This window comes from Eptesicus fuscus, chromosome 4 (genome assembly GCF_027574615.1).
Source record: "Eptesicus fuscus isolate TK198812 chromosome 4, DD_ASM_mEF_20220401, whole genome shotgun sequence".
Classification (NCBI taxonomy): domain Eukaryota; kingdom Metazoa; phylum Chordata; class Mammalia; order Chiroptera; family Vespertilionidae; genus Eptesicus; species Eptesicus fuscus.
In genome coordinates, this window is record NC_072476.1 from 75,374,100 (window position 1) to 75,446,188 (window position 72,089).

General features: G+C 43.7%; 1 protein-coding gene across 1 annotated transcript; it reads left to right on the plus strand.

Moving 5' to 3' along the window:
• Positions 1-28,938: 28,938 nt before the first annotated feature.
• On the plus strand, positions 28,939-46,046 carry ZNF366 (zinc finger protein 366). Its single transcript, XM_008161918.3, has 4 exons — positions 28,939-30,290; positions 33,673-33,864; positions 42,066-42,240; positions 45,484-46,046. Exons 1-4 carry the CDS (start codon positions 28,953-28,955, stop codon positions 46,044-46,046), a joined length of 2,268 nt encoding a protein of 755 aa, XP_008160140.2. The 5' UTR covers positions 28,939-28,952.
• Positions 46,047-72,089: the final 26,043 nt, after the last annotated feature.

Below are 72,089 nucleotides of genomic sequence, written 5' to 3' on the forward strand. Positions count from 1 at the left end.
CCCCTCTCCCCATCCCAATGGGTCGGCCAGTGCACAGTAGAGCCAGGCTCTCCGAGGCCCATTTCCAGGGTTACAGAAGCTGCTGGGATTCTCCCTCAAAAGATCCAGATGAAGAGGCCTGGAGTAAAAAGTAAGGACTTTGGACTGAGAATTATTGATTTGCCTTGGTATTTTTCTATCTGCCCATCCCTAATCTTGTCTTAGGTCTTCCTCCTTCCTTTTTACAACCATGAAAATATTTTCTTACCAGAGTTGTTAGGAAGCCCAATATTAGTATTCTTACTATTAATTGAATGCCTTTTTTTATACCAGAGGCTTCTAATTTTTATTTTATGAAATCTTATAATAACCCTGTGAGATGGGTTATTATTTTTTATCGCTATTTTTCATGTGAGGAAATTGGGGCTTAGAGATTAAAGCAACTTGTCACAGTTGAAACAACTTCAAAGGTTGTACAGCTCTGTCTCATCTGTATTCCATTCCTTTTTCCTTCCCGTCTTCTCCACATTTTCAACAATTTGGAGACCCACAGCTGTAATGAATGCCTTCTGAATGGATTAATTGGGATTTACCCCTTTGAGTAAAGCTCAAAGACATGGCTTTTCAGAGTAATTTTAGGTAGGAACTTTTTCCCTCCTGAGTAAACTAAAACACCCGAAAAAGGTATCAGGCTGGTGGCCTAACTGAGTGAGTTGCTAAGTGATGAACTCTAAGCATTTACTCAAAGCAGCGGCAGTGGCCCGGCTGGCTTCTCCTTTCATAAAGCCACAGCCTGGATCAGGTGGAGGAAGGGACAGGCCTCTTAAGGAGCCAGTGAGGAAACAGCTAAAAGCTTGAGGTCTGACCACCTTCATCATTCGCACTGAAACGAAGGCTGGTACTAAGTAGAACAAAGACTCCACCTCCCTCCAGGACAGATAACCTGCTAAAGGAGAGTTAGAACTGGGTCCCCAAGAGGTCCCCGCGCCCTGATCCCCGCTCCACAATAGCAGCACAGTGCTGGGGGGTGGAGTGTTCTCTGTGGTTGGAAATTTTCAGAGTCCATTGGTTTTACTTTCTGGCTGATTTCTTTCATAAGGCCATTAGCTCCTTTCTCTTTTGTAAATTCCAGAGAACCAGGTTCTCTTCCCATCCTGGGAATTCCCAACTCGGCTCCACGCAGGGGCTCTCTCAGCTTTTCACCAGGGTATTAGGAACTACTTTAAGAACTCTTGAATTAAAGTTTCTTTTCATTTTTCTTTCATGGAAAAAACTCTCTGAAGAGCGGCATAGCTCATGGCTGATAAGAAAGGGCTGGGAAGGATTACAACGCAGAGACATTGGTGAGGGAGGAAAGAACTAACATTTATTTAGCACTTGCTGTGTGCTATGCATATCACCTATTAGGTATCCCATTTTAATCTTTCTCCAGATCCATGAAATAGCGTATTTGTCAGGATAGACTGTGTTATGCTTTAATAACAAACAGCCTTCAAAAAAGAAAGAAAGAAATCAAGGATGTATTTTCCATTTCATCACATGTCCAATACATGACTCAGCGGTAGCTTTGACTTGGGTCATCCTAACTTTTGGCTCCCGGCTGATAGAATAGCTATTGTTGAAAATGCTTGAGGGAAATGCTGCTATGGCAGAGGGAAAGAAAATTATGTGGAATCATGGATTGCTTTTCAAAGATTCCACAAGGAAATGACACATGTCACTTGTGCTCACATTTTATTGGCCAAAGAAAGTCTCATGGCCATGTCTACATATAAAGGGAATAGAAAAATGCAATCCAACCATGTGCCCACAACAGCTAGAAGTATTTAATGAATAAGGTGTTATTATGGCTGAGAAAATGGATGCTTAGGAAAGTTAGTAGGTGGTGGAGCTGGGATTCAAAGTCAGGTCTTCTGACTTTGTCTCCTGAGCTCTCTGCTTTCCTACATGATGTTACATACATGATGCTGTACCTTCTCTCCAAATGCCATGCTAGGCTAAAGTGTCCTTGGGGCTTAAGGAGATACATATGCACGTGTACCTGGGTGTGGACAGGTAAAGCCAAATCAGACTTATTGTGGCTCAGCCTTTGTTTTATTTTACCCATTCCATTTTCTTTAAAGACCAACACATTCAGTGTGAAATCATTATGTAATAGAAGTTTTATCTTTGAACACATGCCAGATTTTTCTTTTTAATCATAATCTCAAGTGCAATAGGTTTCCTTGCTTATTGCTTTTATTTGCTGAGCAATGAGATAAAGACCGCTGTGCTCTTAGTTTGGTCAGATTGCTGCCTTTATCTCATTGGTGGATGTTCAAGGACCAGGGGAAGGGATGGCCCAGATTCCTTCCATTGCTAAGAGTCTCCAGGAAAAAAAAAATTCTTGCTCACAGGAACAATAAAAAATGAGACTGATTCCATAAGCCCTAGAAAAATCAACCCCAATATCTCATCTCCCTGGAGCCCAGAGGAAAGACTGTTATGTCAGTTCTTCTCAGACTTTTAAAATCTACTAGTAAGTACCCCTATTGGGAGAGAAAAATATGGAAAAGAAATCCTGAGTGGTCTGCACAGGTGGAATTTCAGACTTTAACCTGTCCTGATTTCTTGCATTCTGCTTCAGAACATATCTATATTTGTTTGTATTTTAAATGTTTTCTATTACTCACCACCACATAAAATTGATAGGCCAGGAAGATACATCAACTTATTCCCTGGTTTTCACCATCCTTAGGAACTTGATCGCATCCATTAATAATATGCTTAGCACCTGAAAGTAGGTCCTAGAGGGACAGGGATAAAGGTTCCTGTCAAGTTGGGGGTATAGTGGGTTCCCCTCAGCAGGTAGAGTATCCCAGAAACTTGGAGAGGATAAAGGCAAGGAAGAGGGAAAGGAGAAGGGGGAGGGTAAAAAGAAGAAGAGGAATGGGAAATGGTATCCGGAGACAGCCGGGAGCCAGTACAGCCAAGGGTGTAAATCACAATATGGCTTAAAAAGGCTTGGAGGAAGAACTCAGAACTAATTTACTGATGAAAACAGTTGTTAAAGAAGTACTTTTTTAAAAAAAAAAATCAGTTATATTTTCCTATCCATTAAAATACACAAAATACTTTGTCCGAAGCACAGCTAGCTATAGCCTTAGGCAAATTGTTTAACCTTGCTTGTTTCCCAGCCATCAGACATGAACTCAAGTCCTGCTCCGCCTGCCTAATGGAGTGTAAAATCTGCAAAACTCTTTGAAGGTAGAGAGTGCAATTTAAGTATTATGTATCATTAAATAAAATGCCTGTTAGGATGGGAACTTTCCATTAGCCTTATATGTACCTGAACTAGCAGTCAACACCTGGTAGAGCTGGTTGTCAAAATGTTTTTGACAGAAGAGACCCAGGTGTTGATCACTTAAAATAGAAAATAAAAGAACAAAGAAACAAGCCTAGGCAGTAAAAAAAAAAATGGCATGCACCATTAAGGGACTGGCTTGGTTCCGAGAGAGATTCCTGAGCTAAAGAAGACCTCTTTTACTGGAATGGAAAAATATAGGGCCAGGAAATTGCTCAGAGGTCTTCTGTCTTTTCCTGTGCCCATTCAGAAGCACTGTGTGTCAGCTACTGTTTTGGATCCGAATCTCAGTTTTTGAAAGAGCCTGAGTTGTGTCCTTGGAAAGGGAGAGGGTTGGGTGGTATATTGTGTGTGGTGGGGATGGAAGAGGGAGTAGAGGAAGGATGTTGGAAGGAGCGTTTAGATGCTCCCTGGATCCAAACTGCTTCCTGGGGCCTCACAGTTGCAGAAATGAGCTGAAAGGTTAAGCAGTTGGTCAGGGCTTAGGGAGCCTCCAAGACTCCTGAATCCAAGGTGGAGCCAAGTCTGTCCCCCTATGGACACAGGCCAACTTCGCATGTTCACGCTTGATGGCTGGGTTCAAGCACACCTATTTTTCAGGTGCATAAGCTGAGCCTCAATATTTCTACATTTATCGAGCAACCACTTCCTGGCAGATGCTGTGTTAGGCACTGGGAATATATTAGGGAACAAAAGACAATGTAGGAAGGAGAGAGAATAGGGAGTGCTGGGTGGGGGGAAGCAGGGTTAGGGTGGCCCCACTGAAAAGGTGATATTAGGCAAAAACTTGAAGGAAGCAAAGAAGAGAGCCATATAGGTATCTTGGGGAAGAGCTATGCAAGCAGAAAGAATAGTGGGTGTAAAGGACCTGAGGAGCCCAATGCCTGGTGTGTGTATGAAACCACGAAAGGCCAGAGGGATTGGAGTAGAGTAAGCAAGGGAGATTGTGGTCGGGTATGAGGTTAGAGAGGTAACTATCTCACGGAAAGCCTGTAGGCTAGTGGGTGGACTTTGGTTTTACTCTAAAATAGAAAATTGTTGGAGGGTTTTAGGCAGGGGAGTGACAAGGTGCGACTTACATTTTAATGAAGTCAGTTTGACTATTCTGTTGAGTAGGGTAAGTGGAGCCAAGGGTGGAAGTAAGGAGAAGAATTAGGAGGCTATTAGGAAGTGATTTTCTACCTATTTCAGAGGAAAAGCCAAAGTTCCTGGAAGAAGGTTGTTGTGGCTTAGACCAACGTAGGGGCAATGAGGTGGTAAGAAATGGTTGGATTCTAGATAGACAATGGAAACAGAACCCATTGCTAATGGTTATACTGGTGCAATCACTCAGGTGCTCTGTTGAGTAGGTAAGTGAGTTGTGAAGAAATGGTGATGAGGGGTGTTCCCTCTCCATTCAAGAGTAGTAAAGGAAGAAGAGCCAGGATTCTTTTTTTTTTTTTTTATTTCCTTGGAGATCTTTTTGTTTTATTTTATTTTATTTTATTGTTTAAGGTATTACAAATAGTAGTACATATGTCTCCTCCCCCCCCTCCCCCATTGACCTCCTCCCGGCCTCCCCTACCCCCTGGCACTTGCCTTCAGCGACCCCCCACTCCAGTGTCTTGTGCCTATTGGTTGTGCTTATATGCATGCATAAAAGTCCTTCTGTTGATCTCTTACTCCCCCACCCACAACCCTCCCCTGCCTTCCCACTGTAGTTTGACAGTCTGTTCGATGCTTCTTTGCCTCTATTTTTTTTTTATTAAGGTATTATATTTGTACATATCTTACCATTTCCACCCCCCACCCCACTCCCATATATGCCCTCACCCCCCAGAGTTTTGCATCCGTTGGTTATGCTTATATTCATGCATACAAGTCCTTTGATTGATCTCTTATCTCCCCCACCTCTCCCTAACTTTCCCCCTGTAATTTGACAGTCTGTTTGATGCTTTACTGTCTCTGTATCTATCTTTTTGTTCAAGTTTATAATGTTCTTTATTACCCATAAATGAGTGAGATCATGTGGTATTTTTCTTTCATTGACTGAGCCAGGATTCTTGTTGGTACTTTATCCCTTGTCCCTTCTGTTAATTGAGGGCCTATTATGTGCCAGGCACTGTGCTGGGAGACAATAATGAGTGTGAACTAACAGGCTTGCTGCCCTCATGGAGCAGTCTACAAAGGGAGCCAGACATTAAGTAATTAATCACACAAGTAAATGTAAAATGAGCACTCTGATACACACTGAGTGTCCAAATTGGTGTATCTGCCCTGGTCAGGAGGTGCTGAGGAAAGGACACTTGAGCTCAGGGATCTGAATAAATAGGTGTCAACTAGGCCAAAAAGGCAGAGGGAGAGGAGTAGTGTTCTGGGCAATGGGAATGGCATGTCTGGAGGTTCTTAGGGAGGGGGAGCATAGTATGGATGAGGAACTGAAAGAAGGCCATATGAGTAAAATGCAGAAAGCTTAGGGAACATGGGCAAAATGCAGCTGGAGAAATGGATGACAGTCAGACCGTGTCGGGCTTGTGGGACATGTTTAAATTTTGAACTTCACCTGGACATCACTGAGAAAATATTGGTGGCCTTCAGGCAGGGGGATGACATGGTCACACATGCTTGTTGAGAAGCTCACTTACGCTGCTTTGAAGAGAAAAGATTGCAGCAGTGCAGCAAGAGTGCGATGTGGAAGACCGCTGATGAGACAGATGCAGCAGCACAGGTGAGATCATGGTTGCTTGGACCATAGAGTTGGTGAGGATGAATGTAGAGATCTAAGACGTAGTTAGCAAGTATAAGTTGGTTTGGGATTGGCCATGAGGATTGATGAGTTCAAGAATAATTGCTTGTGTTTTGTTTATACTATTTATATTCAATCAAGCCACAGAAGTTAGACAATTTATTTTTCCACAAACCTTTAAAATAAGATTTACTGTAGGATTATTTAGTTGGAGTCCAGCCTTACTGAAAACAGGAGGTGGGATAGATGACCACCCGAGTCCTCTCCAGCTCCATGGCCTGGTTGAATAATAAATTGATGGAATCCTTCATCAAAAACAATCTTTACACCAGTGTTGTTCAATAGAAATATAATATAATGCAAGCCATAAGTGTAATTTTATGTTTTCCAGTAGTTATATTACAAAAGTAAAAAATGAAAAGAAACTGGTGAGCTTAATTTGAATAATCCATTTTATTTAACCCAATAAATAAAAATATTGTTTAAACATGTAATCAATACAATAATTGTTAATGAGGTATTTTACTTTTTAAATAACTTTTTAAAATCCAGTGTGCCTTTTACATGCACAGCATGTCTCAATTCAGATCAGCCATATCTGATGTGCTCAAAGCTACATGTGGCTAGTGAGTACTAAATTGGACAGCACACCTCTAAACCATCAAAGCGCACTGGAAATATAGGCCCCTTTTTTTTATATTTAAAAGATAAGTATACTTTAAATTGAACCTCTTAAATCAGAATGTTTGACCTCTCACCAAGAATTAGAGAGTAGGTACTCATTCTCACTCCCAAAGGAAGATCATTGTTAATATCCAGATAAAATAGTGTCTACAAAGAGAGAGAACAGGACGCAGTCTCAGAATGTTTTCCTTTTGCATTTTCATCAGCCTAAGGAGTACTGGGTTTAGGGTACCAACATATGGCACAAATGTTAATTTTAAGGAAAATTTGGCGCACTCAACATGTTAAACCCTGCTTCTTTCCATACATGTTACTTGGCTTCAGTAGTGTCAATACAGTGCCAGGTTTTCTTTAATGTCAGCCATTTTAAGAAATGATTTCTCTGAATTTAAAATTATACACACAAAAAATAAATGGAAATGCTGAGATGTTTCTAAATAAAATAAATTTGACCCCTGCAGGGGGGCGGGTGGGGCGGGTAATGAGGCAATAGCTGACCAGAGGCCATCGTAGATTGTTGGTTGATGTTCAAAAATCAACAGAATGCTATTTTAGTTTCTAGGCAACATATTGTAATTCCATAGTGCATTAACCAGATTATCTGCAAAGAATATTCAAAAGCCTTGACAATTTTCCTTGAGGACTCTTTCTGTCTGTTGATAGACCTCACCTATGCTACCTAAGTCACATGAACAGGTGAGAATTATCTATCAAAAACAATCTCCCCTGTGTCTCAGCATGCTACAGCCTTCCACCATCCTCATGATCAAAATAGTCTGGTAGTAAAATATGTTGAGCTTGGAGCTCTAGACTTGTTCTTACTAAGTTTCCTTTGACCATTTCAGTTTATCAAGTTAACCCCAAATTTGAGCTTGACTCTCAACTTCATTGGCTCATTGTTGTCCACATGCTCTTGGGTTTCCTTTCTGAGTCATCATACATATCACAGATAAAGTGCTTGTTTCAAGATTGCTCTGTCTCTGCTTATGAGTCTGAGTTCAGATTTCTAGTTATTGCAAATCCTCATGAAAGGGAGAGATTGAATGGTGTACTTTCCAATAGGTTGATAAAACAGTGCAAGGGGAGGAGGAAATTGGGAATGACACATACAGGGACCAGTATAGAGTCAAGGTCACTAGTGGGAAGGTAATATATGAAGTAAGATTCCAGACACTTATGCTCTAGAACTTTTAAAACTCTCATATCCTCTGATTGAAACATTAATAAAATCTGAACAAGGTGATGTCTGAAATCCTCTCCCATGCTCCAAACAGTCTACAATTAATTCTCTTCATCTCATGAGATTTGTGTGGGGACTAAATGTAATAATGGGTATGAAAGTTTTTGAAAATGTTGAAAATTATCTCAGTATAAGTTACCACAAATATCACAAAATAATCCTTTCAATAAATCTGGGATTTTTTTAACCCTATTACAAAAATGTTGGCTCAACTCTAGGAGCTTATTTAATTTCAGGTGGAAAAAGTCGGTCAAAATACACTTAAAGAAATGAGTAGTTTATGTCTAAGTTAAGGTGACCTTTCTGGAAATAAATTTAGCAATACGTATTAAGACCTGAAATTTTATATCCTTTGATTTAGTAATTATATTTCTAGAGAATCTAACCTAAGGAAATAGAGACTCAACCAAGTTTTATGTGTAAAGTTGTTTACTGCAGTATTATTTGTGTATTGCATAGAGATGTATGGTAAATAGTATTATGAAAGAAAACCTATTCATGAATGTAAAAGACTTGAAAGAAACAAACCAAAATATTAACAGTTGCTCTTGGGGGTTTTATTGATTATTTTTATTTTCTTTTTAAAACATTTTAGTATTAAATTTTTCAAGGGTAATGTATTTCTATATCTAAAGGTCATTAAAAATAAATTGTGTAGAGTAGGTCCCCTTAATATAATCCTGGTGCCAACTAATTTTGTCTTTTTAATTACTTCTTGATCAATAACAGTCAGCTTTTCTCAACTGTTTTCATGATTTTCTTCTTGTTCTTCTGCTAACCATGACACCATGTGGGCTTTATATTGCATCTGTCATTTGCCAGCAGCCTAGATAGCACCCAAAGAGCTGAGTCACCTGTCAGTTTTAGGGTGTCTACATATGGTGCTCATTCCTTCCTTAGTTATCCCACACAGTCTTTCTTCACATGAAGTTCACATGAATTGGTCCAGGAATTGATACTTCTAGAACAAGATATACCAAGCAACATTCTTAAAGAGTGACTTGCCTGATTCTCCCTAAGAAGTTCTTGGGCAGGAACATTCTCCACTCACGTTGAATTTCCCATTAATCCATAGAGAATAACTTTTCACTATGAAAACCTAAAACTTTTAGAAATTATAAGCAATTCCCTAAACTCTAGATTGAATTGTCTTATATTTGTTACTATCAAATGGACCTAACTGAGTTACCTCTTACCAGGTGATACCCTCAGTAGAAAGGTGTTTTTTTATTTATTCACTCCATTTTTCACTCATATGAATTAATGCCATCTTAAATTAGCCTCACCATTTCTTCACTCAGCACAAATTAACATGAAAACTTGAAGAGGCCATTTCCCAAATACCCCATTAAATAATATTATTAAATGTATCCTTTTATAAGAAACTCAGAGAAAGTTAATAATGTAACACAATCGGCCTGTTGCTGGTAACATGGGAGGGTGGGTGAAAGAGAGAGGGGGAAGAGAGAGAGAGAGAAAGGAGGAGGAGGAGGAGGAGGAGGAGAAAGGAATAGAAAATAGGCTATTGAAAAGCACTTTTTCTAACCCTTCCAAGGAAATATTCTTTACTCAGAATCCTCTAGATATAGTATTGTAGCATTCAGACTCTCAGAACAGGCCCATGGATATCTTAATTGGCTTTTCCTTATCACCTCATCAATTTGTCACACAACACTAATTCAATTTAGATCCTGCTATTTCTGCACACTTTTACATTGATTTGGAAAATGTCCCTCACACTTTGGTTTTGGTCTCTATTCCTGAAATGTCATTTGCTTAGGATGATTTAGTTTCACGAATGGATTTTTCGCAGCGTGATTTGCCCTAGATGAGCCTCAGATCTTGTATACTTCACTCCAGACATTGTTGCAAAAGAAGAGTTTGTGAGGCTGCTTCCATCTTTTCCCCTAAATATATATACAGCTGACTTTTGAACGATGTGGGGGTTAAGGGTGCCAGCACCCTGGCTCTGTGCAGTTGAAAACCCTCATATAACTTTTGATTCCCCCAAAAACTTGACTACTAAGAACCTACTGTGGACTGAATGCTTTATCGATGACATAAACAATCAACACATATTTTGTATGTTATATGTATTATATACTGTATTCTTACAATAAAAGGAAATTAAAGGAGAGAAAATGTTATGGAAAAAATCTTAAGGAAAAGAAAATACATTTACTATATTTGTTGAAAAAAATCCACCTATAAGTGGACCACTGCAGTTCAAGCCTGTGCTGTTAGAGGGTTAACTGAGAATATTTCTTTCTCCCTTTGTCCAAATCCTCAGAGTTGAAATCGTGGTTCTATTTGTATATGCTGTTTTCATACACTTTAAATCTGAAATTCAGTCCAATCTTTTCCTCCATTATCGTTCTCTCCAGTCATCTGAAATGTCTCAGACAGGTGCAGGTTTATAGAGAGAGATTACACACACCCACACACATATGCACATCTTAAATATGCCAGATACAATTCTGCATGTTTTGTCAAAACATTTCCATTACTGGTAGTGACATGAGAATTGGGTGTCAGGTGTTACTTGAAACTATCCAAAAAGGATTTTTAATTTTTTTTTTCTTTAGAATTGTTCTTGTGCATTGCCTTCTGATGGCTTTTGGTCTATTTTCCATTTTAAGTAGTTACTTTTGTGATTGATTTGTAGAAGCTCTTAGATATCAAATAATACTATCTCTTTGCTGTATGTTGCAAACATTTCTACAGTTTGCCATTTCCTTTTTAATTTTTTATAATTTTTATACACAGGAATTTTTTTCCTTATATAATCAAGCTATTCAACTTTTATACTTTCTCATTTTTAGCCAAGCGTTTTGAAAGGTCACATATTTAAGGCAAAGACACATGAAAGCCCTCACAGCCAGTGAGCTGGAGCTGTGGGCTTTGAATGAAGCTGATACCATGTTCCCCACCACAATGTTGAAACCACTGGGCTGGGGTTGGGTCAGGGAGAAAGGACTTACACTCGTCCCAGCAAGAAAAAGCCCATTTGAAACTAGAAGAATAGAAGTAGGAGGAGAGTCTCTTGGGAGGAAGGTGGTGTGTGGAGGGATGGCGATGACACTTATGTGTGTGTTTATAAGAGTCATTTATGTGACTAGAAGTTGGATGACTATTTTGTAACCTTTTCCAAGTTCCTGAGCTTTGGGCTGATTTCAGGGGATTTCTGGGGGTCAATTCCTTCCCAGACTTGGTCAGTCTGAATGATTCAGTGACTGGGGTCCCCTGGGTGCAAGGGAACCCTTTTAGTTGCCAGCAGTGTGGCAAGGAGATGCCACAGCTATGACCAATTCCCTGACAGATGCTGCCACCATACATGCCTAGAAGTGCAAGGATCTTTCACATACTCCATCTTCCTTGATTTTTACAGCAACTATGTGAAGCAAGTAGGATATGCTAAGGTTTCTTATTCTCCTTTTTACAGTATAGAATTAAATAGAATTTCAAATTTAACTGACTTTCCAAGCTCTCTTAGTATTGAGTTATGAAGCAAGGTGAGGTGTGCAGTCCACTAGAAGGGGGCAGTGTGGCCTAATGGAAGGTGTACAGGCTGAGAAATTGGGCAGATCTGGGGTGAAATGCCAGCTCAGCCACTCATTTGCTCTTTGACCTCGGGCAAGTAACTTCCCTTCTGAGCTTCTCTTTCTCATCTGTAAAAGGAATAATGGCACCTTTCTTGCAAGATTGATGTTAGGATTAAAGATAATGCTCCATTTTCTTAACTTCTTCGATTTTGTTGGTGTGTTTTTGAGTACCTCCTTGAAACTTGCATGGAAGGAGTGGCAAAGAAGAAATAGGAGAGCATGACGAATCCTGCACAGGACCTGGCACAGAGCAGATACTGCAAAAAATGTAACTTCTCCTCTACCCTGCCAACCTACAAACTCCTGAGGGCTGAGATGCACCTGTAGGCTTTCCTCCGAAGGATCCTTGGATGGTTTATAATCCCCCTCATTCAAAAGCCCTTTCCCATCACAACATTCAGAATGTTGCTAGCATTGAGGGATATGGTTAATTTAAAACCTCAAGTATTTACTCAGTAGGCTATTGTATTTGCAGGCTCAATGAGTGTTTGCAATAACTCATATGTAAATGTAAAAGATCTTGAAAGAAGGTTATTGAAATAAAAGAGTCCAGCAATAGGCCTCAAAAGAGAGCTTATTGTCATGGCTAAGATTTAGCAAACTATAGGCACAAAGCCAAATCCAGTCCATAGCCTGTTTCTGTAAATAAAGTTTTATTGAAACACAGACACTCCCATTGTTGACATGGCCCCTACAACTGCTTTCATTTCAACAGCAAGGTTGAGTAGTTGCAGCAGGGACTGTAGGCCTCACAAAGCCAAAAATACTTACTCTCTGACCCTTTACAGTAAAAGATTGCCAAACCCTGGCTAAGAGCTGGTACTTCCAGGCTATGTGACTTTAGACAAATCATTTATACTCATTGTTCTTCAAATTCCTTATCTATAAAATAGGGATGATAGCAGTGGAAAGAGAGAATCCATGTAAAAGCCTTGCATATGGTGAATCCTCAGTTAATGATAGCTGTCACAATTACTACTAATACCATTGATTTTTAGCAAAGCCCTTTGGGTAAAACACTCACCCTGAACCAGGAACAAAAACCTGATTGTTCAACCCCAGTTTCAAAGGTTCCTCCCTGTGGATAGCAATAGTAGCTAGATCCTTTTCTGCCACAATTATGTTTTCTTAAAGTCAGCCACTTCAATGCCATTGGCTCAGAGTCCAGGATATTATAAGTGTACTCTACCTTTCTCCCACACTTACTGTAGACATTTGGATTAGTGTCATCGAATATTTTCCTATAGTTTGTGTACCCTATCTGGGAGAGTGGAAAATTGAATGAGGCGTTGTGTTGGAATTAAATGTGAAAAGAACCAGCTGCTTCTTTCTAAAAATATGAGCTAGATATTCCAAAAGATGTGCATCTTCAATCAAAGTATAAGGGAAGATTTTACATTTAGTTGTTTATTTGGGGGGAAAAACTTTTTAAAGAAAACCAACCTTGATAGATGGCATTGAAAGCTATTAAGGAAGCTGAAATAACAGCAGCCCCACTTTGCCTCCTAAATATAGTGGGGAATGCTTTCTCAATGTAAAGAAGAAGTCTTGTACAACAGTGCAATCAGCATATGGAGGTGATTTCCAAGAGAGAAGTGAAAAGAAAAAAAAAATCCCACAGCTCAACCTTTCAGAAGTATCATAGTCATGCAGGAAGAAAACCATCTCGATCCTCTTCCTCATTGTTAAGCATTGTAGGCAGGGCCTCGGGGTGCGGTGAAGGCTTGGGAGGAGGAAAAGGGGTGGGGAAGGGTCTCCAGTCTAAGACTCATATGCATGCAACTGATGCGCTCGTGGTACCCTCACCACTACCAGAGTACAGCAGGACCTGTTCAGGAACCTTCCCTTTGTGGATTACCTGGCCTCCAAAATAGCCATTTCCATGGGCTGTGCTTCATCAACTCAGCCTTGGCATGGAGGAGAACCTTCTCACCCCCACACTCCTCACTAGTAGCCTGGTGGGTAAGGCAGGGGTGAGTGCAAGTCACAGGGCTTTTTTCCATCAGAATCCCTTCTCTCGCACCTCGTGCCCACTCATGCTCCCCTTAGTGTATAGGCCCTGTCATTTACATTCAACAGAGCTTTACTGAGCACCTTTCTAAAGTAGTTCTTAACCTTGGGTGGCCACGATAACCACCTACAGAGCTTTTCAAATACACCAATTCCTAGGCCTGCACCCCCAGAGATCCTGATGTAATTTATCTGGGGAGGCACCTAGACATCACATTCTGTGTGTGTGGCAAGGGTGGGGCAGTGTGGTATGTTTGAAACTTCTCAAGTGATTCTAACACGTTGGCCTACTATATTTGGGTCTTTCTTCTAGGTGGGTACAACAGTGAATAGCACAGGCAAGGTACTTGGTCACATAGAGTTCATGGTCTAGCAGGGCAAGACAGAGAATAAATGAATGAATGGCCAAGATATGTTGTGACAGTGCTTCCAGGAAAATGAAACGTGGGGCTGTAAAAGAAAGAGCTAGAAGATGAGGAGATTTGTAACTTTAGATTGCATAACTTCAGATAGCATGGTCAGGCCACCTCTATCTGAAAGGTCATACTTTCCTTCTTTGCTCATGAGCTCTGTTAGCACTCAGATCTAGTAACAGTCTGTGATCAGATGCCTGCTCTTTGATCACTGTTCCCTAAAACCAAGTTTCTATAGGCTGATGAAACATGGGGGACCCTCCCTGATTGGATAGCCCAGATAACCACGGTAACCAGAAGCCACCTCACATGGTGTGCCTTATCCTCAGTGCTCTAATTTGAGAATGCCCCCATCCTCTTCCCCTTTGACCTCATTGACCACCTCACTCTAAAATGATATCCTATTGTCAGCATCATTTATTGAACACAATTTGCTGACTTGTCATAATGATAATAGTAAAAGCAGATTGAACTATACTTAATATGTACAGGCACTCTTCAAGATACATTATCTCATTTAATCCACTGCAAAGGGGGAATTATCAGCCCCATCAATTGGAAACCAAGCCTCTGAAGGTTAAGAGAGTTATGACATGGCTTACCTTTTTAGACCTTCTAGGTCTTCTCTAACTCAGAGAATCTATTATTTTTGTGCTCTCTAGCTCATTTCCTCAACTAGGTAGCGAGCTCCCTGAGGAAAGGTATTGTATCTTATACATCTTTGCAGGAGCCTCTTCTCTCCTCACCCCCATAAGCCTTGCTTGTGATGGGCAATAAACGCATCAGAGATCCACCTGTGGAGGCAGCCTGGCTGTCACTCCTGAGTCCCTGAGGATTTGAGGAAGCCTTCAAGGCCCACAGGCCTCATTAATGTGGCTCATAAGCTTGGACACTCTTTCTTTCATGTTCAAGACTGCCCAGTGGGATCCTCACCTTTGAGAGGCCCCCAAAGTAACTCAGACATTTATAAATGGTTCCTGTGGGCATTTGCCCCAAGGTCTGTCCCACTGAAAATCCAAAAGGAACAATTATTTTATGCTTTCCTTCTTTTTGTTGGTTGTTTTGCTAATTAAATTTTTAAAAAAGCACACACTGAGATTAAAACAGCAAATAAGGAAATCATTGCAATTCCTAGATTAAGGATTATTATTCCATAAGGCAGACTTGTGCTATTTATGGTATTTGGAGGGACTATATCTTTGAAGATAATTCCCTATTTTTTTTCAGCTTCATTGAGGTATAATTGACAAATAAAATTGTAAGATATTTAAAGTGTACAACATGATGTTTTGATACACATATACATTGTGAAAATATGCCCCCATCTAGTTAACACATCCATCACCTCACATATTTTTGGTGAGAACATTTAAGTTTTTCTCTCTTAGCAAATTTCAATTATACAATGCAGTGTTATCAACTATAGTCACCATGTTATACATTAGGTCCTCAGACCTTATTCATCTTAAACTGAGTTTGCACCCTTTTATCAACCTCTTCCTATCTCCCCTCTCCCCGCTGGTTACCACTTCTCTACTCTCTGTTTCTATGAGTTTGACTTTTGAAAAAATTCCACATATAAGTGATACATGCAGTATTTATCTTTTTTTGTTTGGCTTGTTTCACTTAGTAAAATGCCCTCAAGGTCCATCCATCTTGTTGCAAGTAACAGGATTTCCTTCTTTTTTAAGGCTGAATAATATTCCATTATATTATTCCATTATATTACATACACATACACACACACACACACACACACGCACGCACACACACACACACACCATCACATTTTCTTTATCCATTCATCCATTGATGAACACTTAGATTGTTTCTATACCTTGGCTATTGTGGAATAATGCTGTAATGAACATGAGAGCACAGATATCTCTTTGAGATAATGATTTCATTTCCTTTGGATATATACCCAGAAGTGGGATTACCAGATCATATGGTAGTTCCATTTTCAATTTCTTGAGAAACCTCTATACTGTTTCCCATAGTGTCTATAATTATATTTTGTTACTATAACACACACAGAAAGAATATAGCAACACTTGTGAGTGTGTGTGTGCATGTATGTGTGTTTATGTTTGAGACAGAGAGGAAGAAAGCAAGGATATGAATGTAGTTATACCTCGCTAAAGGATATTAATGTAGAAATTGAGAAGTTACATAACCTTCATTTATGAATTTGGATATCCCTTCCCTGCACTGATGTCCTTGTTGATGTTCAGTTAAGTGCCTATGGAAGAACATAAAACTGTCTAAACAAAAGTCCTGTGATTACTTCCATTTTAATTAAAACCTTAGAGGTTTAAGCCTCACTGGCATTTTCTCCTCTTCCTTCTCCCTTCTTCCTTTGCCTTCCAAGGAGAAACCTGCCCTATAAGGAGGCTTTTGGGCTGATCTGCCTCTGCAGCTGCCCTGCCCAGCTCAGTGCAGGAGCTTGGCAGCAGATGTGTGGCCCCTTGCCAAAGCCGAGTATTTTAACTGGACTTTGCTCCCTTCTGAGACAGGGAGCAATGGACACCAAGGAGTCCTAATCTCATAACCTCTTAATGCTGAAAACCCAAATCTAATGGGTTAGAAGTTGATCTCCAATCCCAGTAAATGCTCTATTAAATGTGAGTCCAACATAACACTCATAGCGATAAAGAAACCACAGTGATCATGTTTGCTACTGCAAGTTTCTCCCCATGGCAAATTAATTCATACTGCTTCTGAACTGCCAACCAATGATTACTAGTATATTAACTTACCAGATGGAAATGCAGCCTAAATTCACATGTGCTCTTAAAGCCACTGACAAATCTGTTTTTTAAAAGCAAATATAGCAGTGCATACTAACTGAATCCCAACCAGGCAACAGCTCTGTGCTGAGTATCTTGATGGTGATCAGTATCATGTAAGATGCAATGGAAGATAGAAGAGTGTGGCTCTCACGATGAAGGGAGCTTATGTGCTGGTTGGAAAAACAACCTAACCATGAAATAACCAGAGTGTAATGCAGGGGAAAACACTGTATTTAACCAGGGTTCTGTGAGATGATGCAATAGGATTCGAGAGAAAGGAGAGGTAATTGGGCATAAGACTGGGGGCGGGAGGCTTCCAGGAAGAAGCTGAATTTGAGTTCATCTTGAAAGAATGGGATGGATCAATGGAAAGAATATTCCAAAAGTAGGCCAATCTAAACAGAGGCAAAGAGGCATGAATTGAATAATGAAAGCTTGGGTTAAGAAGACTTTGGAGAGAAGGGGACTTTGAAGGTCAGGGCGAGGAGTTTACACTTGATTTGCTTTGTGTTTCAGGTGGATTTTGTGTTTAGCTACAAGCCCCAGAATTCTGAATATATTTTCTTAACCAAATTCTTAAATAAAGGATTCATTTTCTTAAATAACAAGAAAACCAGTACCAAGAGGGTACAGTAGCTCCATGTTGACACATTCCCTCTTCCCTTCTACCATACCTTGTAGGAGGCATTGTCAGTAACTGTGTTGCTTCCCAGCCCCAATATGATGGTGCCACCTCCAGCCTCATATCCACATTCCAAGAAGAAAGAAGAAAGACAGGAAAGGATAAGCAGGTGGTTTCTGCATTAGGAATGCAAAAGCTTTCTCAGAAATCCCTAACAGTCTTCTGCTTGCATCTCACTGGCCAGAACTGTGGCAAAGTGCAACCCCTAACTGAAAGGATGTCTGGGAAAGCTAGTGTTTTTGCTGGGACATTCTCACCACAAATAAATCAGGGTTCTGTTTCTTAAGGGAGAAGGGGGAACAAATATTGAAACAGCAATTAGCAATAGTAACACTATGTACAGCAGCAATCTCTACACACTATTATTGCAGGTTCCTGAATAGAGTTGTCTTAGAAAAAGTGGTGAATTATTAGAAAGTGGATTTGGCATTGGTATTTGAGGGATTTGGAAGGAAGGAGAAGAAAGATCTGGAAGAGTGGGTGGAAACTGGTGAAAATAATCTAGGGGTGAAGTAGTAGCCTCTTGAATTAGTGATCTGGATATGGGAATGGGAAGAAGGAGAGAAGCTAATAGTTATTTTCAAGAAACAATGAACAAGATATTGTAAAAACCATCCAAGAATGAATGGTCAAGATGGAAGGTGTTAGCAAAGTGACTCTTTGGTCCTTTTTGTTTCTCTATGCATAACGTTAACATTTAGGGTGAATGGAAGAGATCGTACTAGAAAAAGAAATTGATAAAGGACAATCTAAGAATCAGAGACATGTTGAAGCAATAATGAATCCTAAAGTATAATTATATTTTAATAATTATAATTATAATAGGCACCTGAGGCACAGAAAAGAGATGAGTTAGGGGCAAAGTTAGGGGGTTCTAATATGAATGTGCTCCTTCTTGGGAATGTGAGCATTGCTTTCCAGGACCATTCTCTAAACACAACACATCGGATAACCTCTAGAATACATCTATGTTTAAAAGCAAGATGGACCAGATCTGAAAACAAATTATGTTCCTTTTGATGACTAATCCTAAACAAACAAACGAAAAAGCATTCTGCCTATTTGTTAGAAGGAAAGCAGAAAGGGAGGAGTATTATCTGCTAGTTATTGTTAAAGAACAGAAAATCATTTTAACACTAAAAAATTACTATAATTTGAAAACTCATTCTTAAAAATGGAAGTGTCAGTCATTGTACGCGGCATTTAAGACACAGAAAAGTTTAGACTTTGTGCTTTGACATTTTATGATTCTGCAGTGTCACAAGTAGGTTTGGACTTTTATTTTAGCCTTAAAGAAACCTTTAAACAACCCAACTACCTTAGGACCCTAGGGGAAGACCGGACATGGTGTCAAATCTGACAGTCTCATTCTTAGCATCCCAGAGTTTCTTGTCAGCACTGGGGAAGAAGCCAAGGAAAATCTCAGGGATGGGTAGAACAGAGAAACTGGATTAGTTGTACTTGCCATGTGTGTTCTGTAATTTGTAATTACTGTGAATCTTCAGATCAGATTCATGATTGTCTGAATTTTCAAGGTTGAAAGTCATTTATTTTTTACTTACACGCACCTGGCTTTCCTAATTCAGTTTACTCAGTTGTCAAGTCACCAAAGTCTCCCTCTGTTCTACAGAACACACTGGTAGGGGGAGGGGGGCATTTCCCTTGCTTGTCTCACTTTCACAGCTATTGCTTCATCTGTTTTATGTTGTTCTAACCTAGGTTTTAATGACAAAATGGGGAAAAATAGTATCTTGAAAGAAAATATTTTATGTGAAAGCAATGTCATTCTTCTTGTTCTCTCATATTCAGCAAATCAACATACCTATTCAAGATTCCTCTAGTACTGCTCTTAGGACTTTTTCTCCACACCTGCTTGTCACTTTCTTCTTCCAGTGGGTGAGTTCCTTGAGGCCAATGTATGGCTTATTAGACGTTGTCTTCCTGATTTCCAGCACAGTGCAGGCACAGAGGAGGCACCTGAAGTGGTTCACCAGGTGAATGACTTTGTGGAGGCTTCTCCTAGTCAGAGTCTTTTCAGGTGCTTATATTTATTTCCCTGATGACATAAGCCTGGGTCATAAGGCTGCATGCCCAATGTACACACTAGAGTGAACTCTGCCAGGGGCACCAAAGACCTTTGGCTGAAAAATCGAGTAGTCCAAAGAAATGCTCCAAGAGAATTATTAAAAAGAAGAGAACCCAAAACTAATTTTGTCTAAACGTTTGCTGTTTGAAAGCCAATATAGATTTTTTTAAACACAAGTATTTGAATAGTTAAGTCAGCCAGTGTACAAAAGTCTAAGTTGAAAGGTATAAAATTACAAGTCTCCACCCAGGCAACTGGACACCTTCCTATAGACCAGTGGTCGGCAAACCATGGCTCACGAGCCACATGCGGCTCTTTGGCCCCTTGAGTGTGGCTCTTCCACAAAATACCACAGCCTGGGCGAGTCTATTTGGAAGAAGTGGCGTTAGAAGAAGTTTAAGTTTAAAAAATTTGGCTCTCAAAAGAAATTTCAATCATTGTACTGTTGATATTTGGCTCTGTTGACTAATGAGTTTGCCGACCACTGCTATAGACTATGAAGTTGGTAACTCGGCTGCTGGGCTCCCATACTTCCTCTCTCAGCCATGCAGTGTTCCAGCCCAGAGGCAACCAATATTACCAGATTCTTGTGTGTGTTTGTTTTTTCAGAGATAGGATATGTGCCCATGTACATGAGGAGCTAAGTACATATATTTTGTAAGTATATATATTTTCCAAGAATGATTTTAGTGAACAGAATCAATAGAAAAAAATCATCATAAAGTAGGTCAATCAAGATCTTGAACTATAAAGTGCAAGGGAGAAAAAGTCTTCCAAGATGAAGAATGATCACTCATCAGAAGGCAGAAATAGAGCAGGAATTCTATCTACATTAAAAAAAAAAAAAGGTGAGATCATAGATCCATCTGTTCATTAGGGTGGGCATTTCCTCGAAGCCAATGGACATTGCCTGGAGGGTCATTGGAGAACTTGCAGTCGTTGAGTGAGAGAAATCGTGGTGTTTGCTATTATGTGGGCATGTTCTACTCTCTGGTGACACACTTCCTCAGAGAATTAGTGGCATCTGATCCCCAGAACCCTCATATATATATTCATATTATTTCAGTGTAATAAGACATTCGACCTCTCAGGTCAAAGGAATATGGCACACACTAGGCAAGGATCCTGAGCCAGGATGAAGCAAAGGGGTGGGGGTGGGGCATGCTTTCTGAAGAGCACTACCCTGCTCATTGCTATGCCTTAATTTAGCTAAACTGTCTGCCTCACTGGAGATGTTCTTGGCAGTTTATTGATATAAAGTTTACTTGAAGTGAATTGGAAAAGTCCAAGTCAACCAGTTATTGCTTTTTTCCCAGTAATACCAAAATTCTGCTTGGGACCAGGGAGCAAGAGCAAGCTAGAAAATGAGTATTTGTCAAATAAATTCCCAAGTAATTATTGGATTCCAAGAACATATAAGGTACCAGGCAAGTTTCTGATGTTCTAACCAGATCCTGTTAGAAATATGTGATACACACTCACAAGGAAAGGTGATGAACAGCATGGGACCCTATCAATGAGTGGAACATCAAACAAATGTGATAGACTTCAGGGAAGTGAGGAATTTTCTTCCAGCTCCAATGGAAAGGAAGGTTTCACCTCTAGGTCTCTATAAAGCCTCCAGTAGATGAGGTTCTCTCCACTCCCTGCCCTGTAGACTCTTGGGACAGTCTGGTTGATATACCTAACAAAAAGTATCAAAGAAAGAAGGCAGTTGGCTGCTCAGGTAGACTTCATGGGAAGGCAGTGCCTGGTATAGTTGCCATAACTCAGAATTTGGCTTGTGGGTTTGGAGATTCATGAGTTTCATTTTGTAAGAGCACTCAATTAATTGGGCTTAGGGAAAATGATTCCAAGAGTGATCTGTGAACCTGAAAGTCAATCTATTGATTTACAATGGGTAGGAGTATATATTCTAATGACCAGAATGATCTTGTTCACTACTTTACACATCAAAGAACGTTGGGCCAATTATAGAAGACTGTTTACTGAATGCAATCAGGACCAAAGATTAGAAGACCTTGAAGGATAACTTAATGCACCATCCCTACCTCATGATATTCTTGTTGAATAGAATATATACAAGAAAAAAACAAACAAAGCTGTTTTCTGCCATTTAAAGTTTCTTCTTTTGTTATCAATTCATATAACCCAGTTCCTCTCTTTATAGGCTATATGCATATTGGATGTATTCCATAGATATGAACTGATTAGAGGGTGGAGTCTGGTCGCCTTAACTGTCATTGGATATTTCCCAAATATCCTCTATTACTCTTTTCATAATAATGTGCAAAGTAGCATTTTTGTATGTTTCCTTTATATTTTAAACTTATTTTTAATATATATATACAGTAAAATTCACCCTTTGAATTTTAGGAACTTTGACAAATAGAGAGTTGTGTAACTACCACCACAATCAAGATATAAAACAGTTCTTCACTCCTCCCCCCGCCCCCCAAAGAAATACTACCTTGAGTTACACTTTCAAAATAGATTCCTTCCACAGATGGCTAACCTCTATTATGTGTTCTAACATTTTTGTTTGCAGAGGATTATATTTTCTGGCATTATCTACCAGTTATGAAATCCACCAGACAAATATGCTGTCATTCCCAGAGATAGATAAAATGGGGTTTTCTAATATGTGTATGAATATCTGCTTAGCTAGCAGTGAGTATATCAAGTTTACTTGATCTGTGAACTTACAACAAAACACACAAAAATTGACATATATCTAAGGACATTTCCCCCAAAGAAAGGAGGAGAAAAACTTTAACATTCCAGTTGGAACTCTATCCACAAGAACTATATTAGCTCTGAGGGTTGGGAAAGAGAACTGCTAAGTCATATCACCAATTCATTTCCTTCCTTTAAATGAGTCACGAGGACAGAGATAACCCCAACACACTAGAAGCTGCTCCAGTGCTCAAGTAATTATATCCACTCCTGCTTTCCAGAAACTAGGTCTAGGCATTAAGAACTTTCCTAAGTAAAACATGCATCCATTTAACCTATGCAAGTTAGTAACTGAATTTATTGCTGTTGTTTTAATAAAGGCTCTTTAAAAGTATGTATATATAAATGGTACATATGCATCCTCATTATGGACAGTTTAAACAATTGAAAACTGAACTTCATTTCAACTCTATTATGTCTTGATGGTATTTAGGAACTTAAAAAATAAATTGTGTGAGTTCAATGAATTATTTCACATATGAACAGGTCTTGTTAATATTTCTGACCACCTAGGGGACTCAGTCCATGCCATAGGCTGACAAATTACTTTTATAATAAAATAGGAGGAATTTGGGTTTATAAATTAAATGGTGGCCACAAGGGTATCCTGGAGGGCCCTGAGGTCTGGTCACCTCTACTTTACTCTACCACTAACCCAGGGAGTGAGAAGACAGACCTTTCTTTTCTTTGAGAACTTATTGCTCTATCTTCCAGATACTCGTAGAGACCCTGTAGTCCTGCCAATTGCAAGAATACAAGACTGAATGATTATTTGCCAAATACCTGCAGCTGAAGAACTCAGCAGCACAGTTAGATATATATTAAGATAATTATGTTGAATCATTAGAAAATTTAATTCTAAGATGCAAAGTCTCCTGTTATCACAAATACAGAAATAACCAGGTGGTCTAATAAAATCCCACATCAGAGGAGTCTTATAACAGGATCCCTTTGTCTGAGCAGAGAGGTTGGCAGCCATCCATGTATTTCCCATCTGTCTTCTTCTTATCCTCCCACAACTCCCCACCCTTTGCTTCTCTTAGCACTGTTTCCCATTCTTAAACTTTTCTTCCACTTTTACCTCCTCCTGCTTCCATTTTTCCTGAGAGTAGACCACATGATTAAAGTGCCATTCTCTCTCATTGTAACACTTTCCAATGAAACACTGGAAATAGTCAAGGAATAAGGAATGTGAGAGAATATTGTTCCGTGAATTTCAGGATGAACAGAAAGGAGATAAATAGGTCTGCCCCTGTCATGCTGACTCACGTGACTCTTCTAGCATTTACTGGAATGACCTTCAATTCAAATGAGAACCACAAAATACCAGTAATTTTATCTGGGGAATATTTATATTTTGGTGTAGTAGGTGAATTCCCAATTAAAGGGCATTATTAGAAGCATTTTTCCCCCAAATGTAGTTTCATATTGGTTAGGCCTTGCATTTTTAATTGGTTGTTTTGGTTCAAAGAGAAAATTTTGTTTTTGTTTTAAAAATCCATTCATTCCCCATTTCCTTATAACTAACTCCCATGGATAATACCTGTTAAAGAAGACATCCTGAGCCCTAGATTTCTCTAACACAGACCAACCCAATATTTTTCTCCTCCAACAATTTGTTCCTGATGTAGAGCCTACTGGGTTTGGTGATTGAGTATACATGGAAGAAAGTCAGGAATTTAGAACATTCCCTGACAATGGCAATAAAAATGTCTGATTATTCTAAGGCCTCTCCCTCCCCACCCCCACATTAGTGCAAAGGGTAAACTGCTACTAATGTCACAAAGAGTGGAAGGGTACAGGGTGACTACTTGTGGCACTTTAAGGATGGCTCCCTAGCATTAGTGAAGCCAGAAACTAGGGCTTACCCTAAATCTGAGGGTCCTTTCAAAGAACGATGCCCTTAGAAACTGAGGAGGGTAAGCAGCAGCACATACAAAGTGTGTATATTGAGGTCTTCCCATAATAACTCCCTGAGAATTTGTGAGTGTGCTCATGATCTAATTAGGGCTATCCCCAAAAGTCATCTGTAGTCTAAAAAATGTGAGATAAAATTATACATTTTAAAGTTCCATATGGAACTCTGCTCTTCCCACAGCAGTTTACTGAGCATCTATCCTATGTGCCGGGCACCATGCTGAGGACTGGAACACAGCAGTGACTAAAACAGACCCTGTCCCCATGGTCTAGCAGGAATTGCAAAAGCCAGTGTTGACCCAGCACTGTCCCAGTGTCTGAGACTTTGGGTTTGACAAATAGGGCCTCCTGTGCCTCAAAGGTGACCTTTAATATTACAGTAGGGGCAATTCTCCCGCTTCCCATAAAATAGCACACAAGACCACCCCATCCCTTTTGTCCCCACTCACCAAAGCCATCTGTTATGAATGAAGGCCAGATATATCTCCATAATAAGAAAGAGAGCCATAGAGAAGGGATGAGAGGTATTCTTTAACTAGAAGGTTGATCTCCACACTGAATGAAGAAACTCATGCTGACCTTACACACTGGCCTCTTTGAGTGTGGTTCACATTCACTGCTGTGATAAGACCAACTCTGGGTAAATAGGAAAAGCCTTGGTTTTGAACTTGCAAACAGAAATGTCAGTCAATGGTGAAAAGAGCTTCAGCTTGGGAAACGTGATATCAGTCAGCGTCAATCCAGTGATCATTGGCGCAGCCCTCTCCTGTCCACTCTTTCTTACCCCTCAAGGACTCCATATTGTCTAGTGTTAAATACACTTTCACACACACTATTTTGAAGTCTCAAACAACCCATTGGAGGATATTTCAACCCTCATTTCATAGATGAGAAAAATCAAACCTCGCAGAAAACATATTCAGTTCTCCACAGCTGTAATGCAAAGCCAATGCTCAAACCCAGATCCTTAGCTCCAAACCAACATGCTTTCCACTATCCTGTAGCTTCTACTCTAATCATTTTAGGTCTTCTTTCTTTTGGCACATTGTTTCAGCATGTCCTGATGGGCAATTATCCTACAACCTGTCAGTTTTCTGGGAGCAGCCAGATCACTCCCCTGCTCCTTGTCCTGCCTTGTCCAAGCAGATAATTGCTGCCCCCAAACCTCTTTTGCTTCCCATAGGAATCCCATATCTATCATGGATGTCTGTGAACCTGCTTTTAGAAATAGAGGGGAACGTGTGGGTGGCACACAATGAGGTTTTCTAGGAATCTATTAATAGTTTTGCAGAGGCTGCTCAGAATTTTAAATTGACTGATTTCAAGATAAATTACCTCCTGAGAAAGACATTTTTCCCCTGCTCTTCCCTTCAACACTCCTCATCCCCAATATGGATTTGCTTTTCAGGTGCTTTTCTTTTACCCCCTATGGCTTGGCCTTACACCCTCTGCTCAGAAGACAGGGATATTAAGAGGTAGAAGCATTATCTACCAAGAAGGCCAAGGGACTGGCGTGGCTCAGTGGTTGAGCGTTGACCTATGAACCAGGAGGTCATGGTTCGGTTCTGGTTGGAGCACATGCCCGGCTTGCAGGCTCGATCCGTGAGCGGGGAGCAGCCAATCAATGATTCTTTCAGATCACTGATGTTTCTATCTCTCTTTCTCTCTCCCTTCATCTCTGAAATCAATAAAAAATAATTTTAAAAAAAGAAGGCGGAGGGAAACAGATCCAGCCCTCCTTGGCCTCTGCAGGGATTGGCAGTGCTCCTTAAGATCTTCATGCAGAAAGGAACTGCTGTTTTTAAAGTCCTGGGAAAATGTCCATGGATGGATCCCAGTGCCTTTTTAAAGCTCCTGAGTTAATAACTACTATTTTGGGAGTGAGGTGTGTATATGCAGAAGTCAAAAATTTTTTTACTATACTAAAATTAAAATGTACCTATGTAAAGTCTCAGGGCTTGGGGAAAACTTTTTATTATACTAAAATTAAAATGTACCTATGTAAAGTCTCAGGGTTTGGGGAACATAATTCTGCCTTTTATGTTAAAAAACACATACTTCTGCTTAACAATGTTTATTTGCTTTAACTAGGTCAATGGTGATAAAATAAAAATGCCGACACTGAAAATCAGTATGCTTTTGAAAAGAACATTATATTATAAATGTCACTCGTAATATATTAAGATGAGTCTATTAGTAGACTATGTCATAACTAGAAACAAAAAATATTAAACAAAGGCAACAATAATGTGTATAAACTAAAATATCTTCAGTTTCAAAATTAGCGATAATATTACTTTCCAATTATGTAGCTTTCCAGTCTAAGATATAAAACATAATATAAAGATACTAGACATCATTAGCCATGCATTTTCAAATACCTTTGTAACAATAAAATGCACCCCCCAAAAAAAAAAAATTCAGTAAGTCTGGCCAGTGTTCTGACATTTATATTGGAGAGCTTAATTTTCCGGTCAAGCTCTGGATTATAAAGTAAGAACCAACTGACGCTTTTAACCAGTCAGAATAAAACAGACAGAGCCACTGTGCGTGTGGATGGGCTCTGCTGTGGTTTGCCATAGTCACCTGTAACGTGGAAGAGTTGTCTCCGGTCTGAGCTGCCCATTTGCAAATAAGACCTTATCTCCAAAGAAGGTATAAAACAGACAGTGGCCAAAATGAAATTCCAGCGAAAGGAGCTGCCATTTCTCCTCCATTTCAAGAGGACACATTAGCCTAGTTTAAAAGCCAATTATTTCTATTGATGCAACCAATTCTTGGGTCAGGCCACAACCTCTATAATTCTATGTGAGATTAGGGCTCAGGACTTACTGAATTGCAAGCCAAGAAGCAATCTAGTCAACATGAAAAACCACCAGAGAGCCCCTGCCCTCTCTCTCCATTCGGTCCTGGTGCTTTGGACAGTGACAGCACCACTCCCCTCACTTTTCTGCCTTTCCCACACCCCTCCCAGCCTCATAAAGCTCGCCATCTCATCCTCCTGCTAGGCTGATCACTTCCTACAAGTGCCTGGTGCTGGAGGCAGCAGTGGTAGAAGACCTAGCATTTAGCTAATAATTTTAGAAAAAAGCAGGAGGGTGGGACACAGGAGTGGGCCTCCTTTCGCTGGACATGCCAGCTCTCCCTCTTACTTACTAAGCCCGAAACCCATGGGAAGAGGACAATACAGGGCTATCTTCCCACTCACACAAACACAGAGACTAATGGATATTATTGTTTAGTTCACTGACACTTTCACAACACAATTTTAAATAATGCCCAGATGTTCATTTACTAGGGCACATAAGTTTTCCTTCAGTTGGATTGTCTGTATATGGAATTGGGAATACAATATAAAAAGTCTACTTTTTAAAAACGGTGCTACAGTTCTCAACCCTCTCATAAACACACATGCGATGTGGGGATATGTAGGTATTGTAAAAACTGTATTTGTCTTACCAAGGGCTACAGAAAACCACTTGAAGTTGCTGGCCTTCTCACCCCTGGGACCCTCAACCTGTACTGCTAAGCATGCAGCCATTCCCAAGGGCCAGGGCCCTGAGTTAGTCCAGGACCCTATCCCAGCCCTGTCTCCAGTGTCCCGAGGCCAGACCTTACACTTGGCCAGGGTGACTGGCTCTGAGGGAACCTCTAATGAGCAAAAACGGCCAATCCTATTAAAACGTAAGAGATTTAGGTAGAAATGGCTCTCAATGGAATTGTGGAACCAGCCACTTAGATCATCCCACCAGTATCCATGTGAGGAGGATAGAAAAATGGCAAGGAGACATGTGAAAGAGAGCACGGTCCCTGGTTAGACGGAGGCCCCACGGCCTGTCCTAGACACACATGATGCAGTCAACCAGGCCGCAGTGACGGGCTCAGCAGAGAAATGTCAGGGACGGCAGGAGTCACCAAAGGGCGTTTTTTACTCTGACACCTGTGTGACGGGGGAAATGCAGTGCAGTTTTAGAGACTCTCAGTCCTGGAATTTTCCACCTGACGTTGTTTCAGGTGTTGGATTAGAATGCACACATGCTAAGATGACTTTGTAACATTGGGTTATATGCTTTTCTTAATCACACTGATCTGATTCACTCCATACATCCCAGCAGCACACCTGGCTCAGGGTGGGTACTCAGAACATCTGAGATCTGAGTTCATCATTCAAGTCCCCTCTCCCACGTGGCCTTGAATATCCCCTTCCTCAGCAGCAAAGGTCCCCAGACAGAGAGAGGCAGTGGTTCCCTTAGAGAAAAACAACCCTAAAGACACATTTAAGTCACCATTAGCGAAGGTAATTCCATCTCAGGCTGAAAAGTCCCAGCTCTGACTGCTCCATTGAAGAGCTGTGGGACTTGAACATGCCACTGCATCTCTGTGGGCCTTGTACCCTCAGCTTAAGTGGGAACAATAGCCCGGTGAGTGTCAGGTTTCTTCTTTCCCATGAAGTCCACTTCCACAGCCCTCACCCCACCTGCAGCCCCCTCCCAGCTATGGCTCTGTGGCTGAGGGGGTCCTGGAGCCCTAGGGTTCCCCTCCAGCAGGCCAGTGCTCTCCACATTTGAGACCAGGTTTGCAGTGATATTTTGAACAGCCCTAGGATAAATGAGGGTCAGTACTAAGCAAGCATTACTCTTCATAAATTAGTACTGACATCTAGCCAAAACCCTTAATGGAAAAAAAAAAAAGGTTCTTTTTTAAACAATAACTTTCTTTATCGTTAAAGGAACATTGCCAAGGATGCAGAAGGAACTGAAGATGATCAAAGATGAGGATGTGCATTTCAACCTGGGTGTGAAGCGGGCCCCCTCTTTCCCCCACTGCCTGCAGCCAGTGGTTTCCCGAGGGAAGGCTCCCCAAAGACACCCCTTCCCAGAAGCTCTCAGGGGGCCCTTCTCCCAGTTCCGGTACGAACCTCCTCCCGGAGACCTGGATGGCTTCCCGGGGGTCTTTGAAGGAGGAGGGTCCCGGAAACGGAAGAGCGTGCCCACCAAGATGCCCTATACCCACCCCTCGGACGAAGCCGCCCTGGCCCTCCACCCCGAGGACAGCAAACTCCACGGCCACCCCAACTTCCCTCTGCTGTTCCCGCAGCCCCCGCGCCCCAAATACGACTCGCAGATGATCGACCTGTGCAACGTGGGCTTCCAGTTCTACCGCACCCTGGAGCACCTGGGGGGCAAGCGCGTCAAGCAGGAGCCGGTGAAGCCCAGCGCCGTGTGGCCGCAGCCCGCGCCCGCGCCCGCGCCCTTCCTGCCCGCGCCCTACCCCTACTACCCCAAGGTGCCCCCGGGCCTCGTGTTCCCCTTCTTCGTGCCCGCGGCCTCCCCGTTCCCCTTCAGCCGGCACACCTTCCTGCCCAAGCAGCCCCCCGACCCGCTGCTGCCCCGCAAGGCGGAGCCCCCGGAGAGCGAGGAGGCCAAGCAGAAGGTGGAGCGCATGGACGTGAACGTGCAGATCGACGACAGCTACTACGTGGACGTGGGCGGGGCGCAGAAGCGCTGGCAGTGCCCCACCTGCGAGAAGTCCTACACGTCCAAGTACAACCTGGTCACCCACATCCTGGGCCACAGCGGCATCAAGCCGCACGCGTGCACCCGCTGCGGGAAGCTCTTCAAGCAGCTCAGCCACCTGCACACGCACATGCTCACGCACCAGGGCACGCGGCCGCACAAGTGCCAGGTGTGCCACAAGGCCTTCACCCAGACCAGCCACCTGAAGCGCCACATGATGCAGCACAGCGAGGTGAAGCCGCACAACTGCCGCGTGTGCGGCCGCGGCTTCGCCTACCCCAGCGAGCTCAAGGCGCACGAGGCCAAGCACGCCAACGGGCGGGAGAACATCTGCGTGGAGTGCGGCCTCGACTTCCCCACCCTGGCGCAGCTGAAGCGGCACCTCACCACGCACCGCGGGCCCGTCCAGTACAACTGCTCCGAGTGCGACAAGACCTTCCAGTACCCGAGCCAGCTGCAGAACCACATGATGAAGCACAAGGACATCCGGCCCTACATCTGCTCCGAGTGCGGCATGGAGTTCGTGCAGCCGCACCACCTCAAGCAGCACTCGCTCACCCACAAGGTACGCGGGACCCCAGCCTGGGGAGGGGCCGGCTGCGCCCTGCCCTGGTGGGGGGGCGGGGGGCAGGAGACCACGCTGCTCCCCACCTCTGCCAGGAGGGGCTGTGCAACCCTGGGCGGCGGCTCCCCTCCCCTGAGCCCTGATGTCCTCCCTCACCTGCCAGTGGGGAGAAGGACGAGACTAGCAATCAAGTCCTTTCCTAGCCAGCCCTCTGGGGTCTGAGATGGGCCTAGAAGTAAATGATGTGGACTGTTCGGAGAAGAAGGTGGGAAGGAGGAAGGAAACGGCAGGGAAGATAAATTCTTTGTGCTCTTGCTTCTTGGTTTCCTAGAATTTCTAAAATTCTGTTTCTGGAAACCTCATTCAGGGTGCCAGCAGGAGTGTGTCATCAGGCTTTATCTACCGGAGACCAGCGCTGTGCGCGAGATACATTAATCAGGGCCTTTTTCTAGAGAACTCGCTTGGTTTCTTGCTGCTGAAGCAGTGGTTTCCTTTCCCCCCCGTCTTCTCCCTCAACTGTGAGACCTGCTTCATGTGCAGGTGGCTCTGGGGGAACAGAAGCAGCGTCCAGCAGGGTCTGTGCTGCCCTGGGAGAGCCCCTGCCTAGCTGACTGTGGTGCCATGTGGATTGTATGGAGGAGGCAGAGAGAGCATCCTTCTCTGGTTAGATTCTATCTTCCCTGAGCTAGGGTCTTCAAGGAGAAATACAGGCCCACGGGTCTCCGTTCAGCTGAGTTTGTAACCAAAGCCCTGGAGTCATTCAGGGTGAACTCAAACAAGGCCCCAGTGGTGTCCCAAAATCTTACCAGCTGAGCTGACTTGGGGCTGCTTTGAGCTTCTGAGAGGGAAGGTTTGCCCCACTGACCTTTACCCTCACACCTTTGACCTCAAGTGGTTTTCTTGGCAGGAGAGACTTCTAGCAAGCCAGAGTTCCTAAAACATTCTTTAGTTCTTAAAGGTCCGTGGAGGACTTTCCCCAGTCAAGATGCCATTTATATTCTGCCATGATGGGTTTTATTTGATAGGTTAGGACAGTAGTTGGCAAACTCATTAGTCAACAGAGCCAAATATCAACAGTACAACGATTGAAATTTCTTTTGAGAGCCGAAAACCAACTTCTGCGCATGGGCCACGAAGTTTCAATCACACTGTACGTGCGCGCCCGCACGTGGTATTTTGTGGAAGAGCCACACTCAAGGGGCCAAAGAGCCTCATGTGGCTCGCGAGCCGCGGTTTGCCGACCACTGCGTTAGGACATAGCACAGGGCATTTCTGGCTCTGCTGCAGAGGTCAAATGTGTGGCTGCCTGTGAACTGTGTGCAAACAGCTCCTGCCCCACACAAGGCATCTGTAGATAGCATCCAGAGAAGAGGGGCCTGCTGAGTGCAGGGACCGTCAACAAAGAAACTAGACTTCAGCCACCAAAGGGATCATTCGCTGATTTATGGGGCTCCTACATGTGTGGATAAGGAATCAAAGGTGCATTTTGAAACATAAACATTCTGTAAGAGTAGAAACTGAAGTCAAAGTGGGAAAATAGCCTGGTATCTGAAATAAGTCTCATTTAAATTAGGAAACAGAATGCATTTTAATAAAGGATGTCAGCAAACAGCGAGAGGTAGTATTTATTGAATGCTTCTATGTGGCAGCTGCTTTACTTTGCATGTAATCCGCTTCAACAATGCTAAGAGCTACTTGTGGGTTTCATTACTCCAAAATTGCAAATGAGACCCTGAGGCATGGGGAGGTCACCCAGAATCTCTGACTCCAGTACCTGAGCTCTTGAACCCTATTGCCAAGACTTCCCTTTCTTCACCCACTTCCCTCCCTTCTCCTAACAACTCCACAAACTCCCCCTCTGTGATTCTACTGATCCTTTTAGAGACACAGTGGCTTCCTGTGTTCCCCAAAGTTGTGTTCAGGCTCCCATTCACTTGGGTTCTAGGCCACCCCACATGTGAATTTTACTTTGGACACAGATTTCTCTATAGAAAATTCCAAAACAGTGATAAGTAGGTACTTCTTGGTCCCAGCATGACTGCATCATAGCCAGTATAGAGACAATCTTGAGGAGAAAGATCCTAAGTAAATTTTACAAGCCATCAAGAAAATAGTTTTCATTAATTTCATAATTTAAACTCACTGTTTGAATATGCAACACATATTTTACATTGAGATATCTTCATTAGCATCAGTCCATACTCCTCTGCAATAATTAGACTAGAGAGCATTCCAGCTTCTCATGGCTTACCTCTTCATCTTGAATGAGGAAGCCTTCACCGGGAAAGGCCACAAGACTTGCCTTAGGTTATGCAACCAGTAAGTGGCTGGGCAGAGATCTGAACTCACCCTTTAGTGCCATGGGCTCATCAAAACTGAGGACTGGTACTTTCTTACCGTGTCCCAAATTAAAGAACTGAAAATACAGGCAGAGAGAGGCAGAGCTAAGCATGGAACCCCTCCCTCTATAAGTCACTATGGATACCAGCCAATATGGGATTTATAAAGTACAATTGTTAGCGAGGCAACTTGATCTAAGCCTGTATTCGCCTTAATTTTAATGCTATAGTTCTCTAAGTTTTCCTTCCAAAAAGTCGTTCTGGATCAAGACTCCTTGCAAAGGCCTTTTCAGGGAAGCACTGGTTAGTCAGGATCAGCTAATATTCTATTCATGCTAAGAGTCCCTAGAAATGCTTTCAACTAAGGGCATTGATGCTTAAGTTATTCAAACACTTCTCCACAAACAGCAAGGAAACTAGAAAATCTCCTTTTCTAATTCGGAAAGCTATCATCTCTATAGGACAGAAGCTAGCTTAGAGGAGGTTCTATACCCAAATCAAACAGAGGTCACTGTGGCCTATAGGAACTAAGGGGACCATCTCAAGAAATGATTATCAAGTTGTACTTTATGGAAGTGTAGATATAAGTTGTTCTTCTGGGATTTTCAAGTCCATTAATAAGAACTCAAGATATGGGAAATGATATTATCAGTTTGGGAGGGTTTTTTCTCATTATCATGAAAGCAGGATTATAGATTCATTTAGAATATCATTCCACAGTGCTCTTACCAAAATCCAGTTAATCCCCAAGAACTGCTACTATAGAATTAACCCCAGCAGCAGCAGGAACAACAGAAGTATTAGCTTTCCTTTTCTCTAACTTTATGTAGTTTATGGTTTTTGGAGAGAAAAAAAGATTACGTAATCAACATTTTTCAGGAAAATAGCAATTTAACAAGGCTAAAGCCACACCGTTTGGAACTAAATATCTATCAGCAAGCTCATCATGGATTTATGCAGCAGAAAGAAAAACAAAGACTACAACCCAGATGAAAGCAGGTTACCTGCTAACCACAGTTGTTTTGAATCTTGCCTCCCTGCAGGGTGTGAAGGAGCACAAATGTGGGATTTGCGGACGGGAGTTCACTCTGTTGGCCAACATGAAGAGACACGTGCTGATCCACACCAACATCCGCGCCTACCAGTGTCACCTCTGCTACAAGAGTTTTGTGCAGAAACAGACCCTCAAGGCACACATGATCGTCCACTCTGACGTGAAGCCTTTCAAATGCAAGGTGGGCAGGGGGCCCTGGGAGAGCGTGGAAAGGGGGGACTCTGAGGGTTGTGCAAACGCCCAACGGGGAAGAGTCTCCAGGGAACCTCACACTCCATTTCATCAGGGCCATAGGAGCTCAGAGTAGGTCCATGGCCAACCCCAGGCTCATCTGCTGCTCTTTCTCTCTTTCCACCACACCTTTGCTCACACCAACCCTCAGCTGGGCCCTGCTTGTCTCACTGTGGAATCAGTTCCTGGGGGTAGAGTCACCAGTAGAGGAAGGTCTGAGGGTGGAAGGACCACTTGGGGAATGAGGTGGTTCAAGGATGAAGGGATGTGGAGAGCTCCTGTTCTAGAAAAGAGCAATCCAGTGTGGCCCTCTTCCCCGTACAAGCCAATGAGTAGAATACAGAAAGGAGTCAGAGAAGCTTCTAGCACTGCCCCCACTCCCATCTGACCCCTCCCCTCCTGCCCTCCTGATACTTGGGCTGAGTGACATAACTTGAAGGCAGGTCTTCCAGAGAGGATGACAGATATTCTGAGGCTAGCCCTCAGATGACCTCAAAAATGCTTGCTTGGGCCGAGGAATGACTGTGAGCACAGTCATCTGAAGCGTTTCTCACTTATTCCTAAGGACCAGGGAGCATCTTTGTTAAAGTCTCCGTGTCACATTAACTTGCTTGGATTTTTCTTTCATCAGCTGAGATAATGTGTGAGCTGAAGATTTGTAAAACCCAAGGCACTGAGTGGTGTCACTCAGAAATGCTTGGGCTTCCCAGGCGGTCCCCTCCCAACATTGCTGCTCTTCACTTCTAAGAGGAAAAGGAGTCTTGCTCAGGATTGGGTAGTTTCATCCAAGGAATGTACCGGCAAGTGTCAATGAATGCACGTCTTGAGGAGGGAGCTGAGGGGAAGAAGAGGGAAATCACCATGTTCAGCTAACACTAAGCCTTTCTGTTGGAAACGGAGGTTTCCCTTCTCTCTGTTACTGCATGTCTGACGGGGTCCAAATGATATTCTCTGTCGACCCCTATTTCTGAAGTAGGGTGTCCTGCTTCCAGGGGCTGTTCCTGCGTTCATGCCCCTGCAGCATGTCTCCCCACTTGAAGGAACCCCCTGTGAAGACAACTTCTTTCCTGTGTTGGCCACTCCTGGACAGGGTGAGAGGGGTCAGGAACCAGAGCTTCCCTAGACCTGTGTGGGCATTCTCCGGAGGTGGGGGGAGGGAGATTTCTCCCTCCAGCCCTTTTCCTGCCACCCACTGGTGTTTCCCCTCCTTTCCTTCAAGTTCTAGTAGTTTGAAAGTCAAGTTATGTCCATCTTGAGTCATCTGAGCTGAATAGGGAGGAAGCTGCATGTAGGACCTGGTGCAAAAGGAAAATGTGAGGCCCTTTGTTCAAATGTTAGGAAGAATTTAAGATAGTAAAAACAGAGCATTATGCAGAACTCAGGATCCTTCTTGTGGGGTCCTGTGACAGACAGCCTAGGCTGCACGCCTTGCTGCATGAGCCAATGGACGCCACAGACCAAGTCCTCTCTCTCTAGGCACTTCTTTGATTTTTCTACCCACTTCACTAAGCCCTTTGACCTCTGCACTTTTAATAGAGCTGTTGCTGCCTGCCAGGGTTTCCTGTCTCCTACAATGGAGGTGCAAACAGGAGCTCTTTTCCGCTCTTCATTCCTGTGTTGAATTTACTCTTGGACTTCAAGCACATTCTATAGTTTTTATCTTATCAACTGCTGGTAGAGAGCACATAAAGTTGTTAAAATAAGAAGGGAGCCATTGCATAGTTAGCCATTGCATAGTTCCCTAAAATTTCACACCTGTCCAGTCCAACCAACTCCCACCTCCACCTCATCCATTCAGGTCCAGCAGTAGTGGTTAAACCAGGAAGAAAACGTCTCTGAAACGGAAGGATATGTCAGGGGGCAGAGCCAATACAGGACAAGGGCTTGCAGGCTATGTGTGATTTGGGGCCACAGAGACAGTCCTATTTCTTTATATCGAGGGCCTCGGAGGGGCCTGGGTGATTTCATGGCCCTGGTGGTATCTGAGGATTTAGAGGGTTCTCTCTGGTACCAGTTCATAGAAGACTGTACAATGCAAGTATAACAAGGGCCCAGTGATGCAGTGAGCCAGCCTGGCTTGATGTTTCAGGCCTCCCTTCTTAAACAACTGCCCCCTCTTTCCCTATGATAGTGCACCGTACATGGGTGTCTGATGGCTAACTTTATGGTTCAGAAACTCAACTCGACTTCTCCTTGAGTGTGCATTAGGCTCTGGATATCTGGTCACACCATGAGAGAGGGACTTGTAGCATAAAATGCCAGCTCTGAAACGATGCACAGTTTATACTCTCCAAGGGGAGATGGGCCTGGAGCAGGAACTGAACTGGTATCTTCAAGGTCACTTCTTCCTGGGGCCTAGGTTCTCTCAGCAGCTGTAGGTCAGGAGGCCGCCTAGAAGAGTGCATAAACTAGTATCATTAGAACAAAAAGAATTGGATGTTAAAGGGGAATTTTAAAAAAAATCAAACGCAGGTGGCCCTTCTCCATTCTTAGACATTTCTAAAACAAGAACAGGTGTCAGTCACCTTGAATACGAGCTCTGTGTCTCCTGGAAAGTGCCAGAAACATACCGCAGATTCTCCCTCTATTTGTTCCCATCTCCCTGCAAAGTGCCACCCTGCTCAGTGTCCCCTTCCTACTATCACCCTCCTCACTTCAAAGGCATTTCAGAGCATGTCTGAGTTCACAGGCTATGTAATGGGCCTCTGTGTGTGGGAAAACTAGCTCCAGATGCCACGGTGAAACGGGTCACCTTGAGAGGGTTTCCTGTGGGCTTTGATTCCCTTCCATGTTGTGCTGGATTCTTGGAAGTCTGATCCTGGGTGGAGCTTTTTGGGGATTTCAGAGTTGGGAAAGGAATGGAGGGCCATTTGCTCACTGCTGTGTAATCCATAGCCTTCGGAGAGGAGTGGCTGGCAGGCTACATAGTGATGGTGGAGAACAGGGCCAGACAACTAAACCAAGGCTTTATCATGGTAACAGGGCAGACAATTCCTTCACAGGATTGGCATGGCTGGGGTGGCGTTAGGGGGGAGGAGAAGGGCAGGCCATGCTCCTGCCATACTCTGAGAGGGGTAGCTCTGTCTCCTTTACCCCAACCTTGCAAGAAAAAAAAAAAAAGGAGATTCTTTAAGTAATAGATTCTAATTTCTTGGGACTTTCGCCACTAAAAATCCTTCCTAAAATAAACCCCTCCCCCTGTTGCAATATGAACTGGTTCTCTCCAGTCCGTGTTCAGTGGAAACAGCTGTCCTCAGCAAGCAGCAAAGTTCGCTCACGGTGGGATTAAGCATTAACAATAGAATGGAAAATTAGAGGAGAAGAAAGGTTTCCATTCTGTTTCTTTTTCTTTCCTTATAAAAAGAAATTACTGCCCTTCTGGGCTCTTTTGCTATTGGCTCGGCTCCTGGACTCCTAGCTCTTGGAGCCAGCTGGAGCTGGTCCAGAGACCTGCGCCTGTGCACTTAAGCTTGTTTCAGAAAGATGCTTCCCAGATTCTGCGTAAGCACGCGGGGGTCGACTTGGATGCTCTCCTTGTAGCGGCCACACTCCATAAAAGCAAAGAACCAGCTGCCGTCTTTGGGAAACCTGTCCAGGAAAAGCAGCCATCCAGAATTTCCGGGACACATTCTCCTTTGAGATGGGTGAAGCCGGGAGCTGCCTAAGTTATGAATCACCAGGTCATCTGCAGCCTGGTCTGAAGTAGAGGCCTGAAGGCCAAGGGCAGAGCTGATAGAAGAGGATGAGGTCTCCTCGAAAAGGGTCCCCACCGCCTCTGCCAAACAGGCCCCATCTTCCCTTCCGGCTCTTGGATGCCTCATGAGGGAGAAACCATGTGGGGACTTTTAGGGGCTCAGTACTGGAAACCAAGGTTCTCAGGCTGGCATTGAGGGGGTTAAGGCAGTGACCAGATAGCAGCCTTTTGGCAGCAAAGCCCTCCTCAGCAGAAGGAAGGATATAGCTGTATGAACTGCCTGCTTAACAATGCCTCACATGTCCCCAGGGGCCCGCCTGCAAATAGATTTCATCTTGCTTTCTCTTGTACTTTTCAAAGCTTCCTGTTTTCTCACGGCCCTTTTGGACAGTTTACAGTCTCTCTCTCCCTCCCTCCCTCTCTCTCCCTTTGAGGAAAGGAACACCCTTCTTATTAAAAGAGAGAGAGAGAGAAAAGAATGTAAGGGAAGGGCAGTTTAGCGGAGGCCATTCTCCTGGGCTGCAGGCTGCAGCTCTTTGACCTTTTCTCCCAGAATAGGAAAACACAGGCTTCCTGGCGCATCTCAGTCCTCAGGCTCACATAGGCTGGTTGGCGCAAAGCAGTGTGGCTCTTCTTGGCTTCGTGGGCCTCTGGCCCCAGCCCAGCCGCTGCCCGCTGCACTCAGCTGCCTGGGCTTCTCTGTGGCTCTGGCTGTCAGCATCATCGCTGGGACTCATGGGAAGTTGCCTGAGGCATCTCCAGGCCCTGGTTCAGGGAGGGAAGAGGCACCAGGGAGCTGGAATTTGGAACTCCTATGAAGATGAGGAACAGGGTGCCTGTCAGCTGTTTAGAGGGCTGAGGATCAGGGAGCCAGATACTGGGTTCTCCCAAAACCTGCAATCTAAGAGGAATCTTCTTTTTCCATCCACATTTCCCAGTGCTGTGTCAGGCACAACTGCCTCCATTTCTATTATGCTTTGAGTAACCTGGCAGGTATTTACACAAAGGATCCCTCACTTCCTTCAGTATTCCCTGCAAATAACTTAGTTTAAAAAGACAGCACCCCATCTTCAAAGATCTCCCTATTTCTGGAATGTAAGAGCATAGTCCATAATAATGATAGTAATAAAAACTCATATTTATTGAGATCTATTTGCCAGACCCTTTACATGAATTGTCTCATTTGATCTTTATAATAACCGTTATAAGAAACTATTATTATCATCAACATTTTAGGGAAGAGAAAATGGAGAGCTCATTCTGTATCCCTCTGAGGTCTCCCTATCACCTCTCTGCTCTGCCCTCTCAAAGCCTAATGACCCATGCAATCCGCTATTAAAGGACAGTTCAAAACATTTGTTCCAATTTCCTATTAAATGTTGAGGCCCACCTACTTCTTGACAAGTAGGTATAAATGTGGGCATCGATAGGGAAGCTGAGGCTTCGTATCAGGCTCACTAATATCCCTCATTAGAGAACTGAGAGTTTAAGAGGGGTGGGGGGCTGAGATGACCACCTGCAAGAGGAACGCTGTCCTATCCACTCCAGCAGTTTCCCCCACCAATACCTGCCCGTATCTTAATCTTCGCAGACCTGGGCAGGAAATGATGCAGCAAGTATTGACTTGAGCAAGCTCTTAGCCTCGCCTGTCGTGATGAAAGGGGCCATTGACATAGATGGCTGCTTTTCTCAGAAGAAGAAACTAGGGTTTTGGTGCTCCCTCTCGCTCTGACTTCTTTTTTCTAGTCTAACTCCCTTCCTCCGCTACAGTGACTATGCTTGGAGCTCATATCTCAAACCACAGCATCATCTTTAATGGACCCAGGCTTCTTTCTCTGGTCCCCCTTTGCTGGATGCTGAGGTTAGCCACTAAGACAAGGAAGGTAGCCCTAGCACTTCTGAAGGTGCTTTTGGCATCTTTCAGTGCCCCACCATCTTTCAGAGTCCACTCAGGCTGGGAAAGCTCTCCATTGGCGGCCCAGTAAGCTACGTAAACCATGAAGGATAACTCTAGTAAATAAAAATTAAATTTTACCAATAGCACAGAAAGCAGTCTCCTTTACCAATCATACATTAGAAAATATAGCTTCCCGGTCATGTCCCACAATGTACCTTCCCTGAGGCCATAGGCCTTGACTTCAGGGGACAATATCAATGTCCCAATGTCCCCACGTAGCATTGAAATGTCCCAGGAAGTTTAGTCGTGAATGAATTGAGTCAGAAAAGAAACATTAGAATAGAAAAACACACACTGGGCTTTGATAAAGGTTCATAAAATGTTGCCTGTCTAAGGCTGAGGAAGATTCTAGGAAATGCCCCGTGGTAGCCATTATGATGTATGCACACCTCTGTGTGTGTGGTGGGAGAGGGGTGAGGGGAAGGGAGGTGGGACCTTGGGGCAGGTGAAGTGCAGGGTCTTCTCTGACCCAAAAGTTATAGCAGTTGTGGCAGCAACAGTGACAGTGACCTTGCCTGTGTCTAAGATTGAGGGAGGAATCTAAATATGTTTAATGAAAAGACTATTCTTGTGGCAAAACAACCCCCCCCCCCAAAAAAAAAAGGTACTCTACACATTCTTCAAGGTTAGGCTAAAATTCTATCGCTTTTATAAGACCCTTTCAGAAGTCCAGCTTCTAATGTCTCGGCAACCACAGATAATAACTAACTGTGGAATTTCGCCCTTCATGGGATCCAAGTGCAGAAGGCACCCATCTTGTCCTTTCAGTTCTCTCTGTTGGCCTGTAGAACCGTGAGACACATTTAGGCTTGGACTAGCGCAGTAGCCTAACTGATCCCCCAGCCTCCAGCTCCTCTCTCCCTGCGTGGCTTGCTGTTGGGGAGGGAGGAGGGGGAAGGAGGTAGAGCTAATTTTGCTGTTTTCGAGTCTTCTGCTGCAGCATCATGCCAAATAATCAGGAACCAAATTAAGTACACTTTTTCTAAAATGACCATGACTTGAATATCTAATGCAGAATCTTTAGATTCAAAGCTTTTGTTTTTCTGTAGCCAGAACGGAGAACTGCATAAGCTAAGCTAATAAATAGATCACAAAAGGTTCCCAGAACTTGCACACATGTGCAAAACTTAGCCACAGGTTGATAATATCTTAATACATAGTCTGTGTTGAAAATAAAAGAAAGCAAATATCCATCCCACATGTAGGGCTCCCGAGGATGTTGAAATTAGACCAACTCTCTCAGCCTTTCCCTTCTTGGGTCACCTTCTCCAAATGTATGTGGTGGGCACATACTCTGAGTACTGAGTGTGGGAATTCATCTTTGCTAGTAAGGAAGTAAAAAGGGAAAAAGTACTTAAAACTCCCAAATATGAATCATTTAAAAATACAGAACCAACCATTCATTATCCATGTGTGGATTATCTGTGACAAATGTATAACCCCGGGCTGGCTTCCTCCTACCATCCAGCATTCTTTTGAGCTAACCTCTCAAGGTCACCATTTGTTAAGTCTGCCCATTCTGCCAAGGCTAGCTCAACTCTCACCTCCATAGCCACATGAGGAAAACATAGCCTTCATTAACAAAAATTCAATCCAGAATCCCCAACAATGGCCCTGAAAATACCTCGCGGGAAGAGAGGAAAACTGATGTCAGCTTTAGAGGACGCGGTACTCCTAGTCCTCTCTCCATGGCATCTCTCACTCCGTACTGGCTTCTGAGGTTGGGGTGGGATGGGGAATGTTCCTCCCTTGACACTGTGTCCAAGCACAGCCAAGGAAGGGCTGGAGTCTCCAAGCCCTGCCTTGCTAAGGCTTGGACTGCGCTAGTCCAAGCCTAAATGGGTCTCACGGTCCTACAGGCCAACAGAGAGAACTGAAAGGACAAGATGGGTGCCTTTGCTTGCCAACAAGAGCCAGCAAAGCACACTCTCCCCACCTGCAAACAGTGCCTTGGAAAAGACAGTGTCTCTTCTGAAAGCAGTTGGAGAACTACTGTTGTGGTCCATCATGCATTTGCACTTTAACAGAAATAAAGAGAAATGACAAAGAAAAAAAAATGAATAAAACATGTTTACTTCTTGTATACCTGAGATAATATTTTCAGTACTTCAAATCTCTACCCAGAGAAAAGACACACTCCTTCCTTTACATGTCTCCATTTTCCTTTTGACTTTGAAATTCATTCCAATAATTAGCAAATTTAAAAATTAGAAATGTATGGTGTGGTGGCTGACCATGTGGCCTCTGGTGTCCAATGACCTGAGTTCATTATCCTCTACCACAGGAACAAAATCTCAAGAATCCATCCCTACCTGCTGCCCGTCTGAGCCTGGCCACAATCTACCCCCTCCTTGACTTCCATGGGGACATTTTCTTTGGAAGTCACTTGAAATGCCCAGATCCAAGCAAAGGGCCTCACATGGGCCTGGCTGTGGGTTCACCTGGGTGGGGTCCTCTGTCTGCAAGTAACCTGTGTTCTCCGTGTCTCTGTCTCGGACAGCTGTGCGGGAAGGAATTCAACCGGATGCACAACCTTATGGGCCACATGCATCTGCACTCTGACAGCAAACCCTTCAAGTGCCTCTACTGCCCCAGCAAATTCACCCTGAAGGGGAACCTGACACGCCACATGAAAGTCAAGCATGGTGTCATGGAGCGGGGCCTCCATTCTCAAGGTATTAATCTTCCAAGAAGTCCCCATGCCTGCGAGGCCAGTGGGTAACAAGTGGGCAGTGATCTTGTTTACAGGGGGCTTCGCTTTATTCTGATGGTTGAAAAGGGAGTACAGCTTTCAAGACTACAGCAGGGTAGCAGGAGCAAGCTGACCATGTTATGATAATAAATAAAATGCTCAAGATCTGAAGGTAGTTAAGTACAAATGAAGTCTAGAAAGTCAATTGGAACATTGGAATGATGCCAGCCTCAGGCTGGAGGGACTTCCGTTATCCCCATTTTACAGATGGGGGAACTGAGGCCTCCCAACATTAATTTGCCAGAAGTTGGTCAACTGAAAAGTGGCAGAGTCAGGATTTGAACACGGACCTTTCTGACTCTAGAGCCTGTCTTGTATACACTTCACCACACAGCTGTTAAAGGGCATGTGGTGTTTTTCCCCTTTTGGAAAAACAGGTCTGTCTGCAAGCTCTGTGGTCAGCCAAGGTGTGTCTGTAGCAGGTAGGCCTCCTCTGACCTGTTCAGGACCAGACAGGCTCAAGGGCCGTCCTCCTGCTCAGTGGGGGCTGTCTCCCTCCCTGAGTCCTGACTGAACGGATGGAAAGTTCTCGCCTTGCTTGTCAGTCCCTGGGCCCCCAGAGTTCATGTTCCAGATCTGCTGAACTTGGCAGCTGGCTCCTTCGTCACCTAATCAGGCAGCCTTTCAATAGGCAGTAAGTGCAGTCCGTCCTAGGCGTGTGCTCTGAGCCGGGCAGCAGTGAGGGACGGAGACCAGCTTTGTCCTCTGGGAGGTCTGCGTGTAGGGAGAGAAGACCATACATAGAGGTAACTTAAATCGTACTAGCTGGCTGCTCTCTTCTGGTCACTAGTATAATCAAAGCACAGGGCTAGACACGTTAGAGCTCATTCCCACAATTCCACAAAGTAGTCTGTGTAGTTCTCATTTTATACAAGAGGAGACCAAGGCCAGGAGGTATGATATAAACTGCTCAAGGTCAAAGAGCAAGTCTGTAGGCAGAACTGGGGTCCCAATTCAAGAATTTCTGAGTCAAGCCAGTGCTCACCACACTAGGTAAAAACACAGGTGATTCATTTGTGTTTGCTCTTTCTCCCACCCTTTTCCAAAAGAGATGGTCAGATTGGCACACATATTCACAAGTAAGCAGCACACAACAGAATGATTGTGGTTTTCAGATTTTTACAATGTCGCCCTGACTCTTGGGCGACAGGGAACTGTGGTCATAAAGCAAGGCCTAGAATTGGTGCAAAAGCCCTGAAAAATTATGGTTAAAAAACAAAAGCAATTTTTCCACCCTGACAATGATTTTCACCTGAATTCTTCTTCACATCTCTAGTTGCCTGAGCGGCTTCCCAATTTAGGCCTGGATTTTTCCAGAACAGGTGAAATGTGTTCAGTCTCCAGGGCTGGAGACATAGAAGGCCATGATGAGACAGGCCTGCACTGATAACCTAACCTGCTCACCACAACTCGCCCCGTATGGACACTCAAAGCCTAGCAGGCACCTGACAACTCTATCATCCTGGAGAAATAAAGAACATCACTGTATATCACAGAGCTGCTTTGAAATTTTTTGACAGACTTGCAACTATTTTAATGTTTTCATCTACAAAAGGTGTCACTCATTTTTCATTCCGGTTTTTGAAATGGCTCAAAAACCAAGGCCCAGATCAAAAAGGCCCTCCCTGTGCCCCCGACAAGATGAAAGCTATAGACAGCTTCCTTGCCTGACGGCATCTTGAGGCTGGCAGTGCTGGACATCAGCTTGCTTTGTGGGTCCCCATCCGGAAGCCTGGTCCTCCTGCGGTGCAGCAGGCTCTGGCTGAAGCCCAGGCCCATCCCTCCTACTTCACCTCTCCAGTCGCTCCCACCTGTTCCTCGGGGCCTTACTATGGCCAAGGTCAAATCAGGTGGAGCCCTTCCACGGGCCTGTTGGCTCCTGAAAAAGTGGGTGTCTAGAGTCCTCAAACTAAACTAACAGTGAGACCCTCTCACATCACTGTACCTGATAGCAGGGACACTTGTAGTTGGACACAGGGGCTTTGGGGTCCCCAGAGGACCCCTTTATGGGATATCTTTTTTTTTTCAGGGTGGAAATATTCGTATTATTGTTTTATCTTTTTTTCTTATGGTAAAAGCTCACTGAAAATAATAAAATAAAAACATTAGAAATAAAAAAATGTCAAAAATCACCTCATTTTTTAGATTTTTGTCATTTTTTTTAAGAGACAGAGACAGGAAGAGAGAATGAGTGAACTGGGTCTACACTATAAATATTCTATCTAATAAAGAGGGAATATGCTAATTGACCACCATGCCTTCACAAGATGGCGACACCCACAGCCAATAAGGAGGGAATATGCTAATTGCCACGCCCTCCAAGATGGCAGCGCCCACAGCCACAAGATGGTGGCACCCAGTCCCCTCAGCCCCGCTGGGGCGGCAGGCGCATGGCAGGGCCCACCCCCAGGCGGGTCCAGCCGCTCTGCACACCTGCTTCTGGAATCCCCCAGTCCCCTCAGCCCCCTAGCCACCCAGGGCCGGCCCAAGGCACAGGCAAGCCTCGGATGGCGGCTGGCCAGCCTCCCAGGGCTTCCCGAGGCTCAGGTAACCAGGGCCAGCTGAGACTTGCACTGCCGGCAGTGGCAGCAGCAGAGCTGTGATGGGGGCATCACCTTCCCTGATCGCCGGGTTGCCTCCCACCCCTGAGGGCTCCAGGACTGTGAGAGGGGGCAGGCCAGGGCTGAGGGACCCCTCCCTCCAGTGCATGAATTTTCATGCACCGGGCCTCTAGTACATAATAAATATATATGTTTTATACTTAAATATAGAGAAAGAATACCCCTTTATGTTATTAGGGCTCTGCATCTCCCACACATAGTTCATAGTGTGGATGTACTATTATTTAAACAAATCTCTGCCATTAAATAGATAAATTGTCTTCACATTTTCATTATTAAAAATGTGGTGATGAGCACACTCACACACAGATTTGTTCACCTGCAAATTTGCATAGTTTAAATTCTCAGTCGTGTAATTGCTAAGTCAGAGCCAGGCTTGTTTTTAGCTTTTGGTGCATGTTACCAAATTCACCTTGTAGATTCTTTCGGGGACCTTATCTATGCTTAAAATGTAAAATCAAGCTACACTGAAGGGCCCTGAGTACCACCAGCCACCCATTTTCAAAGGCTTTTCCAGGGCCTGAAGGCTGCCTTTGCTCTCACAGGTTTTGGAAGGGGGAGAATCGCCCTGGCGCAGGCGGGGGTCCTGAGGAGCCTGGAGCAGGAGGAGCCCTTCGACCTGTCCCAGAAGCGCCGGGCCTTCCAGTCTGACGGGGATAGCGCCAGGGGCAGCTCCAGCCATGAAGAGGAGGATGAGGACCACTGCTGCGAGGTGGAGCCGGACAGCCCGGGCCCGGCCCCGGCCCCGCGGAGCAGGCCGCTCTGCGTGCCCCAGGATCTCTCCACCAAGCCCGAGACGGCCCCCCGGTTGCCCCAGGAAGCCTGCGAGGAAGAAGAGAAGGAGGAGGAGGAGGAGGAAGAAGAGGAGGAGGAGGAGGCCGTGCAGAAGGAAGGACGCCAGGAGAAGAGCAAGGACAGCCTCGGGGCAGAGGGCGGCCGGGAGAGAGATGGCGCTGGCAGAGAGGAGTGTCCCAGCCTCAGGGCGCTGCAGAGCGCGCGGCGGGGGGCCTCCTTTTCTGATTACTTGTACTTCAAGCACAGAGATGAGAGTTTAAAAGAATTACTGGAGAGGAAAATGGAAAAACAAGCAGTGCTTTTAGGTATCTAAGTTGACAGTTTTAGAATTACACTTGGAAAATGAGAAGCAGGCAGTTCAAATATAGCTTTCTGCATGAGCTGTCATTTGCTGGCGACTGGCGACTGGCTCACATCTTCACAGATGGCTCCGACTCCGTGAGCAGGGACGTCCTCAGCCACGGAAATGCTTCTCGGGTCATTCCGGGCCCTTGATTTTTAACTCGCAGGCAGGTCTCCCCAGTGTTATTTCTGCCTCTCCAATGCCAGGCGCTGTACACACTCTTCTAGGTATCTAATTGCAGGCCGATGCTGAGGTGCTTATAGGAATTCTCCTTTTCTTTGACTAAGATACAATACATGGTAAATTTTCTTTCAAGTGGCAAAACTATGGTGCTTGACATGTTTCCTAATTAATGACTGTTTAGTTGAATGTGTGAAAGTTACAGTATTTTTCCAGATAGATGAAAATATGAGTAGTTGTATATATAAAAGTTGCCTTTATTAAAAAAAATATATACCAGAAATGACACAGGAGTTATTGAAAAGGAGTGTTCTCATCTAGTCATTGCAGAAATAAGATAACGTTTTCAAGAGAAAATGAATCATTTTGACTAAGGAAAGCCCAGACATGCTTGGGTTCCTGCCTGGGTCCGCCTTGCTGGGCCCCAGCCTCCTTCATTGGGTGCGGCATTAGGAGCGGGTGTGCAGATGACGCCCAGTGCTCGCGCCCCCCTGTGTCCCCATTGGAGCTCCCTGCTGGAGACCTTGCTAAAGCAGCTGCAAGAGGAGTTGTCACCCTGTGAGCAGCTGGCTTCTCCTTGGGGCTAGAGCTGGGGCAGTAGGGGAAGGCTTCGCCCTGAAATCGAAGGTCTGACTTGTTTGGAGAATTAGAATAACCAGCAGCTGGTCGCCAGCAGGGGAGAGTCTGGGCTGGGTTCCCAGTGCGCCTGCACGTTAGAATCAGCGCGGGGAGCCTTTTTAACAATACCTCCTGTGGGCCCTCAGCCTCTGAGACCCTGATGGAATGGGCCTGAGTGGAGCCCCTGCTTCGGTTACTTTCTAAATTGCCCCATGATTCTTCTGTGCAGCCGGGGTTGAAGAAACACGGACTGGGCTAAAATAGTGACTCCCAGGACCCCCTCCCAGGGACTCCATAAATATTTCTGTGTCTGGCTTCAGACTCATTAGGAGAGAGAGCAGGAGACCTCGAAATCATACTGCTGACTTGGGCTTTTCACCTGTTCCGGAAGGGACACACACACACAGTATGAACACATACTTTCTATAGTTCAAGATGATGCCTGAGATGTTTATGGTCACTTGATATGTTTTTAAAGCACATAGCCAGCTTATAGTGACTAATCACGTCTTCCTAGATGCTTGAATCATGATTCCAGTGAGTGCCGATGATTATAATGGGTGGGCTGAGCCTGCAGGTAGGCTTCCCTTAGGCATGGCTCCGAGTAACGCAGTACTGACAGGATGTCACTTACGTGTGACTGACCAGAAGCAGGAACCCCCTGGTACTGTGTCTGTGTTTATGTAAAAACTGCCTCTAGGTTGGTAGTTTCAACTCTTATTTGTAGAGCTAGGTACTGTTTATTATTTTGCTTCCTCTCCTCCCAAAGCTCCTGATACATTTCTTTAGAAGACCTGGCCCGTCTTTGACTGCTGGGTGCTAGCTTTTTCTCTTGGCCACGGTGCTTCCCCATCAGCCTCATCTCGTTCTCATCCTTTACCTGGGTACTCTGTCAATTCCTGATGCCTTTCTCCTGCCACTGTGCCTAAAGCTCCTCCCTTCAGCCTCACTACCGCCCAGTGCCAAAGCTGCTTAGGTTTCCATGTCCTTAGGTCAGAGCACCTGCAAAGGGGTGCTGAAGGATGGTGTGGTTTCTGCAGTTACAAACACAACTCTGGGCCAAGAACCTGTTCCAAGTCCTCAGAGGGGCAACTTGCTGTCCACTCATTATTAATATGACTTATTGATGCCCCGATGAACTCACCCAGGAGGCAGACCATGCGGTCTGTGAGGTCCCCGGCTCTTAGGGTCCTGGTCCATACTTACGCTATCAGTAGTTGTGAGTGGAGGAGCTACTATAAGGGCTGCAAACTGCCAGTTTGTTCTGGATCTGGCTAGCTGGAACAGGAACCAGGGAATCTAGAATAGCAAGCTCTAGTCCTTTCTAACCAAAATGGATCACGTGGGAATGTTTGAGGAACAAGGTAATGTTGAGATGGAGAGAGTAAGGTCCAGGAGAGTGGTTTTCACATGGTCTATTGAGGAGCCCCTCCAGGGCTGCTAGGGAGAAGAGAGGCTCTTAGCGCTCATGCCCATGTCACTCAGAGTGGTTCAGATTTCATCTGTTCTACACGTTAGACTTCTCAGTAAAATTTCATTTGAAGGGAGAAAGAGGTCTAAGGAAAGTAGTAAAAAAGTTGTTATGGGGCGTATTCTAAAGCCTGTGTATAGTTCTTCACTCTGAGTATGAGATATTTAATTAGCTCTAACCCCATGGTTAGTATACACTGACCTTCTGAGAACCAAGGTTAAAATGTTGGTTTTGTATGTTTTTTGAGTGACCAGCATCTGGTTTGCCTTGGACAACCCTGGTTTATACCTATTGTTCCAGGGTAATTACCAGTAGTGTCGCCTAAACTCTGAAAATTGTCTCAGTTTGGATAATAATTACATGGACACCAATGCCTAGGTGCAGAGCTCAGGAGAGAGTTAGCCAACCCTGCCTAATGAGCTAATTAATCAGAATGAAAACCTGTAGGAGAGCCTCGGAGTCCATCCTCACAGAACCTCAGGGATGAAATCATCCAGGGTGACCAGCACTCCAGGGCCAGGACAGCGTGACATTCATCACATTGTGACACTCTGAAAATAGGTCACTGCCAGATGCTTTCCAGGCTTTTGACCACTGTCACTTTGAACTGAAAAACTGATCAGCCCAGTGGCATATTTTTCTTTATCCTTTCGATTCAGGCCTATCACTACCTCCTCTTATTGCCTTTCAAATCTTTTATTCTTTCTTTTTTAAAAATTTGACTCCCCACTGGCCATGAGACTGAAGCTGACCTTTCATAACCCCGCAAGGATAACTGGTATATTTGCATTTGAGTAGCTACGTGAGAAAGCCCAATGTGCATACTGTATTTATTAAGCCCTGAGGCATCTAATAAAATATTAACATCGTATTTTGAATCGTGATCTTTGTCTGCTTTGCTGGAACAAAATGTAACGGAGCTAACATTTAAAATCCTTCACATATTTGGACAACATTACGCCAAATGTTGATTTTGTACAGAATTCTGGCTTGCTATTTAAAAATGAAAACTCCAAGTATGTAATAGCATCAGGTTGTGAATATTGCTTTCTGCTCAGTGAAAAAGCAGTTTACCTGAAAAGAGCATGTAGCCTATATTTTGTTAATTTAAGCAAATAAAGACATGTTGAAAAAGCTGAGTTAGTTATTTGGAAACACCCACATTTTGCAAGGAAGCTGCCATTGTCAATGTCTCAGTCCTGTCCTATACCCTCTGCGGGGTAGGGGTGGGGGGCGGGGGGGAGGGGGTCCCATTGTCTGGAACCTCAGCCCAGGGACACAGATGCTGGATTCTCCCTCCCTCCTTCAGAATGGATTAATGACCCTCAGCCCACCTGCTGGCAGGTGACATCTTCCTATTCTTTCCATCTTTCCTATTCAAAAAAAACTAGTTCTGGAAGGGTGTCATGGGGAAGTGGGAGGTTAGAGATGGTGTTGCCCATTCTGTATCAGGTTCTTTGTAGAATAAAGTTCAACCAAGAGGAAGTGTACTTTAGTGGGCAAGAGCACAGCTTCTGGTGCCAGGTACCTGGGTTCAAAGCCCAGCTCTCCCACTTTCAATCTTTAGGAACTGACACCAATTTGTGAACTGCTCTGTGCCTCAGTTTCTTCATCTGTAAATTGGGACTAAAAAAACAGTACCTTCCTCACCAGGCTGTTGTGTGGGTTGAGTTAATATATGTGAGACACTTATGTGTCTGGCTCGCAGTTCCTTCTATGTAATATTATTAGTAGGTATTATCATCAACAAAGTGGCCAGAAAACAGAACACTCTGTTCTCCTCATCAGAGAACTCACCAAGCAGTGTGGGCAGGGGAAACTGTCGCTTTCTATGGGAGCTCCCCTTTTAAACACTACAACTGTTACATGCCGACCACTGTGCCAGGCATTTACACACTCGATCTCACTTAAGCCTCACACAACTCTGAGAAGCAAACATGGTTATCTCCATTTCATGGATGCAGAAGTGGAGGTTCAGGAGAGTAAAACAGCTTGCTTCAAATTACCTAGCTGGTTAAGTTCCTCCTTTGCCTTCAAAGCATTTAGGGTGTAGCAAGTTGAAGTTTCTGAAGTAGATGCTGAGACAAATGTGAGTGCAAAGTGCTAATTAGGAATTGGCATTAGTTAAAAGGAGGGGGAAGAAAGAAGACTGAGCAAAGAGAGAAGCCAAATGGTGAGGTGGGCCCAACCAAGCCCCAGCAGGCAGCTCTGAGGAAGGACTGCCCATCAGAGCTGTGCCACCTTGAGCAGAAGTCCAGGCCTTTCCACCACCACCAGAAGGGCATGACCTCAGGCAGGTGTGACTCTTCAGCTGGGGCCAGCTCTCCAGGAGCCAGTGGCGGGGGCTGTGAACTGATTGCAGTCCCTCACAGGTCAGTGTGAGTCCTTCCTTGAAGAGAGACTAGTGACTCATCTCTGTGTCTAGTACAGTCCACCCCTTGCACCACGTCCATCCATGTCATGTACACACATGGAGCGTCTCCTTCAGGGTTCCAGGAGGCCTCTCTTCCTGAGGGAAAACTCAGAACACCAGAGTCAGTGGGACCAACTTCAGCCCCCACTGTGGCAATCAGTGTAAGAGACAGACAGATACTCATTGTCTCCTTCCTCCTTACCTGTGTAGATACCGCTCACCTTTCCAGGTGGCATGACCAGATCCTCATCACCAAGGGGACTGAGCCTTGATCATCACGCTGCTATGGACTCAATGTTTGTGTCCCCCCAAAATTAGGAGTTGAAGCCCTAACCCCTAGTATGACAGTATTTAGAGGTGGGGCCTTTGGGAGGTAATTAGGTTTAGATGAAATTGTGAGGGTAAGGCTCTCATAATGGGATCAAAGTCCTTATAGCAGTGGTTCTCAACCTTTCTAATGCCTCGACCCTTTAATACAGTTCCTCATGTTGTGGTGACCCCCAACCATAAAATTATTTTCGTTGCTACTTCATAACTGTAATTTTGCTACTGTTATGAATCGTAATGTAAATATCTGTGTTTTCCGATGGTCTTAGGCGACCCTGCTAGAGGTTCTCAACCTGTGGGTCACAACAACCTCTAGCAGGGTCGCCTAAGACCATCGGAAAACACAGATATTTACATTACGATTCATAACAGTAGCAAAATTACAGTTATGAAGTAGCAACGAAAATAATTTTATGGTTGGGGGTCACCACAACATGAGGAACTGTATTAAAGGGTCGTGGCATTAGAAAGGTTGAGAACCACTGCCTTATAGGAAAAGAGGGAGACCCGAGCCCCCTCTCTTTCTCTCCACCATGTGAGGACACAACAAGGAGGCAGCCACCTGAAAACAGGAAGCAGGTCCTAGAAGGACATAGAACCTGCTGGTACCCTGATCTTGGACTTCCCAGCCTCCAGAACTAAATGTTTGCTGTTTGACACATAACTGTGTGCTGTTTTAGCTATCCAGTCTCTGGTATTTGGTTATAGAAGCCCAAAAAGACACATGGCCTTGTCAGAATGGGGTTGTTGTTCCTGTTCACCTACAGTCACAAGTGAGGAAAGAAGGACCAAAAGAAACCCAAGTGAGTGACCTGGGTTCTCATATATCCCTCCCTGACCCACTGTAACAACAGCCCTAGCCTCATGATCAGCTGAATAGCAGGAGGGAGAGAGTGATGTAGATGAGGCTAGCATGGAGAGTCACTGAGCAAGAGGGTGAAATAGATGGACATTTTCTAAAGCTCGTTTTGTCTGTAGTGTAGAGGATGGGTTGGAAGGAAGCCAGGATGATGCTGGGGGACCATTATCTCTAAGTCTATGAGGGATAATATTGGCCTGGAGTAAGGAGGAGGTAGCATAGAAGAAGTTAGAAATGGACAGTTTAAAATCTGTTTGGGAGGTCCAATTGACTTGTTCTACCAAAGGCAAATTTTAATAAGAAGATAAATGATATTTTTCTACAAAAAGAAAATGACAATATAAGGTTCATCTCCTCCTATGACAGAAAGGATGAATTAGATTTTGATAGCTATCATAAAACCCACAGTCTTCACTCGGTTTTCAGGTGAGCATATTTACCAAGGAGAGAATATAAGCATAATTCAGTCCATCTGGTGTCCCTCAGTTTTGTCCTGGGGTACAACTGGTAAAGAAGTAAACAGTTGAGACTGAAGAGGACACAAGTCCTGGGGATAAATGGCAGAAGTGAAGACAAGGGGGCACAGCATTAGAGACCAGAAAACCACGGAAAGAGGCTAGACCTCCAAGACCTAGGTGAGGCTGCAGAGCCCTGGTCATCCCTAAGGGCCGAGGGCATCTCTGGTCCAGCCAGTGAACTAATACATGTTCCTGATCATAAACTTGCATGGTCAAAGGACAGTTCATCTCGACCATATTTATTAACTAAATACATTTTCACTCTAAACTGTTCAGTGCTCAGAGGGTGGCAGTCCAGCGATGTGGAAAATTCTACCCAGTGCGCACATTATTTTGTAACAAGGCAGAATAAATGAGATGTTGTCATGGTTTAAGTCCTAAAGTGAATTGGCCCATGGCACTACAGACAGCATCTAAAAAAGCAATAAAAAAACAAAATGTGTGGAAGGAGTTTGTTCCTGCCCTTAAGGAACACACAGTTCTTAGCAGGCCTAGGGAGGCTGGCAGGAACATGGCTAATGATTTTTCAAATCTCCTTTCTCCAAAGCTCCAAAGCCTTAAAGCTAAAAACTGTCCTCGCTGTGAGAGCCCAGGTGTGAACACAGCCGGTTCCCTGAAGCATTGTGGCATTTCATTTTTTTTTTTGCACAGCAGAGCTGAGCCAAGAGTAACTTCCAGTCCCGTCACACACTTGCTCGACAAGTGGAGGAAGACATGCTCATTTGATAGCTGGGGAGTGACCCTCATGGGGTCCCTGGGGACCCAGTATCAGTGGCGCTCACTGTTTCCTCTTCCCTGGATGCAACAATATATTAAGAGACAGAAAAAAAGGAGGTTGGCTCTTTTCATGATTTTCCTTTTTAATTTTTGTTGAAAATGCACTGTGTTCTCTTGAGCCTTCAAACAAATGGAGGGGAAGTGGAAGCCCAGAAGTTTCTCTTAGGTTCCCCAGAGAGGGGGGTCTGTGTTTGTAGTGTGATGTGGGAAAAGTCCTTGTGTATCTGCTGCATTGTCACGTCTTACCAGAGTGATTTGCAGCAGGAAGTGTGGGATGAATACAGTTTCTACGTAAGAGAAAGTGATGGAGCCCCAGCCAGCCTTTGAATCAAAGATCTCCACTTGCCCTTCATCTGCAAGATGTGCTTCCCCTGACCTCCACCCCCCATCTTTATTAGAGGATGAAAAAAAATATGCAAGAACTCTCTCTGAACTTGACCCAAACAAAAAGTCCAGCCAGAAATCCTTGCTATTCAGAATGCACTTGGGCAGGGAGGGGGAGAAGGGGGTGTTTGGAAGGACATGCCAGAGATCACAGAGGCAATAGGAGGGGGGCTGCAGAAGCTCTTGCCATCACACCTGAAGCACCATTTCAAACCAATGTTCAGAATATGCATCATGAGACTTTTCACAGGGCAGATCTTAAACAAATGGTCTCAGAAGGAGAATGGAGAGATAAATTAAGAGGCATCTAAAAGGATTACAAGGATACTTCTTTCATTTTAGCAATTCATCATATTAAGATGCTGGCAAATAATTTTATTTCTTCCAGAAAGTAGTAATAATGAAACTGGTCTCAAAGCTGTGTACGATGAGGGGATGGATGGGGTAAAATCTATTAATCATTCTGGACTTGCAGAGACTGTGCTACTTGATATTGTTGAAGGACAGCTTCCCTTCCAACCTGCAGCAAGTCTAGCAACGAGCATAGTTTCGCTTGGAGTAGCAGGTTATCCAAGTCAGAAAAGTGTTTAAAATCCTGAGCTGTGGCTTTGCAAGACTGTATACATAGAGCATCGAGTCAACTGCCTCTTCTCACTCCTGGAAAACCAATGGAAAATAAAAGAAATATGAAATCCCCAGCAATAACAAAGTCTTTACAGGGAGAAAAAGCAAAAAAAAATCAAAGCAAGGTGATGCAGAGCCTTAGAAACAGATAATTACAATGCCAGCATCCCAGCGGACAATGAGAAAACAGTCATCGAGTATAACGATGCACCTCTGTGAAGCAAGCACTGCCGACTGGGTCTAATCTCCTCCCTCAGAAGTCACTCTAAGCCGCTATGAGCAGGCACAGGTGATTTTGTGGATTTCAAAGGGCTTGTCTTTGCACAAGCTCTGTGTGCCCCCACACTGCTAATCCCCTTACCTTCCTGCAGGGACACTTTACTTTTGATCTCAGGTTTATGTAATTAAGTGCTTCACCTTATTCAGATTGGTAGCTCCCTGAGCCAAGGGCTTGGCCACCACTACGCCATCTCCAGCACGTTTTTAGACAGACTTGAGATCAGATGTGGCCTTGGAAAACTAGAAAAGGGGTATAAGATTGACACATGAATTTTCCATGTAGAGGACCTGTACAAAATGCTGCTGTTCAAAAATATGCATTTTTCCATTTTGGTCAATTAAAAGTATGGAGAAGGAGGGGGCTTCCTGAATGGTGGAGAGAGAATCCTAGTGAAACATCACCCCCAGAAAGACAGCTATTAAACTGGTAAAGATTAGCAAATACAATCATCCAAAATCTCTGGAGATTGACCAAGGGGTTTGCAACAATTTTAGAAATATTTACTCAACGAAATCTACAGGAATCCAGTAGGATGGCTGCCCCCATCCCGCCGACCAGATCCATGTTGTGGAAGATTCCAGTGGGCTTGACAGCCAGGTGGCAACTCCCAGTGTCCCAGCTTCGTGCAGAAGACCTACCCTGGGTGGGTGGCCAGGCAGTGGTGGCAGGCTCTGCCCCCAGACCTCTGCTCAGTAAGGAGGCGCTGAGTAGGGCAGCCGGTAAGGGAAGTCCCGGCTTCCCCCACAGGCCTGTGTCATGGCAAGCGATTCCAGTGGATCTCCAAGTGGTTATTCCAAGTGGCAGCTCCCATCCTCCCCAGTTCCTGGTGTAGGAAAGCTATTCTAGGCCTCGGCCAGCTGAGCAGCCAGTGAACATGGGCAGGTCCCATTCCCCCTGGCTCTGTGCTCTGGAAGACCTATTCAGGGGGAGATGGCAGCAGCTGGTGGTGATGTTTGTACAACATTGTGAAAGTAATTGATATGTTCTCAGGTTTTATTGTGGTAAAATATACATCACATAAAATGATACAACACATAACCATGTTTAAGTGTGCAATTTGGTGGCATTAAGTACACTCATAATGCTGTACAACCACTGTCACTATCCATCTCCAGAAACTTTTCATCATCCCAAACAGAAACTCTGTACCCACTAAACAACAACTCCCCACCCTCCCCTCCCCTAGTCCTGGTAACCTATGTTCTCCTTTCTGGTTCTATGAATTTGACTACTCTAGATAACTTTATCCAAATGGAATCGAACAACAGTTGATCTCTGTATCTGGCTTATCTTTCTTAGCTTTATGTTTTCAAGGTTCAAAATTTCATGTATCAAAATTTCATTCCTTTTTAAAACGGAATAATATTTCATTGTATACCTAACTATATCTGTCTCCATATATGCCACACTTTGTTTATCCTTTCATCTGTTTTGTAATGGACAGTTGGGTTGTTTCCACCTCTTAGCTGCTGTGAGCGATGCTGCTATAAACAGTCGTGTAGAAATACCTGTTCGAGTCCCTAGTCTAATTATTTTGGGTAATATGCCTAAAAGTGAAATTGCTGGGTCATACGGTGAGTCTCTAACTTTTTGAGGAACTGCTAAGCTGTTTCCCACAGCAGCAGCACCATTTTACATTCCCACCATCAGTGTGCAAAGGTGCCAATTTCTCCACACCCTCTCTCACTGTCATAATTTTCCATTTTTTGGATAATAGCCATGTTAATGGGTGTAAAGTGGTATCTCCTGATTTTAATATTTAATTTTTAAAAATCTGTCCAGCTGTTAATGCAGAGATCCCTATCTAGTTTTCTAATCTTGTGTGTTTTTTGTTGGTTGTTTTTTTTTTTTTTGTCATGAATACAAAAACAAAAAATAAAAGGTGGACTGGGACTTCTTCCTTACAAATAGCAGCTGAATGCCCAGTGACTTACCTGGTTTTATTCCTGTTGTCTTGCACCTCCCGTTCTTCAAAGCACACGGACTCTGCTTGCGATTGGAAAAGAAGTATTTATTGAAGTTGTTTTATTCTGTTTTATCAGTTCATTTGTGGAGGGGGGTGATCCTATTTTCCCTTGATCCCAAGTTGCCGGGTGACCTAATAGCTATAGCAAGCTGGCTATACCCTTGGTTGGCCCTTGTAAAGTTTGTAACCAAAAAAATTGGGGTTAGACTTCCCTGGGACTTGCCTTGCCTGGGAGGGGAGACTGCATCTTCCACTTGGTGGTGGTGAGGGGTGTGCAGTGTGGAAGAGCTTGTATCCAACCGGGACTCCGGTTGCTGGGGACTGTCCATCTCCTCTTCAAGCCTGCATATTTTAAACTGTAAAAGCGTAAAAAATATACCCCCAAAACCTCTATAAGACATTTGTTGATTTGCTTAGAGAGAAAGAACCAATATGGCTAGTTTAGTACTAATAAGAGTCACTTAATGATCAAAGCCTATACTAAGCCTCTAAAACTATAGAACAGTGTTTATTCATCAAAACCTTGACACTTACTCTTAAAGCCAAAAATGTTCCTGTAGTAATAGCTGACCATTATTTTCCCTTTTGAAAATTAAAATGGAAGGGAATCAAAAACTTTATTTACTCATTCAAGGAATGCTTACTGAGCACCTGCTATGCAACAGGCACTGGGCTGGGAGGCCGTGGAGACAGCAGAATGAGCACTACAGAGGCAGTCCCTATAATGGCCTTGTGGGGCCATTATATTAAAAGGCTATTGATATAAGTGCCCTAATAAGTATCAATCCAGTTATATAGAAAGTTCCCAAATTATAAGCAAAATAATTCTGCCCATGTAAAATAACTATGTATAATATTAACAACTATTAAGACTATTCCTTAAATGGCTACAGTGGTATTTTAAGTGTCTTCCCTGGCACTAGAAATTTCTTCTGTGGAGCTTTACAAGGTAACAGTGGAGAAGGACTTGCATGCTAAGTATCCTAAGAACCACGCAGCATGGTTCCTGCCCGCCTCGGCTTGTTTCTATTATCTAAGCCATGAAGTTGACACTGCTCTGGGCCTCTCACAAGGTGCATGGGCTACAAGGAAATTTGAGTCAAGTTTTTATACTGAACTGAAAGTTGGTTAAAGTCCTCACACCTTTAGGGTTGAGCTTTAGAGAACTTAGAAATGTTCCCCGGCTTGCATTGTTGTTTTTCTAAAGATACAGGATGATTGATCTGAATCCTACCCCCTCACCCTCCACCCCTGGCAACCTTGTGGAGAATCAACACTAGAGTTTCTCAGTAGCAGCCCTGGGGCGTTTCACCCAACCTAGGAGCTTGCATTTCTAGAAGAACCACATCACCACTTAAATTATTCCAGGTCACTGTGGGCTTGGGAGGCAGGAGTACTGAGTGCAAGGACACAGTGTCAAGACAGACTCCGCGTGAATCCCAGCTCTGCTACCTGTTAGCTGTGTGACCTTGGACAGACTACTTACGTTTTCTGAGCCAGTTTTCTATCTGCCAAACAGAGATGGTGCAGGGTGGTGGTGACAAGCACAGGCTCTGGGCCTGGCTCTGTCTTACACCAGAGAAGAAATTCTTCTCCCTCTCTCTGCTGCAGTTTCTCACCTGCAACATTGGGAATCACTAGCATCTGCTTCATAGAATTGTGAGACTTAAGTGGGATAATGTTTATAATGCTTAAAGCAAAATAAGCACTCAATACACATTAGCTCTTATTACACTTGCTACAGTGACCACATGGGAATGTGCCTAGAGCAGGCCTGACACACAGGCGACTTACAAGGCATGTCAATTTATCTCCCTTATCCTCCTGAACTAACCTGAATACAAATGTAGGATCATTAGCATTGCTCTGAAATAGCAGAAGGACATATGACTGGGGAGAATTCTCCCACACCCACACCCCTTTCCTTGCCTTCTCATTGAACTCCATTCCCCCGGTCTCCCCACACAACAGATCACTCTTCTGAGCGACGGAGAGACACAGCTCTCTCTGCCATGTAACCCAGTCAACTTTGGGAGACAGATCCTTGACCAGGCCTGACTACCATTTGCATTTCCTTCATGGAGCTGCATCAAAGGGCATAGGGAGGGAAAGTACCTCCCACCTGTGACAGACAATCAAAGCGGAATGACAGAACCAGGTGCACTGACGGATATTCTCATCACCAGCACCAAATTACAGCACATTAATGCCAACTTCTGAGACAGCCTCCGATTTATGTTGCTTCCAGTACATTTAGCAAGGATAACTTTAACGTGTAAAAGAACAATTTAGCAAGCAGACAGCTGAGGCTTTTAAGATTTTTATTACATGAGGCAAACACCTGAATTTTACCCAGGCTTGTGGTGTGGCATAGAGGCAGTGTTTATCAAACTATAGGTTATGACCTGTTAAGGGGTCATAAAATCAAGTGGGTTGAGACCAGAATTTCAATAAAATAGAATGAACTAGAATAGAAGCTATCTATAATAATAATCTATAATAATAAAAGGGTAATATGCAAATCAACTGTACAGCCAAACAGCAGAACGACTGTCTGGACAACCTTCTAGATGAAGCCGGGGCTGCGAGGGCCGAGGCAGCTGGGGCCGTGAAGGCCTACTCTTGCACAAATTTCGTGCATCAGGCCTCTAGTCTGAGAATATTATGCATACTAAGGCTTTGCACTTTTGGTGATTTTTTTTAGATATTTAGATGGATGGATGCTGGATGGATTGATGGATTGCAATGTAAATGTCTTTCTTATTGTTGGTCATGGTCAAAATAGTTTGAAAGCCACTGAAATACTAGATGTACAGAAACAGTATGTGCATTTTATCAAAACAAATGAAAACACTGAGATTTGAGGAAAACTAAGTCATACACAAATTCCAAATTCCAAAATTATTATGTCTCCGAAATTAAAAGGGAATTTTGTTTGGGTTTTTTAACATTCTTTGTTCAATTTATTTTACATAGCATATTACCCTGTTGGTCCATCCTTGTTGTCACAAATGGCATTACTTTTTTCTTTTTATGGGTGACTAATATTCCATTACATATATGTACCATATATGTACCAACTTAGGTTGCTTCCATATTTTGACTATTGCAAATAATGCTGCACTGAACATGAGGGTACATATATCTTTTTAAATTAGTGTTTAGATTTATTTGGATAAAACCCCAGAAGTGGGATTATTGGGTCATATGGTAGTTCTATTTTTAATGTTTTGGGGAAAACTTTGTACTGTTTTCTATAGTGGCTGCAAACAGAAAAAAAGTCATAGATACAGAGAATAGGCTGATGGTTGCCAGAGGGGAGGCTGTTAGGGAGGTGTTTAGAAAAAGGTAAAGGGGATTAAGAAATATAAACTGCCAGTTATAAATAAGTCACAATGATGTAATGTACAACACGGAGAATATATGGTCAATAATATTGTAATAACTATGTAAAGTGACAGATGGTTACCAAACTTATTGTGGTGATCACTTTGTAAGATATATAAATGCTTAATCACTATATTTTACAGCTGAAACAAGTATAATATTATATGTAAACTGTAATTGAAAGATACATTTTTTAGCCCTGGCTGGTGTGGCTCAGTGGATAGAGCGTTGGCCTGTGGATTGAAGGGTCCCAGGTTCGTTTTCGGTCAAGGGCATATGCCTAGGTTGTGGGCTCGATCCCCAGTGTGGGGTATGCAGGAGGCAACTGATTGATGATTCTCTCTCATCATTGATGTTTCTATCTCTCTCTCCCTCTTGGTTCCTCTCTGAAATCAATAAAAATAATTTTTAAAAAAGAAAGAAAAGAAAAATACGTTTTTTAAAAGAGAGCATGTCAATAACAGGTTCCAGAGTAAAATCTTATGAGTCTCTCAACACATCTTGGCAGCTGTGGTTTCTCAACTTCTCTAATGAAGTTCAGGCCTTTCTGAATGATGACACCTGTGTGTGACATTTAGGACTATTTGTTTGCCCTGCCTGTCTTACATACAGTTTCTGGAAGTCAGAAGCTTTCAAAAATTGTCTCCTGGATCTATCATCAGTCTGATTTGTTAGGCAGGGCAGGTCTTCAGGATGATGTGAGAAAACTCATTTACAGAACAAGTAATCAAGGAATTGTGTTCTTCATATTAACGTGTTACTCCCTTTATCTCATCCTCCCAACCACTATCCCCACCTCCTAAGACCTTGCATTTGAATCAGTGATTCTAAGAATGGCTCTTACACCTCCAATATCTATATGCCCAGTGACTTTTAGGTGGAGGTGGGTTTTGTGAAGCTTACCCATAGGGAGGGGTAAGAAGATGATGGTAGCTAACCCATCCCGGTCAATTTAGAACTGGGTCATCTGCTTGGAGGATGTTTGAAAAGGAAAACCTGCCTTAAGTTAACTGCCACACTGGAACAAATGGTAAAGTTAGAAGAAATCTACATACCTTTGATTCTAGATAGGACACTAAAGAACTAGGCACCACAACAATGTTTTTAATTCCTTCTTGTTAAAGATTCTGTCTTGAAAGAAAGATAGTCATGAGAAATGAGCTAACTACACAGTTGGCATAAGTTCCTGCAAAAGTTATGAAGCCTTGAAAAAACGCATTTAATAGGATAAGGATAAATGACATTCCTGAAACTATGGGGTGGGAGAAAAATTCTGAGAAAAACTATAACATCAAATATTATGAAGGGTCCCAGGTATGAAAGAAAGATTAAACAGTACCAGGAGGCCCAGTGTGCACCTATATAGAAGGGGTTATTAATGTTACTGGAGGGATAATTAATACTTTTCAGGAGGAAATAATGGGAAAAGATTCAGAAATAATATTTATAATTTCCAAAGTTTATATAATAAGCCCAAAATATGATTGATAAAGTAATTCAATATGAGGTAAATGCATTTATCTGTTGATACTTCTTCTTAAAGACTGGGGACCACAACATAAATAGAATCTTAGAGGTATTGTTAAAATTGGCACAGAGGTTACTGGTATTTCTGGGACTTCCACTATTCAGATACCTGCGGGAAGTCCCATCTTCCTAAAGACAGAGTATCTCATAAATCCCTAATGCCCTTTGCTAACAAAATCTTTTTTCAGAAGCAAATATATCAATAAAGGCAACACTGGCCAATGCTTAATTCTGCGTTAAAAAAAAGGTAGAACTTATTAGTAAAGTGGAAGTGAGGTGAACCTGAGGAGACAGTAGCTAGTGGACATTTGTGCACCCTAGCTCCCTCTAGAGTGATCACTTCCCTGCCATTGTATGCAGTCTTATTGGGCATGTCCATCAGGATTTCTGCCTTCCCCTCATGGAGGGATGGGCGTCGGACTTAGCCAGGCCAATCAGACTCACTGTCTTTCCTAGTACTTCTAATTTTAAATAGATTAGATTTCAGATTTTACAAAAATATAAATCTGAAAATATGATTTTCAAAAGACATCTTGGTGTGAAGGAAAAGAGGGAGGAATGTAAGGATGCAAAAGAGTGGCTAATGGGTCACTTCAATGATATCCTAATAAAAGAGTAATATGCAAATTGACCGTACCTTCACTACACCCACAAGCCATGCCCACCAGCCACACCCACCAGCCAATCAGAGCGAGTAAGCAAATAAACCTAACCAAGATGGCTATAGCCAAAGAAAGCAAGGTTTCCCAGGCAATGGAGGAAGCCAAGCTTTCTGCCTGCCTTTGCCAGCCTAAGCCTCCACTCAAGCTACAAAGTTTCAATTATAGAAGATAAACAAATCCAAACAGAAATGGTGGCAGCCACGGAGCCAGAGAGAGCAAGCCAGGGTTGCCCCCAGCAATGGAGGAAGCCAAGCTTTCCACCTGCCCTGGTTGGCCTAGGCCTCCACTCCAGGCTACAAAGTTTCAATTATAGAAGGTGAATTAACCCCAACAGAAATGGCTACCGGCCACAGAGTGAGCAGGAGGCTTGGCTCCGCTCCAGGCTACAAAGTTTCAATTGTAGAAGGTAAATAAATTCCAGATACAGGGGCCTCCACTTGGGTCGCCAGGGGGCATGGCTGGCCTGCAAACCACCATAGGCCCCTTGCTCAGGCTGCCCCATGCCCCAAGGGAACCCCCATCCTGATCCGGGACACCATTCAGGGCAAACCAGCTGGCCCCCACCCGTGCACCAGGCCTCTATCCTATCTAATAAAAGAGTAATATGCAGATTGACCATCACTCCAACACAGAATATGGCTGCCCCCATGTGGACACAAGATCGCCACCACAAGATGGCCAGCAGGGGAGAGCAGTTAGGAGGCACCAGGTCTGCAAGGGAGGGCAGTTGAGAGGGACCAGGCCTGCAAGGAAGGGCAGTTGGAGGTGATCAACTCTGCAGGGGAGGGCAGTTAGGGGTGACCAGGCTGGCAGAGGAGGGAAGTTGGGGGCAAACAGGCTGGCAGGAGAGCAGTTAGGCATCAATCAGGCTGGCATGGGAGTGGTTAGGGGGTGATCAGGCTGGCAGGCAGAAGTGGTTAGGGGCAATCAGGAAGGCAGGCAGGTGAGCAGTTGGGAGCCAGCAGTCCTGGATTGTGAGAGGGCAGTCAGACATCCCTCGAGGGGTCCCAGATTGGAGAGGGTGCAGGCTGGGCTGAGGGACCACCCCCCACTCCGTGCACGAATTTCGTGCACCGGGCCTCTAGTCAGACTATAAAAGACCACACATACACACACACAGAGGATCAGAGAACAGTGCATTACTAAGGGGAAAAAGAAAGACTGGTGTAAGAGTAAAAATCGCAGCTGGAATACTGAAGCCACACAAAAAAATGAATCAAAGTTTAAGAAAAAATTTTTAGGCATCAAAACGGCCAGGACAGTATACTGAAGCTGATACTCTAAGGCTAATGCACGGCAGTAGGAAAATTGAACTTCTCAACTCTTCTTTTGTTTGCATCTTCTTCATGAAAGTGAAAGACCTTCAAACCTGGGAGTGTGGAATAAACATGGTCAGGAGGTCATTGAAGTCCAAGATAGGAGCCAGGACAGTGGGGGAACAGAAGCCTTTGTAAACGACTTCATCCTTCAAACCTGGATGAATTCTATCCCAAGGTGCTGAGAACTAACCAAAGTACCTGTAGATTCACTGCCAGTAATTTTGGGAAAATAAAAAAAGGATGGAAAAGGCACATGAAAATTTTAATGGATAAATGACAACTTTTGAAAGGAGGTAGGATAGCGTAATATTGGGTTTTGGAATCTACAAATAGTCAACTTTATGTGAAGCCTGGTTATTTGTAATGTTCTTTTAGTTTATCTATATTTTATGACATTTTTGGTGATGGACAAATATTTCCTCTTATAAGGAAAAATAATAAAGAGACTTATTACAAAGCAAAAATCCTATTGGCTGAAACAATATAAAACAAACCAGATGAAAGTTAACAAGAATAACTGTAAATCCCTGTGTTGAGGTAAAAAGAATTACTACATAAGCATAGAATGGAAGAAAGCTAAGTTTGAGAATAGTTTATTTAAAAAATGTTTGGAAGTCTCGGGCCCAAAGTCAATATGTGCAAAAAAAGTAAACAAATGCATTTACGGGCAGCATGAATAAAATATAATAGACTGGAAGCAGGGAAGTAATATTCCAGTGAATGGGGTCAGATTCCACCTGGAGCGCTGTGACTTATTCTGAGCTCCATATACTCAGATGGGTATTGAGACTCAGAGAATGGTCAGAGGAGGGTCATCTGAACAGATCTAGGAGTGTAGATCCTGAGCACTTAGATTTGCAACAGGCCCCTGCCTCGTCCCCTTATGAGTGCCACTTCTTTAGCATAAACCATCTTCCCACTGTTTTATTTTGGCTCATGTCTATTTCAGCTTCAGAATCCAGATGTGACCTGATTTCAAATCTGGAATAAATTAATATGTAACAAGATGAGTTATTGTAATATTAATTATTGCCTTTCTGTTTGTTTTTCCCCTCTTTACTTTAGACTTTTGGAAAGAAACAAAGGGTATTTTACCCCCTTTGCCCCACAAATAAAGGCTAAGCAGTGAGCCTTTATTCTTACTTTCAAAGGGGCATTAACAGTGGCTTTATATGCTACACACACACACACACACACACACACACACACACACACACACGGAAAGTGGCAGATCCCAAGAAGACAACCATAAAGAGGCCTTGTTTTTCAAGGCCTGAGGTGACCCCGCATGGAGGAAGTCTTTTGTGTTTTGAAGATAAACGAGGAGAGAGTTTCTTATTGAGGACACAGGTTTCCAGGATACTAGGAGAGACAGGGGCTTGTGCGCTCCTCACGGGTCAGGGTCTAACCCACAGGACCTGTGCAATGCCTGCAGATGCCAGATGCCAAATGACTTTGCTGGGCTTGAGGGAAGAGCTGGGCCCTGATGTCCAGACCTCCAGTGGAAGCAGAGATCTGCTAGAACCTGTCTAGAGTGGCCGCACCAACAATCGGGGCAGCCTCAACAACAGTAGTGTGCAGCAGAAGGCCAGTCACAGCAAGGGTGAACGGGGACCCTACACACACACACACACACATCCCACACCCCACACAAATGTGCACATGCTCATACACACATGCACACAAATATGTATACTTCAGGCACGCATACAAATGTGCACAGGCTCACACACGCACATACAAATGTGCACATGCTTATACACACACACAAATGTGCATATGCTCACACATACATACATACAAATGTGCACATGCATGTACATCTTTGGAGACACACCTAGGAGGAGCCACAGTCCAGGTGCAAGGCAAAGGAAAAGGAGAATATGAAAAATGACAGATGTTAGACTGATATTGACCCTCCCAAGTGGGATGTTGGGGCCAGAATTTGTTCTTGAAGTTGAACTGGCCTGATACAACTGGTACATGTTATAAAGCTGTAAATCTTTCTGAGTACCTAGGAAGTGGCATGACATCAAACATGATGTGGACTCTGAATTTTATGGAAAATAAGTATCTGGAAATTATTTCAAAGTTGCAAAGTGCCTCATATCCCTTATGGCACCTATGAGGGCTTTCTGTCATCACTTCAATTACCTGAAGAAAGAAACTACAAATCAGAGTCTGGTGGTGGGCAGGCAGTCTCTGCCTCTGATCTGCCTGGGCCGCTGACATTGTGAGCCGAGGGCCGGGCGCCAGGGACCAGCGCGGGCTCTGCTGCGACATGAGCTAACTGCTTCCTTCTGCAGGTCCTCTGGCTGTTACTCATGTGCAGAGATGCTGCCTGAATCCTGGGTGTGCTCCTGGGTTACTTTAAGTCAGTATAGACACAGGCCTAGGGAAGCTGCCTCGCCTGGGAAGGGTGAACTCTGGACAGTGGTGTATGTCAGAGCCTGAGGCCTCCTCCGTTTCTGAGAACATTGCCAGGGGTGGTATTTCATGTTGTTCTGTGAGAAAATGGTTCCCTATCTTTCGTGTTTATGTAATGCTGACTGTGTTTTTGTGCTGATGTGGTTAATTTCAAAGAGAATACTCATCTACTCATTCTCTCATGTTACACACACACACACACACACACACACACACACACACACACACACACACTGTGAGCCCTGCACTGAGCTGCTCTTGGGGATATGAAGCCGAGGAGGAAGGTCTTCCGAATGCTTGCCGTCCAGCAAGCTGAATCACTGAGCCAGGACATCAGAGGGCAGCCTCTGTGGGACAACTTCCTGGGTTTTCGAGTTGCGTCATGCTGTATCTTTTGACAGTGAGGTAAGTCCGAGAAGTCAGGAGAACAAATATCAAAGAGAAGCTTCAATGCTCAGAAACAGAATGGACACTCTCCTGAATGGCATCTCTCACTTGTGTGTGATAGGACGATTCATACATAATTCCACTCAGTTTCTGAGCACTTGCTGATGCGTCTGAAGCACTTACTAACAGTGGCTGTCACTAAGTGGTAAAGTTAAAGGGGATTTTAATAGTTTTCTATTTGCTTGTCCAGTTTCCAATTTTATTACCATGCCTTGGGAGGCACCTCTGAAAGCCACTGTTGGGAGTTCAGTTCCTGCCCAACAGGCCTGTTGTGGTTCTAGATTCCATAGGCTGCCCACAGGGATGGGACTGGCTTTGCCCCTACACTCTGGGTAACCTCTCCTCCCCTGATGGCTCCTCAGCCACTTCTAGAACCCATGTAATCAAGTGTTTGCATAAATTCCCTATTGTTATTAAAACTATATATATATTAAAAAATAACAAAAAATAACACATGAGAGAGCATGTTTAAAATACACGTTCCTAAGCCCCAGAGAGAGAGTCTGTAGATATTCTGATGCAATAAGTCTGACTTAGCAGCCCCTCACGTGTTCTAGAAATCTCAGCCATCATCAGGTGGCAGACTTCTCAGTCACCCCTGGCTGGAGTCAATCACAGTTGGACCTTAAGCTTATTCCCTGAGATGTAATTTAAATGATTTGGGCGAGAAGGGCAGGGGAGAGAGAGATCACTTCTCTTCATTTTCACTCTCAAGTAGTCTCAGATTTCAATGGAGCCTTAATTTTCAGCTAATTAACCTGTCAATCTTACTTAGAAGAAATTGGTTTCCTTCTACAGAATTGGGAAGACCGCACCGAAGCCTGAAGAGGTGTTTGCTAGCTTTCTGACAGTCTTAGATAAGGCTCTTCTGATCCCAAATTACAGAACTCTACCCTAGCCAACATAGATGGATAGGTAGGTAGGTAGATAGATACATAGAGATAGATAGATAGATAGATAGATAGATAGATAGATAGATAGATAATAGATAGATAGATAGATAGATAGATAGATAGATAGATAGATCAAGAAGTCCCAGGAAAATCTGAACAACCAGCCTGAGGGAGGGCTGCACTCAAGGTAGTTTCAGTCCTTGGCATTAGCAACCCTTCCAGGCTGCTGTCCTCACTCAGCAGCCTGCCTTCCTATTACCTGTTCTTCTCAGTTCGAACTTCCAAATGCCTCAGAGACAAATCAGATTGGCTTCATTGAGGTCAGGAAGTCTCCTGGACCAATCAGCTATGGCTAAGAATAGTGTCATGTATTTAGACATGGCAGTTGAGGGTCCATCCGAGTGAAAAGGGGCCAGTTCTCAGAGCAGGCAAATGAGAGAGTGACAACTGTCCCAAGATGCAGCCACTCCCCTGACTCCTCCCCCAACTCCTACCCTTCATCCTTCTCTGGGGACAGATCTTTAACCTTCTCCTAGCATAGACCATTCCTGTCTTCCGTTCCCAGTCCACACTCCATTCCAGATCAACCCACTGCTGACAGGTCTCTGGAATCCTCCTTCCCTACAGGTCCCACCCTGTGAAATGTGGACTCTTGTTCATCTGCACACTTACACTGTCCTGTGAAATCCCCTCTCTGAAGGGGATTCATTTAGAATCAATGAGATGACATTGCTCTTTGGAGAAAAGAGACCAGGAAATCAGAGCCAGTAAGTCTTGCCTTGGGTTATTTTTCTGGCGGCAGTGATGGGCCACATTGAGTCATCCATACTGGTTTCCTTTGTGACTAATACCTCACACTGGAGAGCATACTGACTGATTGGGGGACAGGACAGCCTTTGGCTGACTGGGAAACAGGGCTTTCCCCTGTGGGAAGGCTGGGTGGCCAGTGCAGGGAGTGAAAAGTTAATCCAGGCACAATAGCACCACACCCTAAATGAAATGAGTTGCCAGTTCTGAAAATGACTTATGCCATTCGAGTCAACTCTCCTCCCCTCAATCTCTCCTTCAAGGGTGAGCTGACCACACTGTTAGAAATCAAAGCAGTTTCCTTGGGTACCGTCATACTTTCTTGCTCCACAGAAACTATCCCAGTGACCACATCATCAAACATTAGCTATCATAGCACAGTTAGTTCTTAAAGACATGGCAAGATGCCACGAAACTCAGATATGCTGTCCTTTGAATGGAACTCAGAAAAACACATAATGGAAATGCTTAGATTACGTTGTGTGCCACCGGGGCCAGTTACATAACCTCTGTGACTTTTCTCACCAGCAAGATGACAGAATAATAGTCCCTCCCTCGGGGGACTGTTAAAATGATTAAGTGTAAAAAAGTTAGAGCAGTTCCTGGCATGTGGTAAGTGCTCAATAAATGGTAGTCATCCTAGTCATTTCCTGGCACACTCTGGTAATGTCTGATACACCTCGTCTCTGTGAGAGTATCCTTCGTTGAAATATTGGTCTATGGGTCTTTTCTCACCCCTAGACTAGGGCTGCAGGTGGGAGCCCCTTCTTACTTATATCTCTAGCATCCAAACAGCCAGTGATGCTGATGCATGAGGGAATGGGTGCTGGAGTACCAGGTGTGTCACCGGGACTGAGATGTAATAAAGAGAACTGTGACCCCAGATTTCTTTAGCCTGTGTGAGGAGTGAATGTGTGAATTGGAGGGTTTGTCCAAAGATCATAAAGAGAGAGTGGAGAGGACTAGCCAGGAGTTTCCAGTGACCTTGGGCAAGTTGGTTAACCATTCTTAGCCTCAGCTTCTTCATCTGTAACATATGGATTGGACCTACCTTGGAGCACTGTGTGAGAACTGAATGCAATAATAGGAGTAAACTGCTTGGCACATGATAAGCCTAAGTAATAACTGTTCAAGAAATAAATAACTATGCAAGTCATAGTTTCCTCACCAAAAGTGATGAGTAACTCAATGACAAAAGCCGATAATATCGCCCACTAATGCCTCAGGCTCTGCCTCTGCTTTTACCTTCTAGACAGTGATCCGGTGTCCTAGGTGGACTTACCTGGAGGAGAGCCAGGACTTACCAGTCAACGGGCTTCCACTTGACCCTTTTGAGTGTTGTTTGAAATGAGCATTTATGAGTATTCTCTTAGAGTCCCAGTGAGCTGGCACGACTCCTAGTGACAGGAAGGGATGATAGTGACAGGTGGCAGCCCCCTCATGTTCAGCCACCCAGCTCCAGCATATACACAGGAGGCACCAGCTTATCTGCTTCTCTCTCTAATAGCAAGAGACCAATATTGGACAGCAGATTTAGGTATAATGAAGCTTATGGCTACAGCACTATTCGTAGAAGGGCAAGTTACATTACCATGCTCTACTACTCTGGGAATACTCTTTGGGAAGGCACACTGATCATTCTGATTCATAGTTTTAAATAAAACATACTTTTAATGGTTTGAAATGTATATTCTTAAGCTTCAAAAAGTGAGATGTAAAAGACTATATTGTGAAGAAATTCATGTAAAATGTTTAAATGTATAAACTGTTTCTAGAAAGATTTATGATAAACTGATGATCTTAGAGGCCTATGGATAGAGAAGTTGAGTCATTGGAGGATGAGGGTAAAGGGAAACTTTTCATTGTGTATCCTCTTCAATCTTTTATTATTTTGAACCATGTAAATATATTTTCTTGCTCAAAAAGCACATTTTTAAAATGTTAAGAAATTCAATGAGAGAATCCATTTCTGCCACATGTAGTAATTTCCTAAAGTTTCTTACGCTTATGGTTAATTCTCGCTCGTGGCCTTAGGTAGTTAGTTCAAAAATTATAATTTAGTCATTCCATTCTTAAGGATATTTATTTTCTAATTGTCTTTTAGGCTACCTGTCACTTGGTTATTGATTTCCACTCACTCTTTTTAAATCACAACAAAATTTTTGCAGGGAAATTTTTTTAATTTGAAAGGGAGCAAATAGTTCGAATAATGTCCAAATAGTGTTTTCTGACTGGGGGATGGAGGAAAGTGAGTTAAAAGCAAAAAAAGGAAAGGCAAACATTTTAAAATGCTCATTTTCTGTTTCCATTCATTATGAGATCATTGTGATATTTGGTTGAACATTTTATTATTGAACTTGCGCTTTATCTCTAGTCATATGTGTAGTAAAATGAATGGAGTGTTTAGTGACCCTACTGACAGGTAAGTTTCCCCTTTTTCCATTCCTCCTTCTAATGAAGTTGCTCCTAAATGTGGTTCTGGAAAAATCTTAACCCAGGAGAAAACAAAACCATTACCATCAGCCAACACCTCACCAGTAGATTATTTATACTGTAAAAGGAAATAATTTATGTGTAAGCTACCTGCTTTCAGCGTCTGCCTAATCTAAAATATCCCAGAAACCAAAAGCTGGTGTTGAAATTAACAAAACAAAATAGTTAGTGGACATCCACATGGCTTCCTATCATACTGCGAAATTTTATGCCGTTTCCTATAGTGGAGGCTCACTCTTTAAGGAGCCATTTTTAATCATGACTGACCTGATTCTCTTCTGACCTGCCCAGCAACATCCTCATGTGCTTCCTGGAAACTCCTCCTCTGCTCTCGAGTAAGGAATGCCCCTCAGGCCACCATGGAGATCATCTTTGCACTTATTATTTTGACAAAAGGATGCTTGAGACACAAACATAACTAGGGACAAGGACATTGAAACTAGCAAAGAGAGAAATTAATCCGGAGTTGGTATAGAGTTTAACAACTGGAAATGGGTTTCTTAAAAGGACATTCTGACCTCCATGGTTGTGGCAGCAAAATCGTGTAAGCCAAAAATTTCCCCATGAGTTCTGGCAGGAAAATCCCATTTTCTTTTATCAAAGAAATGTAGTTTATCCCCTTCTGCTTCCAATTAGAAAGAGAGCATGATTTTTCTTGATGCTGATACCCCAAGAATTCACAGTAAGCCCCACCGGGAATATGATACCTGTAACTCAGCAGTTAGACCCAGTGCTTATGGAAAAAAGCTAGGATAGGAGTACTTCCTCCAGACTGAACTATGCTAGGGTTTAAACCTACCTTTTCACTCTCCTTTGAAAGGTGTGTGAATGCCCCACGTTGGGCTGCCAGTTGTGAGTGTACCCGCCACATCCTGAGTGGGGTTCAGGGTTCGGGCTCTGGAGGAGGCTACACACAAATGAAAGAGACAAGACAAGAAAATACTAATTTGGGAATGGGGGTCCAGGCAGGAGCCCAGATCAAGAGGAAGGACTCCGCTTTGCTCTGGCCTTGCTATCTCTTTTATTCAGGTTTTGGGATACACCCATTGCCCTTAGGCAGGCAATTCCAATAATAGCCAATCAGCAAGGATTTACATAAAACTAAAAGGTGGAAGTTGCTTCAGCTACCATTGTCTCAACTAAACCGTGGGTGCAGAGCTCTGACCTTTCAGAGCTCAAGGTCTCCAGCCTTCCGGGTTCCTTGTCAACACCTCTCTGCTAGTGAAGACAATGGGCGGCTTCCAACACAGGTGAGCATGAGCCTAAATGGAAGTGGGTAGTAATGGATTCCCGAGGAACCAGTACCTGTGAAATAGACCACTGTTACATTGGAGACATGGCTAATTTGTGGTGCTCACAGGCCATGATGCAATCTAATCAGAAACATTAAAACCAATTTCTGCAGTCTAACTGAAGACCCAAAACAAGAGTTTACGAGCCTGGTGAGAGGATGAATACAAAGGTGCCTCCTGGGAATATTCTTATGATCACAAAAATATACATCCCAAGCCACTATTTTCTCGGCACATCATGCATTTCTCCAGATGGGAATGGAAGTTTTCAATGGGAATAGCAACAGTGCAGTCCTTTGCTGTCCAAAGTAGACCTTGTCTCCCAGACAAAGCCACTCATCT

Coding starts and splice junctions, on each gene's coding strand:
- ZNF366 (XM_008161918.3), top strand. CDS start 28,953: ATGCAGAAGGAACTGAAGATGATCAAAGATGAGGATGTGCATTTCAAC. Junction 30,291..33,672: donor AGCACTCGCTCACCCACAAG/GTACGCGGGACC, acceptor GCCTCCCTGCAG/GGTGTGAAGGAGCACAAATG. Junction 33,865..42,065: donor TGAAGCCTTTCAAATGCAAG/GTGGGCAGGGGG, acceptor TGTCTCGGACAG/CTGTGCGGGAAGGAATTCAA.